Source organism: Cetorhinus maximus, chromosome 29 (genome assembly GCF_964194155.1).
Source record: "Cetorhinus maximus chromosome 29, sCetMax3.hap1.1, whole genome shotgun sequence".
NCBI lineage: Eukaryota > Metazoa > Chordata > Chondrichthyes > Lamniformes > Cetorhinidae > Cetorhinus > Cetorhinus maximus.
The window spans coordinates 12,702,171-12,763,118 of NC_135907.1; the positions used below are offsets into that span (position 1 = coordinate 12,702,171).

Below are 60,948 nucleotides of genomic sequence, written 5' to 3' on the forward strand. Positions count from 1 at the left end.
CATGGGTGGGATTTATCTATAAGTCCCCGGGGAGTTGTCTCACTGTAGGATAAAGTATAAATCGGGAAATAATGGTGGCATGTAAGAAGGGCGCTACAATTGTCATGGGTAATTTTAATCTGCATATTGACTGGACAAATCAGATTGGCAGGGGTAACATGGAAGATGAATTTGTAGAGTGCATCAGGGATTGTTTCTTAGGGTAATACGTTGCAGAACCTACCCGGGAACAGGCTATTTTAGATCTAGTAACGTGTAATGAGGTTGGATTAATAAGAGATATGGTAGTTAAGGATCCTCTAGGGGGTAGCGATCACAACATGGTAGAATTTCAAATTCATTTTGAGGGCGAACAACTCGGGTCTCAAACCAATGTCCTCAACTTAAATAAGGGCAATTACAGAGGTATGAAGAAAGACTTGTCTAAGCGGGCTGGGAAAATAGACTAAGGGGAAGGTCAGTGGATGAGCAGTGGCAGACATTTAAGCAGATATTTCATAACCCTTAGCAAAAATTCATCCGGTCAAAAAAAAAGGATTTGATGAGAAGGATGAACCACTCATGGTTAATAAAGGTGGTCAAGGAGAGTATCCAATCAAAAACTAAGGCATACAAAGCAGCAAAATGTAGAAGTAGGCCAGGAGATTGGGAATTTTTTAGGAACCAGCAGCGGATGACTAAAAAGCTAATGAAGAGGGAGAAAATTGATTATGAAAGTAAATTGGCAAGAAATATAAAAACAAACAGCAAGAGCTTCTATGAACTAAAGCGAGTGTGGGACCCTTGGAGGATGCGACTGGAGAATTGATAATGGGGAACAGGGAAATGACAGATAATTTAAACCAATATTTTGCATTGGTCTTCATGGTGGAGGACACTATAAACATTCCAAAGATGTCAGATAAGCAAGGAGCTAATGGGAGGAATGGTCTTGTTATACGAGGGATGAAGTATTTGAGAAACTAATGGGACTTAAGGCAGACAAGTCGCCAGGACCTGATGGTCTGCATCCAAGGGTTTTAAAGGAAGCGGCTGCAGAGATAGTGGAGGCATTGGTCGAAATATTCCAGAACTCACTGGATTCCGGGAGGGTCCCAGCAGATTGGAAAACCGCTAATGTGACGCCCCTGTACAAGAAGGGAGGGAGACAAAAAAGCCAGTCAGCCTAACATCTGTCACTGGGAAAACGCTAGAGTCCATTATTGAGGAAGAAATAGCAGGACATTTAGAAAAGCTTAACGCAATCAAACAGGGTCAACATGGTTTTGTGAAAGGAAAATTTGCTAGAGTTCTTCGAGGATATAACAAGCAGAGTTGATAAAGGGGAACCGGTAGATGTAGTGTATTTGGATTTCCAGAAGGAATTCGATAAGGTGCCACATAAAAGGTTACTGCACAAGAAATGAGATCATGGTATTGGGGGTAATGTATTAGCATGGATTGAGGATTGGTTAACACACAGAAGACAGAGATTCAGGATTAATGGGTCTTTTTTAGGCTGGAAAGACCTAACTAGTGGAGTGCCACAGGGATCAGTCCTAGGGCCTCAATTATTTACTATCTATATTAATGTCTTGGGGGGGTGGGAGGAGCAGAGTGTAATGTATCCAAATTTGCTGATGATACAAAAATAGGTGGGAGGGCATGTTGTGGTGAGGACATAAGGAATCTGCAAAGGGATATAGATAGGTTGAGTGAGTGGGCGAAAGCTTTGTAGATGGGCCGGGATTTTCCTGCCCCGTAGAGGGTGGGACCCGCTGTGGGTGAGGCGGTGCCCCAGCCAGAAGCCCATTGACTCGCGGCGGGACCGGAAGATTCCGGCGGCGGGCGGGTGCAGAAAATCCCACCCTTGGAGCTTAATGTAGGAAAGTGTGAGGTCATGCACTTTGGTAGGAAGAATCAAAAGGCAGACTATTATTTAAATTGAGAGAGACTCCAAAGAAGTGCAGCACAGAGGGATCTGGGTGTTCTTGTGCATGAAACACAAAAAGTTAGTATGCAGGTGCAGCAAGTAATTCAGAAAGCAAATGGAATTTTGGCCTGTATTGCTAGGGGGTTGGAGTTTAAAAATAGAGAAGTCTTGTTACAACTGTTCAGGGTGTTGGTGAGGCCACACCTGGAGTACTGTGTACAGTTTTGGTCCCTGTATTTAAGAAAGGATATACTGGCATTGGAGGCATTTCAAAAGAGTTTCACTAGGCTGATTCCTGGGGTGAAGGGGTTGACTTATCAAGAACGGCTAAACAGGTTAGGCCTTTATTCATTAGAGTTTAGAAGAATGAGGGGTGATCTTATTGAAATGCACAAGGTTCTGAGGGGCCTTGGCAGGGTAGATGTTGAGAAGATGTTTCCACTAGTGGGGGAAATCTCAGACTAGGGGACATAGCTACAGAATTATGGGAACACTCATTTAAAACTGAGAGGTGAAGAATGCGAGGGTAGTGAATGTCTGGAATTCTCTACCCCAGAGAGTTGTGGAGGCTAGATCACTGAAATTATTTAAACAGGAGGTAGATAGATTTTTGAAATATCGGAGAGTTGTTGGGTGATGAGGAGCTGGCACGAAAGAGGAGTTGAGGCCTGGGGCAGATCAGCCATGATCTTACTGAATGGCGGGGCAGGCTTGAGGGGCTGAATGGCCTACTCCTGCTCCTATTTCTTAAGTTGTTCTGTTTATGTTCCTAGGAGTAAGGTCCCACCTGAAAGAGTGTAAAGTTTCTAAATAAGAGAAGCTGCCATTATGGCTGATGATTATGAAGTCTCTCTCAAACATATAGGTGGCAGCAAACCTTAGTTTGCAGAACCACAGAAATCTGGAGAGATAAGAGGAGTGATACATACGAACATACAAAATAGGAGCAGAAGTAAGCCTCGAGCCTGCTCTGCCATTCAATAAGGTGATGGGTGATCTGTTTGTGTTTCGAGTTCTACACTCCCATCTGCCCCTGATAACATTTGGTTCCCTCGCCTGACAAGAATCTATCTACCTCTGACATAAAAATATTCAGTGATCCCGGCTCCCCTGCCTCCTGAGGCAGAGAGTTACTGAATCACACAACCCTCTGACAGAAAAAAACTCTCCTCATCCCTGTCCTAAAACAGTGCCGCCTCATCCACAAGAGGAAACATCCTTTCCATGTCCACCTTGTCAAGGACATTCAGGATCTTGTATACTTCAATCAAGTCACCCCTCACTCTTCTAAACTCCAGTGGAAACAAGCCCAGTCTGTCCAACCTTTCCTCACAAGACAACTCGCTCATTCCAGGTATCAATCTAGTAAACCTCCTCTGGACCGCCTCCAATGCATTTATGCCCTTTCCTAAATAAGGAGACCAAAACTGATAATGAAAAGAAGACTAGTTACAAAGAGGATTTTAGCAGAAATGAAAAAGACAGATGGTCCTCAGAGTGAATTTAAACTTTGCTTTAGTCAGTGGCTCTGTTATTGTGGGAGTCGTGCGGAAAGGCAAATTAAAACTTCAAAATGATGGAACTGTAGCTCTTGTGAGAGAGGAGCTGAAGAAAGTTTCCTGCTGTGTGGGGAAAAGAGTTTAAAATGATTTGAGAACTGGCTCCGAAAGAGTATCAGGATTTCCTGACTGATCATCGATGTGACCTTAACAAAATGGTGGGGCCTGTGGTGGGGTGAGAGGAATTGTAGCGTAGTGGTAATGCCACTTGACCAGTCATCCAGAGTCCCAGGCCAATGCCCTGGGGGCACAGGTTTAAATGCCACCATAGTAGCTGGTGGAATTTGAATTCAATTAATAAATTAGTCAAAAAAATCTGGAGTGAAACCTAGTCTCCGTAATGGTGACCATGAAACTATCATTGATTGTTTTAGAGACCCATCTGATTCACTAATGTCCTTTAGGGAAGGAAATCTGCCATCTTTACCTGGTCTGGTCTGGACTGTATTTGATTATAGACCCACAGCAACGTGGTTGACTCTTAATTGCTTTCAAAAGGCAGTTAAGAATGAGCAACAAATACTGGCATTGCCAGCAATGGCCCACATTCCGGGAAAGAATAAATAATAAAAAAAATTCTTAAAGCAGCGAAAGAGACCTGTAATCCAGCATTTAAACAGGAGGAGAATGATTCAGTTGTTTGATTGACTGAGACGTTCTTTACTGACCGGGACAATAAAAGACCCACAGCTATGAAAGATAATAGAGTTCCGGAGATAAAACCAGAGTGTGGTTGCTCGCAAACTATGTTTAAAAGTCAACAGCCTGTTGACAATTAAATGTCTGTCTCTAAAGAAAAACAAAACAACATAATGAAACCACATGAGAAGAAGAGTTGAGACAGAGGATTTTGTCTTGACTTACAGCTTACACCTGATGGAATTCGAACATCACAGGGATTGTCAGCAAGTGACAGTGTGGGTTCTTGACCAGGTTACCCAGGCTGAACCAACTGTGCCACCTTTTAATCAAGGATATTGGGCATGTGCAATGTGAGACTGCGACCCATAATGGAAGGCGAGGCTATGAGTATTAAAGCAAATTCTCATTCATTTGAGAGAGAGAAATTGGAAGATCCATACAAGACAGACTTTGGATCTTAATTGTCACATGCAATTGGCGGTAACAAGTTAATTTGTGTTAGAGTATGGATGTGGATTGTGTCATGGTGAAATGTGACAAAAAGGGAGAGAATATCACCTGTGCTGTGTGTCGTAGGTTGGCTATTAAAATTCGGAGGAAGCTATAAGTTGTTGAATTTTGGATAGTGTTGTAGAAAAATCACCTCAGTGATTATTTTTCATCTTTGGAAGGAGCTGTTACAAATATGACGTTTGAAAGATTGTTGTGTTTTTGGGACTGTCTCTTTAGGTTAGAGACAGTAAAATGGAGGACTGAAGGGGTCATGTGGCTGTTCTGAATTCTGCTTGACGACAAGCCTGGGTAACTTTGTTCTTAAAGATTAAAGGGGATCCAGTTTGTTTTACTCAGAAGGTGGTCGACAATGGCAAGAGCATCTGTGTTGACTGTGGGTAGACTGTTAATTTTCCCAACACAGGAATAAACTGAGCCCAAAACACTTCAGTGCATGAATGTGATCTTCCTGTAACTGTAATGTAAATAAATGTACCATGGCTTCTTAAAATAAGGAGGAATTCAGTAAGAAAAGGATGACTTTGATGCTAAAAATATTAAAACAGAGTCTAATGGGGAGGTGTTAGGAATGTCAGGTTTGAAAAATGGTTATATTTTAAACTGTCTACTTAATTCCAAGAAAGAATGGAGTTGGGGGTCTAAAGGATAATTAATTAGCATTTCTACCTAGATACAAGGCCCATGTGATTCATGTTACCATGTAGCTGGGCTTTGAGAGGCGGTGAGAGAGAGGGAGAGCGAGAGAGAAGGCACAGAGGTAGAAACAGTCCTGCACCTGAAGCAGAGAAAATGCTGTCTTCATTATTCATCTGGCAGATTGCAGGTGGGAACTTGTGCTCAGATTGAGGAGACAAAGTTCATGAGGATTTAAATGAAGCTAGAAGATTCGCCTAGCTTTTGTTAGAGGGAGTAATCTCCAGGGTAACCCTCACCGCAGTAGTCAGTTCGTGGATTAGCAGTTACCCGGCTAGGAAAGGAAAAAGGAGGCAGGCCAGTGGGAATGGAGAATAGCTTTGAACTAGGAGAATAAAGTATCTACTTAAGGGACAGAGTAAAGTAAAAACATTAGGATTTTCAGTCATTTTAAAAGTTAGATGGAGACATCTTTGCTGTAGTCTAGAGTATAAGCTGCCTACCGAATAGTGTTTAGATATTGTTACTTAAAATCTATTTGTTACAGTAAAAGTCTTAAAACTTGAAATCTTGTTTTGTGACCCTTCCAGTCAGTCACTAGAAATTTAAAAATATTTTTGCAAGTTATTTGTTTCACCAGGGATCTTAATAACACTCTACCTTCCTTCATCTGTAAACTTGAGGTCATCCAAAACTCTGCCAGTCAACTTGCACTAAGTCCTTGTTCACTGACCTACGTTGGCTCCTGGTTCAGCAACACCTCGATTTTAAAATTCTTACCCTTACCTTTTAGTTGCTTTATGGTTTCATCTCTCCCTATCTCTGTTACCTCCTCTAGCCCTTCAAACCTCAGATCTCTGCACTCCTCCAATTCTGGCCTCGTGCATCGACTGTGCTTCATCACTCCATCATTGGCAGTCGTGTGTTCAGCTGCCAAGGCCCCGCGTTCTGGAATCCACTACCTAAGCCTCTTCCTTCTCCTTCAAATCACTCCTAAAAAAAAAAATCCTTTTTTTAACCAAGCCTTTCTATAATTTTTTTTATTCATACTTGGGCCGTGGGTGTCACTGGCAAGGTCAGCATTTGTTGCCCATCCCTAATTGCCCTTGGAGAGCAGTTAAGAGTCAAATACATAGCAGCAGTTCTGGAGTCACATGTAGGCCAGACCAGGTAAGGATGGTAGATTTCCTTCCCTAAAGCGACATTAGTGAACCGGAGAGGGGGGGTTTTAATCATTGTCAAAGTCACCATTACTAGGACTAGCTTTCTTCTTAACCCCAGATTTATTAATTAATTGAATTTAAATTCCACCAGCTGCCATAGTGCTATTTGAGCCTGTGCCCCCCAAGAGCATTAGCCTAGACCTCTAGATTAGTAGTGACATTATCACTACGCCATCGCCTCCCCTAACCTCTCTTTGAGTGGCTCTTTGTCAACTGTTGTTTGTCAGTGCTCCTGTGAAGGGCCTCAGGATATCTTTACTACTTTAAAGGCGCTATATAAATGCAAGTTGTTGAACTGAAAATAATGAGCATGCAATTCTCCAGCAAATAAATTCCATACAAAGGAGCACCAATTCCAAGTATCCAGTTATCTTTCTGCAATTTTTGGGTGTTTTAGGTCAATAACGTTCCTTCAGTGAAGCCAGATGCAGGATCCATAATGTTCCCGGGGCTGTTGAAACAATTGAGTTTTTTTTTACAGCTCAACATCACCACCATCAGGATCGCAGCGGTACTTCAACCAGCCAATGATTCAAATTAAACCAGACATCAAGGATAAATATCTTCAGTCATAAACTTGCTTTGCTGGCAACGCAGGAATAACTGATGCCAAAATACTTCAGTGCATGAATGTGATCTTCCTGAAAGTGTAATGTAATTAAATATAAAGCGGCTTCATAAAATAAGGAGTAATTCAGTAAGAAAAGGGCAGCTTTGATGCTAATTGATTTAAAACAGATATAATCATGAACTTGCTGCTGGCTCTCATCCCTCTATAGTGTCACAAACGGAGACAGCACATTTCTATAGAACTCTCTTCTTGCAGTGGCTAACGGACAGAAAGAGAGAGTCATAGGGAAACAGCTGCTTTTTTAGACTCAAGGGAAGTATACAGTGGCATTCCCCGTATGTGTGTAATTTGGACCAGTTTGCTCTTTTATACATATAGTCGTTTTGTAGTATGGCTGAAAAAAGAGGCAAGTCGAAGCTTTTCATCTTGTACTCATCAGGACACTTTGCAAGAATACCAGTAGTAAAGAGAGCAAAAATTTGTACTGAATGAGAAGAGAGTGCTGATTGGTTGGCAAACGGCCTGGTTTAAATTTCAAACAATGTTTAGAAGTTAACTGTCAGTCACCATCACTGGTGCGTTATGCATGGCAAATTCTCTACCAATCAGAGTCCACTTGTGAACCAATCAGTAGTCTCTTCTCATATAGTATTAATTGTTGTTTTTTTCCTTATATTGGTAATCTTGCAAAGTGTCCTGATGATTGCAAGACAAAATGCTTCAACATGGCCCTTTTTTCAGCAATACATATATAGTTATGAGGAAGTGCTTTCAAAGGTACAATTTCTACTGTTTCTTTTTCTGGCTGGATTTTAAAAACTGGGAAAATTGCCCCGGCTGCCGCAAAACAGACAATTTCACATTTCACCAAGTGGGATGAAGACAGGCACTCAACCCCCTGGGGAACATGAAAGACCCCACCCCCTGTTGATGCGCACCACCTCAAGACTTTTCAAATGTTTCTGTTGCGAGACAACAAAATGCAATTGCCTGTTCTGAAACAATAACTGCAGCACACATGACCTAACAGAATTTCGCTGGAAAATACAACCAGTGAGGCACTTCAAAGGCCCCATCGCAAACAGGAGGGGGAGGAAAAAAGACAAATGTTGTACTGAACACAGGTTGATTGAAGCTGTGTGCTCTCTCTCTCTCTCTCTTTCTCTCTTGGAAGTACTGTGCCCGGTTTGCAAAGTGACCATCCTGAGAAGGAAAACCGAGATCTTTTCAAAAAACGTGGAAATCTTCTCCATACAACTACACCCAGGAAGACAGCTGAACAAAATGGCCGCAACACTGAATCACTACATTGAGACCAGTCAAGGGACAGCTAACCATATACCTCTTTGTTTTATATTTCATGAACTTTAAGTAAAATCCTATAAGCCTATCCTTTTACTCTAGCAGCTGTATTTGTGCCTTTGTGTGTGTGTGGGCCCAGACAAACATGTGTGACGTACTGAAGAGAGGGACTGTCAGAAAGAAACTCCAATCAATGTGCAGTTGACCACCCTCGGATGACTGTATGTATTTTGCTTGATCATATTTCAGGAAAAATAATTGTAAGCAGTTCAGAACAGAGTCTTACCTTTCATCCATTCTGTTCCGAGGGTTGGCCGCACTATATACAATCTTTCTCCACTGATCTCTATTCTCCGCTGCCCTCACTTCCTTTCCCATAGAAAGGCCAGCCCACGTTCTGATATTATCCATTCATGTCATCTTAGGTCTTCCTTGCTCATATTTTCCCAAGGTGTTTGCCTTGCACTTCCTTTTTTTTCTAAGCACGCCCATCCTGTTCACATCACGTGTCCAAAATATGTGATCTTCCTAGATACCACTGCCTCAAACAAGCTCCTCTTGACACCGGCTTTCTCGACCACCCACTCGTTTGTCCGCTCATAGCAGAGTAGAGGATTTTACTGCATGATTTTTGGATATCTGGATTAATTCAATGAAATTTGACATTTAACTTATTGCTTTGCGCGTATTCCGCTATTCCTGTAATTCCCGTGGCTGAATCAGAATAAAAGAGTAAAATCTCCTACAATATGATCATTAGGTAAGATGAAGTAGAGGAGGAGGGGGCTTGTGTGGAGTGGGGGGCAGCTGTGCCTGGCTCTGTGCCACACATTCTGTGTAACTCTACATAATGCTGAATAATTCAGTGTACATCTGACTCTAGTGTTTCAAGAACCTTATTGATTATGATCGATAGAACAGCCAATTGTAAATAAAATGCTTCTCTGACAAGAATTAAAGAGACCGAGGGAAGGAGAGTCATCGGGAAGGGTCTCATGCAGAGGGAGCACCATCACTGTCACAAAAGTTCCCCTGTCACTCCAAGGACTTTTATGATGATAAAACGATGTATAGAGGATGTGAAGTACCTCAGGAATAGTTATGCAGAGGGAGTCTGCGATAGTATTGCAACTATGCATGCCCGCTAACGATTGCATGAACCTGCCATATACTCGACCTCGAAACTGTATTGATGTCTGACCATCTGTAGCTGTGTTGAAATCAATGGCTAGATCCTGACACAGCTAACAATATAGTCAGAGCTTGGTGAGCAGTGTGGAGAGTGAACTTTCTACCAGAGGGATACATGTGCCAATGTTCACAGGCATTGATGTAGGCTAGCGCTTTCCGCTCTACAGTAGAGTACTTACATTCAGCTCCTGACAGCCAGTGTGACGTGTGAGTGATTGGTTGTTTGCTTCCTTCAGTGGACTGTGAGAGTACAGCTCCAATCACATCTGATGCGACATATGTTTCCACATGTGGGTTAAAATGCAGAAGGGCTGGCCGAGGTGTTATCTTTACCTTTAACGTGTCAAACTCTTGTTTGATGTGCGATTGTTCATTCCCGTTGCGCATCCTTATGAAGTAGCTTTCAAAAAGAGTCTGCAATCTCTGCGCATTTAGGAATGCGTTTGTGATCAAAGTTGGTAGCGCTGAGGAACGATGCCAACTCTTTGACATTAGAAGGGGGTTGGAGGCGTATAAATATCTTTGACGTTGTGTGTAGGGGCTTTACTCTAACTGCTGTCGCCTGTCAATCTTGTTAAAATGTCCATTTGTCCTTATTGAGCATCAAGTTGCGTTCAAGTCAAGTGAGCGCCATTGATAACCATTGATCGTGCTTCACCTGATCCCTTCCAAGGACAACAACGTCATCAAGTAGGTTGAGCGTTCCCTCAACATCTGACAAGATTGAAGAAACTATTTTCTGGAATGCTCCAGGTGCTGAACTTTAGTCCACAGGACATTCTGCGGTACTGAAACATACCTTTGTGAGTAACAAAATCTGTAAGACATCGGCTTTGTCCTGTCAGTGGTACCTGAAGATATCTCCGTTGCATATTGAGCTTTATGAAGGCTGTGGGGTCATGGAATGATGCCAATAGTTTTTAGATTGTAGGAAGTGAATACTTGTCTGGAATGATTGCTTTGTTGACTACCTTAAGGTCGGCACATAATTCACCATTTTTGTGTCACGCACTGACTGGGTTCGGTATCCATGCCGATAAGTCAATTCACTCAATTGGATCATCTACTTGAAGTCATTTCAGCTCCTGTGATACTTCAGCATTGACTACAAATGGCAACTACCTCAAATTTTGCGAAACTGGTAGAACTGACACATTGACACAAGGAATATGACAATGTCCCTTAATCTCCCTAAACCCCATAAATAATGAATGCTAGCATTGAACATAGTCAATGTCAACAGTCACGTTAATGTGGGCTCTGTTGAAGTCTGCAAGTTTGAAGCCAAGCTTAACATAAAGACTTTCAGCCTTTAGCTTTGTAGAACATGAACCTGTCTAGGATGCTGTTTTTGTAGCACACCGGAACTCTGATTGTTCCCGAAACTGGAATAATAAAGTCATGGTAAGCTTGAAGAATGTCTGAGGCAGGAGTGAGAGGATGTTACGAAAAATAACAATGGCAGAGTTTGTCGCACAGTATAGATGCTTTTGCTCCAATATCGATAAGCAAAAACTGAAATGACAATGAAATGCCTGCAATCTGAGCAATTCTTAAGATGACCTGGTGCTTTACTGCCAGTGATGATATGCCATACCTCACTTCCAGGGAGAGACTTGCTCCATGTGTTGAATCAATGAAGTCCCCTTCAACAAGCTGAACATGTTTTGCAAAGTGATTCCATTTTAAGCATGAGTTACACTTTTTCCCTTGAACTGGACATGGTGCAGTGAATTGGTGAGTACCTCCACAATTTGGGCACATTTTTGAAGGTGTCTGCCCATGACTCTGGCATCTCTGGCGGAGTGCATCTCTTTTGATCATCACACTTTTCTTTGGCCTGAAGCATTTTTTGAGAGCACTTACCACCATATCAAACATTGACTTGTCTTCTGTGAGCTGCTTGAACATTCACTGGCCTTCTGCTCTGAGGCATTCGATGAATATTGCCACCTTGCTACATCTGGACTGTTCATCCCCAGAGTGAGCAAGTAGGTCTTGAACCTTGAAATCCATCAATCCCATGGCATGGGTAGGTCCAATGGTGAAGAAAGGAGAGGTGCGGAACCTGTAAATTTAAACTATTCTCCATCCTCATTTCCAATTATTGTTTTATGTCTCGGAGACATGCAGAGATGACACCATTTACCTGTCTGAACAGGAGCTTTATTCAAGTGCTTTTTAAAATGCCTGATCTTGCATGCTTCCAGGTTGCTGCTTATTGCTTTCAGTTTAGCTTCTCTTTCTCTCTGCAATCATACCCAGGCTTGAATAACAGTACACAGGACAGAGAAGAGCCAACAGCATAAGATGTGTGAAAAGTTCTAGAAAGTGCTTATAAATGGGTGACGTCTGCAGTTAAAGTTGAGTTCCAGTATGATTACCGCATGTGTGATGTTACTGTGTAGCAAAGTTAAGAAAATAAAACGTTGGCTCTTGGTCTGTGTTTGGCTTCTCCAGCAGTACTAGTACACTGTAGAATTAGAAACTTTTAACATTTGGCAAAGTCTAGCCATAAAGCATTTGGCATTTAATCCTGGTCATCGTGCTGTCTGTGAACTGCCTTCTCCTGGTCCAATCCTCTGCTCCTCGGACTGCTGAGTACTGCTCAGCCTCCTCCAAAGCCTTATAAAAATTTAGCTTTTCATTCAACTCTTCTGTTCCACCATTAATCCTTCATAAGCATCCCTGTAAAATGCTCAGAGATATTTTTCTGGTGGGGAGTGCTATCTGAATGCAGTTGTTGTGATAGAACCGTGTAATGGATGAGCTATCCTTGATGTAGCTCCGTGAAGACTCAATGGTCCAGTTCAAGACCAGGGAGCATCCCAATAGGGAGCCATCATTCCTTATGACCTTACATGCATATTATCTGGTAAAGTGGAAGTGTGTTGGATAGAACAGACTCTTGTTCCTGTAATTATATTTACGCTAATGAAATGCTGTTTTTAATGTTCAGTTAGGGTACTCAGGAATCTACATGCAAACTGAATGTTGTTTTCATCTGGAGGGAAACAAATTCAGTCTTGTGGCTGGACTCCATGTGGGCTCCAGACAGCCTTCATCAGAGAGCCTCGGTCCCAGAGTACTTCAAGAGTTGAGGAGCTCAGTAAACTGGGGTTTGGGCCATCTGCTCCAGCTTGGACAGTTTCAATTTAAGAAGGATGGAAACTAACAACAGAATCTGCTTCAGAGCACCAATTCACACAGAAAAAGGCAGTTTGCTCTGTGAAGGAGCACTCATCTAATCAACACTAACAAATTTCCCCATGACCTTGCTCATTGAGTTTGGTATAACTATAAGAACAGTGATCTTATGCCAAGTAATATGATAAGGAACATTGATTGGTGCACATTGTGGGGTGTACTTGAGTCCGGCAATAATGGAATAGGGTTTGTAGGAGATTCCATTGGAGAATGAAGCAATAGAGTCAATCACAGAGTTGATGAGCTAACTCCCGAGCAAGACACAAATTAATACAGCAGACACGATGCTAATGCCAGGTTTCACAGGGAGGAAGATTGTTGGTCGGGAATCTCTTTTTTCTCAGCCTTCTTTATGGGGAACTTCTGGTATTGTCTGATATTCTGCCTTATCTCATTTGCATTTTTTTCAGTCCTGCTGTAGTGGGAGGTTGAATGCTGGCTATATCTAATTACCCTTTAACTTGTAACCCACTCCTCTGTCCTTTTTAGAAAAATTCATTTGCAGGATGTGGGCGTCGCTGGCTAGGCCAGCATTTAAAAGTCAACCACATTGCTGTGGAGCTGGAAACACCTGTAGGCCAGGCCAGGTAAGGACATTAGTGAACCAGATAGGTTTTTCATGGTCATCATTAGATTTTGTTTTAATTCTAGATTTTTATTGAATTCAAATTCCACCATCTGCCGTGGTAGGATTTGAACCCAGGTCTCCAGAGCATTACCCTGGGTCTCTGGATTATTAGCCCATTGACAATACTACTAGGCTACTGCCCTATTGTGGAAGAGAGATTGATAACTGCTAATTGTGGGAGATTGATAGCTTGCGAGATCTCATCCAGGGTTTCCTGGCCTGTTGGAACAGTGTGCTAGCACACTTAGCTCTTCCAATACACCAAATATCTAAATGAGCAAGTATTGGTTCTCTAAGCTGTATGGTTATGGGCCTTATAGTCTAGCAGTATTTTGAAAGGATCTGTGAGCACTGGAAGTGGGGTCCTCGATTCTGGGAACATTGTCGACGGCCAGCGCAAGAGCAATGAGAAGAAGGAGGGAGAATCGGGGCCTGCGCTGTTTCGCGCATCACCGTGAAAGAGCACAGAAATTTCCCCGAGGCACAAAGATGCCTCAGGGAGACTGAGTTCAGTCATAAAGATGGAAAAAAATAAAATTATTCAGACGTCCCCTCCTGTGGCATAGCTGGGACATGTTTATGAATTTTCATAAAAAGTTTTATTTAATTAATAAACCCTTCATGGAATCTCATCCCGCCCGTGGATGAGGTTCCATGAAAAATACGAAGGCCGCCTGGGCTCTTCGCCTGCCCCGCGCCAACCTTAATGTTGGATGGGAAGCCCTGACAGTTACTTTAATTACTTCATTAATGGCCTTAACAGGCCTTTAACAGTTCGGCGGGTGCGCAGCCAACTCCAGTGCTCGCCCGCCGAATGGAAGATCAGAATGACGTGCGGTGACTCCTCTATCGTGCCTCGCAAACTGAGGAGTGCAGCGGACATCCCTTCCTGATGTTCCCAAGTTTGGCCTTTGCAGCCCCAGCAACTGTGACATGACCGAGTCCAGAGGATCGTCATCTGACTCGGACTCAGCAAATTTCTGGCCTCCAGTGCCGGACATCTGGGGAGTCACTGCTGCCACCAGCTGTGGATCAGACCGTGCAATGTGCTCACCAGATTGTGATCCCGAGGCTACAATAAAGCTAGATCCCACCGAGGTGTGGGTCTCTGTGCTGGTGGAGGGTGTGGGTGAGCGCTGTGATGGGATTTCAGGGAGGGTGCCTCCAGATTACTCTTCAGAGGTTTCTTTGGGACTTGATTGGAGGCTCTGGGTTGTGGACTCCATCAGCTGTTTCCCAGATGTGCCTGCGGAAGCAAAGGGAGATAATTAGTGCATGGCAGTGGCCTGTGAAACAGGACGATCACTCACTTGGTAGAGCAGCGCCGACCTCACCGTCAGCACAGGAGTGATCCAGATCGTGGCTGGCCAGCTGGATGGCTCTGTTTTCAAAGTCCGTGAGGACCTTGATTTCAGGCATTCGGCCACTGGTCTGCAACCTCTCTCACTTGTTGTGAGCCAGTTTGTCCTGCATGGATAGAAATGGAGAAAGCTGGAGAAAGATGGATGCCTGCCGGGCCAGACGATAGATGTGCCTGGCCTGTGCGGGTGGTGAGTGGTCCCACGGACGGGCTGAGGACAATGAAGGTGTGTGGGAGAGAGTGAATGGTGACGTCCCTTGAACTGGCAGTGAGGGCCCTGTGGATGTGGGTTTGTGAGTGTGTGAGTTGAGAGTGATGGGAAGAGTGACTTACCCTGGTGGAACAGAGGAGATCATTCATCCTCTTTAGGTGGCTGTCCTCTTCTGGAGGGCGTTGGTACTGCCGCCGCCTCCCAAGCTGAGTTGATGATGTTGCTGCCCATCCTACGGCCAGAGCAGGGGTAGAGGACATCATGGTGGATCTCCAATGTGCCCAAAGAGCGTCATTGAACCTGGAGGCTGCAGTCCTTTTGCCTTTCAGGGCCAGGACTTCAGTGCAGCAGTCATGGGGCTGGAAGCACTGAGGGATGTGTGCGCGCGGGTGGACTTTAAACATGGCGCCCGGCGTGATGAAGTGGCGAGGTGATGGCGGGTGAATGAGCTGCCGCACTTAGTGCAAATCTGGGGCAATTCTGCCCAGGGAGGCCGTGAGGGAGAGGGAGCGAGGCTACGAGGGAGAGGGAGTCTGCGATTCGAGAGAAAGAGTTAAGTTGAACCAGGTAGGAAGGCAAATGCTAAAGGAGAAGAGAGGGTTTGTTCAGCTTCATTTGGTTCAACGTTTTTGGTGGCTTTTTCCCACAACACAGAGGCAAATCCAATTTTGTCTGCACGGATCACGAATAGAATCCAACAGGCAAATGAGACGAGGGTTACTGCCACTGAGCCAAAGGTCATGATCGCCTTTAGAGAGACTGACACGTGAGCCCTGAAATTCCACTAATATAACTGGGTGGTGGGGGGGGCAATAAAATAAAAGCAAAATGCCACGGATGCTGAAAATCTGCATAAAAAACAGAAAGTGCTGGAAAAACTCAGCAGGTCCAGCAGCAGCTGCGGAGAGACAAACAGAGTTAATGTTATGAGTCGAAAATGACTCATCCGAGGAACAGCCAGATTGGACTCGAAACGTTAACTCTGTTTCTCTCTCCACAGATGCTGACGGACCTGCTGAGTTTTTCCAGCACTTTCTGTTTTTCGTTTTAATACAAATGGCTAATGCGTTCGTCCGAAATTCTTCCTTCCGCTTCTTTCGATAGAAACGAGTTATCTTCAGCACAAGTCAGGTATCTCAAAAAGAGTGACCCTCATCCATAACGGGACGTAATCTATCCCAAACTGATCCGCTTGCCCTTTTCTCTACGAACTTGCTCGGTACATGTAGTATTTGCTCTTTTATCCATTGATACACTGCACAACTTTAAGCAGAATAATGGCATGGATTTCTAGGCTTTATTCCCAGTTATAATAACTTTATTTTCTAATTCAGCAAAAGAATAGCCATACCGCAGAACTGGAGGCTTCCATTATTGCTTTGAAAAAACACAAATATTTGGAAAAAGCAAGTAATTGTTGGTTAATGAGAAACTTGGTTGTAGCCAATAACTTTTCCATATAAACTGATCTCAAAATAATAGTTTTAAACAAAGGAATATTCAGCTACCTGGGAACCAGGAAAATTTGAAGCCTCTAAGGTAATGAATTCCTCACAAATGAATGCGTGGAGTCTCTAGCTTAAGGCTGCATATGTTCAGGAGTTACTGTGTGGGAAAAAAAAATGTAGTGGATGCTATCTAATGGAATCAGTGTTAATTGGGTATTTTCATGCTGAGCAGTTTCATTTAATCAGAAAGATTTGTATTTATGTGTTACCACATCTCAAAATGTTTCACACACTGTGAATTGCTTCAGGTGCAGTGACTGTGTAAGAGACAAATACTGTCTCTGCATATACTGAGATCCTAAAGAGTAATGAATGACTTGCATTTTTGTCATGCTTTTTTTATGACCCTAGGGCACCCCAAAGTGCTTTACAGTCAATGAAATACTTTGGAAGTGTAGTCACTGTTGTAATGAGAAAATGCAATGAGGGAAATGATCAGTTAATTTAGGGGAGTCTAGGACTGGGGAGCATAATCTAAAAATTAAAACCAGATCTTTCAGGACTGAAAAAAACTTATCACAAAAGATGGGTAGAAATTTGGAAACTTCCTGCACAAACAGAAATTGATGCCAGATTAATATCAATGCAAGATCAATTGTTAAAATTCGATCTGAGGCACCAAAATATGGGTTGTGACTGCCTGGTTAAAATCTTTCAGCTTTGTGCATATGTAATGAAAACACATTAGCTGTGACCTCACCAGACCGCAGACGGCTCATTTAGGGTGATGGTTTTTAGTGTATAGAATGTGCGTCAGTTATTTAGGGAGGGGGAAAATAACGTATGTTGCTAGCTTATGCCTGTTGTTTTCTTGTGCCAATTTAAATACAGTGGTTTCTAGGAAATTAACACTTTCCTTGTGTGATGTGGCTTTAGGTTTAATGGGGGGTGTTGATTAGTGAGGATATTGATGAATTCTTCTAATTCTGCTTCTGTTTGAATCCAAAGACCCCGTATGCCAATACAAATACAGAAGGTAATGTTGCTATGTGATGTTACCTAATAAAGGAGTTAGTGAGAATGAAGAAGGAGTCCCTAAAAACCAAAAGTAGCACTCGAAGAAAGCTTAAGAAGACCCATTGAGAAAATAATTATTTTGACCGCTGCCCTACAACCATGGCAGCATAAAGATCATGTGTATGATTGAAGGCCAGCATTAGACTATAGAAGGTAGGGTTGCCAACTGTGGTAAGTATATTCCTGGAGGTTTCATCACATGACTTTCCCCCGTGTTCCAGCATTAATCAGCCAACACATCCACCCTTGTGATGCACTGCCTTCCTATGCCAATTGGAAAGCAAAAAGACTCATTACCCAATTGGATGATGCTTGACTGTCAGCTAATCAGCCTTTCTCCCCGCCTGATTTTCAATATTTTTATACCTGGTAAAGAGAAATGTTCAAAGAAAATGACAAAAACAAAAATCTTTTTTAATGTCCTGTTGATTTTTCTCCAGGGTTGCACACAACAGTGTCCTGGAGATTGATCTTCAATTCCTCGAGACTCCCAGGCCAATTCTGGAGGGTTGATGACCCTAACAGAAAGGATCCCATTGTGGTGGTGGTAATGGTGGTGGGAGGGAGATGTTGGGCTGAGATCATGGTGTGGACCCCAAAGATGGAATTTTGTTTTTTACTTGTGAAACTCTTTACAAAGGGTTCATAACCATGATAATTCTTGAGAGGGGATCCTGATTCACACTAGAGCTGGAACCAAGATTAGGTTTCTTGGCGGTTTATGGCTGACAAGCTCTAGAGATGTGAGGGAGACCCCTGACATCATATTAATTAGATGCCCTTCTCCTGACCCTCTGGTAGGGTCAGTGGGCACATTGGTTAGGATCCTGGCACGTGCCAGGATTTCAGCCTGTTTGAATTTCGAGGGCAAAATCGTCAAGTTTCCAGGAACGACCAGGAATTAAAACACTCCTTGCTGTGCCTGAGCAATCACCATCACAGGCACATGGATAATAAAAGGCACTCTAATACCCCACAATTCACAATGCACATCTATATTAATCTAATGCTAACTCCACCATCCGACACCATCGAGTGGTTGGCCTCTGGGATCACAATTCATCATCTGTTGCCCTTCTATATCTTATTCCCATCTTGTATGGATGTGGTGCGAGTGTCAATTTGTATTCACCTTGTAGGTTTGGAGAAGACGTTTTGTCGGGCCAGTAAAACTCAAAATTCTGAAGGAGGGAAGTGAAAAACAGGAAGAGCTCCATTCTGGCCAGTTTTTCTCCCGGGCATGCTCGTAGACCTAGAAAATTCAATGTCACACATTAATGAGTTGTGATGAAAAATAAGTCTAGCTTGAATCAATCTGGAATGGTTTAAGTGTTAAGGCTAGATGGCCAATCAAGTTGTCAGCAGATAATAAAACACGATGCAGTATATACCTTAGGCATTAATCCATTCATAGCCACAACCTCAGCATCCTGTTTGATTCAGAGTTAAGCTTCATACCCCATATCCTCTACATCACTAAGCACACCTACCTCCACCTTTGTAGCAACAACCGTCTCCAGCCCTGTCTCAGCTCACCCACAACTGAAAACCTCATTCATGCCTTTGCTACCCCTTGACTATCTCAATGCTCTCATGATTGCTGTCATGTTGTGATAATGATATAAAGGCACCAATCACTTATAAAGGATTGGATAAACATGCTTTGGGTTCATTTATTAAGCCTAGGCACAAATACACAGATATATATGAATATAAAGCTTGAAGACATCAGAGCTGTGTGTGTGTGTGTGTGCTCTGCTGAAAGCAAAAGCGAAGCTAAAACTGGATGGCATGACACACTTCCTTTCTAGTGATGCCATGCTGCAATCCCTTAAAGGCATATTACCGCATCCCCCTTTCTCTTTAAAGATATTTCCCCCTTCCAAAGAAGGATAACTACTTACAATACAAGTTTATGTTTAGTTCATTACTTAAGTGTATAGAACAGATGAATCTATGAGTCTCTAAAGCGTAGATGTAATCTACTGGTACACCCAGATCTTGTAATGGTAACCTCATCCGGAGGTGTCTTTAATTGCTCCAGTGATCTGTGGGATTGTCATTTTAGGATATTGTTCCTGGTTGCATTTTGGTTCTTGTCCTTGATGCAGTAGAATTGTACAGTGGTTGAGGAGCTGGAATGCATCTGATCTGTCCTCGGTTACGACTCACAATTGCACCTTTGTGTAATGACTTGGTTCTGAACAAATGCTTGCTGCCTCAGCTGCCATGTACCTTCTGTGGGATCCTGGATGCAGACTTGTCCCAACTATAAGCTTGGCAATTCTTCACCTGCATTTTTATCGTGCAGATTGGTCATCTTCTCTTGCAGTTTTAAAAGATGCTCTCTAGTTTCAGAGAGTAGAATGGGTAAGAGTAGGTAAATTGGTACACACTGATCTGCCAAACATGAACCCTGCTGGTGGTGGAATAGTTGCACTTAAAGGTGTCGCTCTCAGGTATAACATTGCAATGTGTAGATCTTGCTTGGACATTTGAGAATTAGGTATTTCAATTATCTGTTTAGCTAGGCTATTAGATCTAGGGTAATGAGAAGAAGTAGTGTGATCAATATTCCACTTCTCATACATATCCTGAAATGTCTTACCAGTAAATTGCGACCGTTATCTGTAACGATCTTTCTAGGCACACCAAATAAACTGAAAATAGCATTTAGAGTGTGTGCGAGAGTTGTGCTTAACATATTGTGCAATTGCTGAATAATGGGGTTCTTGTTAAAGCAGTCGACGATGACAATGAAGTCAGTGCCATGGACATGAAAGAGGTTGGATGCGATTTTGAACCAAGGTTGGGTGGGAACTTCATGTGGAATCAGTGGTTCTTTGCGTTAACTTGGCATATGTTCTTGAGTTGCCTTGCACTTTTTGATGACGACTTCAATGCCATTGTTCATACCCAGCCAATAGACTGTCTCTCTTGCGAGTCTTCGCATTCGATCTATGCCCAAATGTGAGTGATGAAGTTGTCAAAGAATATCAAGCCTTATGATGACCAGCCCACCTTTAAACATGACTCCCCGGGAGATGCCTAGCTCATCCCAGTAAGGCCATAATGGTCTCACGTTTCGTGGACACGCTGAATTGAATCAGACCTTCCTCCAATGATAGTTTTCCACAGTTTCTGTAGTGTGGAATCTTTCGCCATTTCTTCTTGTAGCTGCTGGCATTCGTATTGTGCAAAATGTGTCAGATCAATTTGGAGAAGATCTTCCAGTTCAATGTCAATGAAGTTAACTTGCAGATCTGAGGATTTATCTTCTCTTTCCACTGGGTCAGGCAATCTGCTAAGTGTATCCGATGTGACCATCAAGTTACCTGGCTTGTACCTAACCTCACAGTCGTAACTTTGAATCTTTATCAAGGGATGTTCTAATCTTGGTTGTGCACTGGTCAATGGACAGACCAGCTTTCTCCTGCAGCTCCCTTGAAACTGACAATTTTCTCGAAACATTCTGGATATTTTGATGTTCAGTCATGAACTGAGGTGATAGGAAAAGTTTCTGAGGTTGATCTGTCATGTGAAGCTTGATTAATTCCATTGATTGTCACTACTGTGAGGTCAAGGCATGCCGGTAGACCTGCGATCGCTGGGCTTTTAGTCTCCACGAATGTAGAATACCTGTGAAACCCAAGAGGATTGATTGATTGTACTTGTGCTCCAGGACTATGGATCCTGTACACAGAATTAGTGAACTGTTGTACGCTGAGAGTTCCGCAGTAGTAGGTTTCGCCATGACCTTCCATGTCTGTGGATACATGCTTTTAGAATCTGCAGAGGTAGGATGTTGGCACTTGCCCCTGTGTCAATCTTGGCCAATAACGTATAGTTCCCAATTTTCTAAGGGCAGATAATTTGAATCTTGGAAAACACTTTGGATGGTGAGACGGTGTTTATATTTTGCACAAGATTGATGTGGTGTGAAACCTGCGTCCACCGCTTTTTGTCTCATCGTGTACATCATCGTCATTTTCTGGTTTATCAGTCACCTCGTATACATGCTTCTGAGGGGATACCGGATGGTCATTCTCATTGTTTGGAGGTATCCATTGTGTATGGTCTGTTTGGATCAGTGCATGGCTCTTTGTAGCTGCATCAACTTTTGTTCTAATGCACTGCCGCTGCCAATGATTCTTTCTGCCTGGCAGGATTGCTGGAAAGCTGGGCATTTCCAGGGTGCACGCAGAAGGCCACATCTTCCACAGGTCTTGCCAGGTTTGGTGTTTTAGTAAGTACATTAACAATGGGGGTTGTACTTAGGATGTACAAGCTTCATTGACCTGCGAGGGTTGCTTCGTACTTATTTCCATCCTTGAGTAGCTCTTCGGTGCTATACATTTTGGGCTTGTCCAGCAGATCTTTCTGGAATGCTTCCATGGGAGTGGATGCGATCACCAACTCAACAATTCTGTCTGCTAGTTCTGCATCTGAGAAATCACAGCACGTACCCTTTACACTGTGTCTGCCGATGAAGTGGTAATGGATTCTGTAGACTGTTGTTGAAATGACATGAACTCTAGTCAATGAATACGGAAGTTTAACCTGATTCTGAACCGGTCTTCCAATGTAGTCCGTATCTTTTGGGGACCCTTTAGCTCTTCTTCTGTTAATCCCCACATGTTCAGCCTGTGTAGACCTTCATTCCCAATTGCTAGGTAAATTTTTATGGCTTGCCTGTCTGGTTCAGACACACCGGATTCAAGAAACCATGGCTCTATACGTTGTTTAAAAATTTTGAATTTGGTTAGTCGGCCTTTTACATCCCAATTTGAACCGGGGAATCTTGTGGACGTTTTGAATCTTGCTGCCAGGCTGAGCACCTTGTTGTTTCGAAGGAACCACTGCTGCAAACCATGTCATGTTGTGATAATAATATAAAGGCACCAATCGCTCATAAGGGATTGGGTAAACATGTTGTGAGTTCATTTATTAAGTCTAGCCACATGTGCACAGATATACATGGATACAAAGCTTGAAGACATCAGAGCTGCAGAGCTGTGTGCGCGCGCTCTGCTGAAAGAAAAGTGAAGCTAGATATGAATCGCATGACACACTTCCTTTCTAGTGATGTCATGCTGCAATCCCTTAAAGGCATACTACAACGGTTGGCCTCCAGCAACAGCAAAAACTTGCATTTATATCATGTCTTTAAAAAGGTTAAAATGCCCTTACTTCACAGGATTGTTGTCAGACAGAATTTGATGGGAACTACACAAGATGGTACTTGGGCAACTGATCAAAAGTTTGTTCAAAGATGTAGGTTTTCAGGATCCTCTAAAAGGAGGAGAAAGATGTGGAGAGGAGGAGGTGGTCAGGGAGAGAATTACAGAGTTTACGGGTCTAGGCATCTGGATGCCCAGCTTCCAGCAATGGGGTGAAGGAAGTGGGAATGCGCGAGAGATCAGATTGGAAGAACATGGAGATCTCAGAGGGACGTAAGTTTGGTGGAGGTCACAGGGATGGGTAGGGGGTGAGCCAGTGGAGGGATTTGAAAACAAGGATGAGAATGTTAAAATTGTTGGACTGGGAGCCAAAGTCAATCGCTTATCAGAGAGGGTGATGGGTGAATGGGGCTTGGTGCAAGTCAGGAAATGGCAGTAGAGTTTTGGATAATTTCTGAGATTTCCACAAGAAAGGAGGAGGAAACTCAGGGACTCATGGTTAGCAGAGGTCCACACACTCTGCCTCTATCGTAAGAAAGAATACAATGTAAAAGGATTCTGTTCCTGTTTCTTGACAGGAGTAACATTAAATTAGTTGATTGCAAATAAGGATGCTGGCAACCTAAATAATCTACTCACCCACTGAAAATGGAATAAATGCATCTGGCTTAAAGAATTCCCCATTTTCATTCAGGAAGTTCTCTGGATTAAATTGTCCTGGGTCCTTCCATTGCGTCTCCTCAGACAAAATGGATTGCATGTTTATTAAGATAATGGTTCCCTAGAGAAAACAGAACAATATACCTGAAAAAGGGTTATGCTCATAATCTCTTCGAATGACAAGGAGGGATACTGTACCTGAGAAGAGGGAATATTTACAATATTGATTGTATAGGACCAGGGAGGGAGGTCAGGTGGTCAACAGTTTAGAAGGAATGGAGTCAAGAAATCCTAGGTGTTTGGTAGTATAGAATTTTAGTATCGCTGAAAAAAAGAAAGAGACATACTATCAAAGTTTTCCACCTTGTATTCATCAGGACAGATGCAAGAATGCCAAATTTCAAAGGGAAAAACAATGCATGAGAAAAGGGTGCTGATTGGTTGGCAAGTTGACTCTGATTGGTCGAGGCGGTGTCATGGAGGATGCACCAGGGACCTACTGTTTTCTGCGCTTTGGTTTAATTAAAAAAAAGGCACATTGCTTGGACACGTTCTGTGTATGAATATATGTAGCTTCCAGCAAATGTAAGTGAGCTACATTGCGAGCTCGGCTGATAATCTTAAATTGGTCGCTGGTGTAATTCTTGGTAACACTCTGGATTGTTCAGCAAGTGCTGTCTAATCGCGGAATCACTTTTAACATTTGAAATTATGTTCTATGTTTTGCAATAGCAGACTGGTTGAGTATGGTCAGTACTGTGCAATCCCAAATTGAGTGAAAAATTGAGCCAAAAATTGAGTTACCTTTTTGATTGTGTATCCCCTGAAGTTTGTATCCTGTGTTGTTGCGTGGCCTGCTGCAAGCGGTACTACATTTGCATATCTTTGAGTCTCGTGAATAACAGCGTTGACATATGGCATGTTGGGTGCATCTCCCATGGATGGGGCACGAGACCAGCCAATCACCTTGTCGATCTCCTTCTGACACCTTTCTGTAAAGCAAAGGCGAACAATCTAAATGAATGACAGCTGAAGTCTGGTCCACAACCTGCTTTTAAAATTGATCATTACGTGTTCTGGCAAGTTATTTAACAAAATTGAAATTCTCTTTATGGTTTTGTTAAGGCCAGATCCTCAGGAAAGTTGGGATTGCTAGAGCAGAGAAGGTTACGGGAGACACGAGGATCTGTGTCGAGGCCTTAACTGTTCAATGTATTTGTGAACGACCGAGGTGACGGGTGTTATGACACAGCTGATGGTAAGTGCTGAGCTGCTCAAATCCCAGGGGGCAACTTGAAACAACTGCCACAACTGTTTTGTAATTTGTGTTTTTATTTTGAGATGTATGTCTTGAATTCAGTAGTAATAAGCCCATCAAGTCTTAGAGGTTTTTTTTTACAAAATTAAATTAAACATTTATTAATAAAAGAAATGATTTTAAGCACATACATAAGTTTACAAATTACTACTATAATAACTTCTAAGTCCCCTACTTAATCTGACTCCCAGTTACACCTCCGTTTAGGCAACAGTGAAACAAGATGGATTTCGACAGACCCAGGCAAAGCACACAATAAAAACAGAATTACCTGGAAAAACTCAGCAGGTCTGGCAGCATTGGTGGAGAAGAAATCAGTTAACGTTTCGAGTCTTCATGACCCTTCGGCAGAACTGAGTATAGTTAGGAGAAAGGTGAAATATAAGCTGGTCTAAGGTGGGGGGGGCGGGGGGAGAGAGAAGTTGAGGGTGGGATGATTGTGGAGATAAGCAAGCAGTGATAGGAGCAGATAATCAAAAGATGTCACAGACAAAAGGATCAAAGAGGTGTTGAAGGTGGTGATATTGTCTAAGAAAAGTGCTAATTAAGAATGGAAGGCAGGATACTCAAGGTACAGCTCTAGTGGGGGTGGGGTGGAAAGACTAACAAAGTTTTAGTTTTAGATTTAAAAATAATGGAAATAGGTGGGAAAAGAAGAATCTATATAAATTATTGAAAAAAAAGGGAGGGGGAGAAACGGGGTAGGGATGGGGGGAGGGGGAGTTTAAGATCTAAAGTTGTTGAATTCAATATTCAGCCCGGAAGGCTGTAAAGTGCCTAGTCGGAAGATGAGGTGCAGTTCCTCCAGTTTGCGTTGGGCTTCACTGGAACAATGCAGCAAGCCAAGGACAGACATGTGGGCAAGAGAACAGGGTGGAGTGTTAAAATGGCAAGCGACAGGGAGGTTTGGGTCTTTCTTGTGGACAGACCGCAGGTGTTCTGCAAAGCGGTCGCCCAGTTTGCGTTTGGTCTCTCCAATGTAGAGGAGACCGCATTGGGAGCAACGAATGCAGTAGACTAAGTTAGGGGAAATGCAAGTGAAATGCTGCATCACTTGAAAGGAGTGTTTGGGCCCTTGGACGGTGAGGAGAGAGGAAGTGAAGGGGCAGGTGTTGCATCTTCTGCGTGGGCATGGGGAGGTGCCATAGGTGGGGGTTGAGGAGTAGGGGGTGATGGAGGAGTGGACCAGGGTGTCCCGGAGGGAACGATCCCTACGGAATGCAGTCAGGGGGGGTGAAGGGAAGATGTGTTTGGTGGTGGCATCATGCTGGAGTTGGCGGAAATGGCGGAGGATGATCCTTTGAATGCGGAGGCCTGTGGGGTGATAAGTGAGGACAAGGGGGACCCTATCATGTTTCTGGGAAGGAGGAGAAGGCATGAGGGCGGATGCGCGGGATATGGGCCGGACACGGTTGAGGGCCCTGTCAACGACCGTGGGTGGAAAACCTCTGTTAAGGAAGAAGGAGGACATGTCAGAGGAGCTGTTTTTGAAGGTAGCGTCATCAGAACAGATGCGACGGAGGCGAAGGAACTGAGAGAATGGGATGGAGTCCTTACAGGAAGCGGGGTGTGAGGAGCTGTAGTCGAGGTAGCTGTGGGAGTCGGTAGGCTTGTAATGGATATTGGTGGACAGTCTATCATCAGAAATTGAGACAGAGAGGTCAAGGAAGGGAAGAGAAGTGTCAGAGATGGACCATGTGAAAATGATGGAGGGGTGGAGATTGGAAGCAAAATTAATAAATTTTTCCAGGTCCCGACGAGAGCATGAAGCAGCACCGAAGTAATCATCGATGTACCGGAGAAAGAGTTGTGGGAGGGGGCCGGAATAGGACTGGAACAAGGAATGTTCCACATACCCCATAAAGAGACAGGCATAGCTGGGGCCCATGCGGGTACCCATAGCCACACCTTTTATTTGGAGGAAGTGAGAGGAGTTAAAGGAGAAATTGTTCAGTGTGAGAACAAGTTCAGCCAGACGGAGGAGAGTAGTGGTGGATGGGGATTGTTCGGGCCTCTGTTCAAGGAAGAAGCTAAGGGCCTCACAGCTCCTCACACCCCGCTTCCTGTAAGGACTCCATCCCATTCTCTCAGTTCCTTCGCCTCCGTCGCATCTGTTCTGATGACGCTACCTTCAAAAACAGCTCCTCTGACATGTCCCCCTTCTTCCTTAACAGAGGTTTTCCACCCACGGTCGTTGACAGGGCCCTCAACCGTGTCCGGCCCATATCCTGCGCATCCGCCCTCACGCCTTCTCCTCCTTCCCAGAAACATGATAGGGTCCCCCTTGTCCTCACTTATCACCCCACCAGCCTCCGCATTCAAAGGATCATCCTCCGCCATTTCCGCCAACTCCAGCATGATGCCACCACCAAACACATCTTCCCTTCACCCCCCCTGACGGCATTCCGTAGGGATCGTTCCCTCCGGGACACCCTGGTCCACTCCTCCATCACCCCCTACTCCTCAAACTCCACCTATGGCACCTCCCCATGCCCACGCAGAAGATGCAACACCTGCCCCTTCACTTCCTCTCTCCTCACCGTCCAAGGGCCCAACACTCCTGTCAAGTGAAGCAGCATTTCACTTGCATTTCCCCTAACTTAGTCTACTGCATTCGTTGCTCCCAATGCGGTCTCCTCTACATTGGAGAGACCAAACGCAAACTGGGCGACCGCTTTGCAGAACACCTGCGGTCTGTCCACAAGAAAGACCCAAACCTCCCTGTCGCTTGCCATTTTAACACTCCACCCTGTTCTCTTGCCCACATGTCTGTCCTTGGCTTGCTGCATTGTTCCAGTGAAGCCCAACGCAAACTGGAGGAACTGCACCTCATCTTCCGACTAGGCACTTTACAGCCTTCTGGGCTGAATATTGAATTCAACAACTTTAGATCTTAAACTCCCCCTCCCCCCATCCCTACCCCGTTTCTCCCCCCTCCCTTTTTTTTCAATAATTTATATAGATTCTTCTTTTCCCACCTATTTCCATTATTTTTAAATCTAAAACTAAAACTTTGTTAGTTTTTCCACCCCACCCCCACTAGAGCTGTACCTTGAGTATCCTGCCTTCCATTCTTAATTAGCACTTTTCTTAGACAATATCACCACCTTCAACACCTCTTTGATCCTTTTGTCTGTGACATCTTTTGATTATCTGCTCCTATCACTGCTTGCTTATCCCCACAATCACCCCACCCTCAACTTCTCTCTCCCCCCGCCCCCCCACCTTAGACCAGCTTATATTTCACCTTTCTCCTAACTATACTTCAGTTCTGCCGAAGGGTCATGAAGACTCGAAACGTTAACTGATTTCTTCTCCACTGATGTTGCCAGACCTGCTGAGTTTTTCCAGGTAATTCTGTTTTTGTTTTGAATTTCCAGCATCCGCAGTAGCTTTTAGCTTTTTGTTTTTATCAAAGCACACAATACCCTGGACAGTGATATTCAGAGTGAGTTTTCGTAGCTTCGGTTCCTGTAGACAGAAACTTGATGCATAGAGGCTGGAGGCTTTTCACACTTGTTAGATCTTAGAATGCCTTCTCCTTACACATAACTTCACCTCCTTTATAGAGGGTTCTCCCTTTTTAATGTAAATTCCATTGTTCCAATATGTCTTTGCAACTTTACTTTTTCCATAATATAAATCTTTCATGGCACTCATATTATCAGTAATCATTGGGAAAAATAAACACACTGTTTGGCTTAGCTTCATATGGCTAGGTGTAACATCTCTTTGAAATTCACTAACCTAATTTATCAGAAAATGCAAATTTTCTTTACACCTCACATTCTAATACTTCAACCATGTTTATCTATTTAGTATTTCAAATTTAGCTTCTCTTTTGATAACTCAAAAGCTCCAGACTAGCCATCTGCAATTCAATTAAAACCTACACACAGAGAGAAACTAATCCAAATCCCACTGTTAACCTGCCTTTACAATAAATCACAATAATATAAAAATGATTACATTTTCATGACATGGGATAGAAAGCCACATATCGAAATTTGCTGGTGACACAAAGATAGGCAATACGACAAACAGTGCAAAAGGAAGCGCCAAATTATAAAGAGATCTTGATAAATTCGGTGAATGGCCAAAACTATGGCAAATGTTGGCAAATGTGAGATTACTAGATTTTTGTTCACCCAGGGTATTAAGGGAGATGGGGCGAGTTAGGTCACAGGTCAGCCATGACCTCAATGAAGCATCCAGCATGGACTCAGGCCGAATGGCCTCCTTCTGTGCTGTAATCACTCTTTGAGTTTATGAATGGAAAAACAGAGGCGAGGGGCTAAATGGTCTCCTCCTATTATTATATTCCTCAAGAATCAACTTTATAGATTCCCTGGTAATAGTTTGTTCAGAGGCAGGTACTCCCTTTATCCTGACCCAACAAAGTGACAACAGTAATTTTTCAAAACAGCAACCTCGGCATTCTCAGTCCCAAAGCCAGGCATTTTTGGACCCACCCCCTGCTCCCAACACCCGAGCGAGATTACCAGTTTACTGCTCGTATGGATTGTGAATTCAAGTTTACCAGCAATTAGACTGATGGCACCCAAACTGATAAGGACCCTTAACAGCCAGCAGGAGAAAGATGACTTTCCTCATTCAGCATATCTTAGCGGTGACCAGGTAACATCATTGAGAACTTGCATGCATTCTGCCCACCTAACAAGCCTTCACAGCAGCAATCATTGGATAAAAATCTAACACATAAGGAGATATTAGGGCAGATGACCAAAAGCTTGGTCATAGAGGTAGGTTTTAAGGCGAGTCTTGAAGGATAAGAGAGAGGCTGAGTCGTTTAGGGAGGGAATTCCAGAGCCTGTAGTATAAGGGCGTTTGGCGTAGCAAGGATTAATGTGGGACTGGAGAGCAGTACCACCAACAGTAGGATAGACAGTCACTCGTGGACTCAGTACAGTAGTTGTCTAGCAGAAGCCAGCACGGAGTTAGTACCTGGTCAGGGCTAGACCTTGGAGATGTATATTGTTATGTGTTATCAATAAACACTTAGGCCAGAATTATATGTCCCACATGGTGGGTGTGCACCCGACCCGAATGGGCATGAAGTCGCGCGAGGTAACGTTGGGTGAGCGTCCCGACGCCATCGCGCAATATTTCGCTCGGCGGGTGCGCGCAAAAGTCGGGGGCGGGTGCCGGCCAACAATTACGCGGGAAATTAAGCTCATTAACGGCCCAATTGTCAGCGACTTTTCGTGGCCCGTGCAACCTTACGGTTGGCGGACGGGCCAATCGGCCAGGCGGGCTTCACATTTTTGATGAAGCCTCATCCGAGGGCAGAACGAAATCTCCGTTAGGATGTAAAATGAAAAGAAATACCTGGGGACTGTTTTTTTTAAACGAGGTATGCTTTTCAGGTGATCTATTGGGCCGCATGAGCATTTTCGGCAGCATTTTCGTGCTCTCTTTTATTTTTTGGCAGCCGTCCGCCTTCGGGGAGCTCAGTGGAGGAGCTCACCGGCACCGGCGGTGACGTCGGCGCCTGCCCTCTTCCCGCCGGCAATGCTGAGCCTTTCTCCGGGCGTGTTTCACGCCGGCTGCCCGTTAATTGGCCAGTCAGCATGAAATCGTGATTGGTGAGGGGTGGGGGGGTGGTGATGGCATTTCGCATCCGCTTCTGGGCCCGCCCGACCCACGTTAAGATTCAAGCCTTAATGTTCAACCACGCGAGCCTCCAGACCTCTCAGTGAGACACCAGACAAAGCCTTCCAACGAAACCGGGGATCTAAATAGCTGAAGGCACAGCGCACCAACGGTGGATCGATCAAAATCGGGATTGCACAAGAGACCAGAGCTGAGAGGTGCAGAGATCTTGAAGACTCGTAGGGTTGGAGAAGATAACACAAATTGGGAGTTGGAGGCCGTGGAGGGATTTGAAAACAAGGGTGAGAATTTGAAAATTTAGGTTACTGTTCCAAGTTAAAATCAAGCCTAATGCTTCTGGGCTTGTTTAAATGTTCATTTTTTTTTTAATAAGAAGCATATTGCCTATAAGGTTCTTGTCCATTTAGAAAACATCAAACTACTTGAGAATATACAGTGCCGTAAATTTCCATTTTCCAAAATGGAGAAGCTGGATATTAAGATTTCCAATCTGATGGTGACCTGCGTTGAATTAAGGTAGTTCTAATGCTGTAATTCATACTCCTAGAATTGTGATTGAGACTGTCAGAATGTTTATTTCGCTTTAAGATTTCTACAGCCAGAGATGGTGGCATAGAAGCCCAGGCTAATACTCTGGGGACATGGGTTCAAATCTCACCACATCAGCCAGAGGAATTTTAAATTCAATTAACAAAATCGGCAATTGAAAGCCAGTCTCAGGAATGGTGGCCAAGATCTATCACCAATTGTCATAAAAACCCATCTGGTTCACTGATGTCCCTTTAGGGAAGGAAATCTGCCATCCTTACCCTGGTCTGGCCTACATGTGACTCCAGACCCACAGCAATGTGATTGTCTCCTGACTGCCCTCTGCAACGGTCTGGCAAGCCACTCAGTTCAAGGGCGATTAGGGATGGGCAATGAATGTTGGGCCTTGCCAGCGACGCCCACATCCCACAGAAGAATTTTTAAAAGTGCATAGGAAGCAGATTTTGGATCTTAATTTTTCATGAGTTGTAATCATGCAAACACAGAAGGAGGTCACTAGGCCCATTATGCTCAGGCTGGCTCTTTGAAAGATGTAGGGAATTTAACAGAGCAGCATAAAACCACTGAGAATTCAGAAATACCTTCAATTATTACACTTTTACCATGGGAAATTTAGTAGCACGGCCACCCACTTGGAAGCCAGGGGCCTGGTTTTACCTTGCACATTTGGATAAGCCATCATGTATAGGATGGCCCATTGCATAGTAGTTGCTGTAGTTTCAGTGCCAGCGATGAACAGGTCGTTAATGTTTTGCAGCAGGTTTCCTTCTGTCAAGCAAGAGTCAGGAGAGTTCTGTTCCTGCAAAATAAAGGTAATTCTTCTGTCAAATATTTAACCTCACCAGTCCTCGTACCCAGGTGTACTGACTGCACACCAAAGGCAGACAACGATGCAGTTGGTTAGAACGTAAGACTATGTCCAGTATAATTCAGCCCATTGAAGAGTGCTCAACCAGCATGGGGAGTTAAAATCCCCCTTGGGATAGCCCAGAGGGAGGTCACTCAGCCTATCTGTACGCACTCCCTGAAAAATCTATCTGATTAGTCCCTCTTGCCCCTGCTCTTCCAACATCACCCCGCAAATATTTCCTTTTTAACTTTCCCTTTTGAAAGTTATTACTCAATCTTGCTCTGCCACCCTTTTAGGCAGTGCATTCTAGCTCATAACAACTTGCTGTGTAAATCTCTCTTCCTCCGGTTGCCTTGGGTACCTTTGCCAATGATTTAAAATCCATCTTTAGTGCAGACCATTCTGCCACTAATATCTTTGACTCCACTGTCTTATCTACTGGTAAATTATCTGGTTTATGTACAAAATTATGGGTAAGTTCTGGGGTCTGTTTTTGGGGGAGGCGATGGGATGGTATGACTAATGCAGCTGGTAAAGTGGAGTTACTTAAAAATCCCAGAGGGAAACTTTAAACAACTGTCATAACCTAAAATTGTAAGTGTGATGTTTGAGACATGACTCTAAATTCAGGAATCAGAACACCAGTTCATTAAACTAAATGAAACATTTTATTAGTTTACACAAGTTAAAATATATATACACATGGCTACAAATTACTACTATCATAACTTTTAACAAATTCCCAAACTAATCTCCATTAAGGCAACAGCAACCTATAGACTTAACCAGACACCAGGCAAAGCATTTTCATGTTAATCCTCATTGTATCACCAGCCTCTTTGAACTACACCCTTTAACAATAAAACCCTTTTCATAGTACCAATTTTACTAGTAATATAAACATATTGCTTGGTCTCTGCTAGCTAGGTGGTAGTTTTCACCCCACTTCTTGAATGCTCTATTCAAAAAATGCAAATGCACTCTATCTCTCTTACATATCAAAACTAGCACATACCAAGGTACCCAGCCTAGCCGGCTTTAATCCAATTAAGACACAACCACAGAGTAAACCTCTATTTTAAAAGAAAAATATTTTCCAATAATATTATATACATTCATAGATTCATGACAGGCGTAGTGGTATTGTCGCTGAATTAGCATTCCAGAGACCCAGGGTAATGCTCTGGGGACCCAGGTTTGAATCTCACCACGGCAGATGGTGGAATTTCAATTCATTTAAAAAAAAATCTGGAATTAAAAGTCTGATGATGACCATGAAAACCATTGTCGATTTTTACAAAAACCCATCTGGTTCACTGATGTCCTTTAGGGGAAGGAAATCTGCCATCCTTACCCTGGTCTGGCCTACATGTGACTCCAGACCCACAGCAATGTGGTTGACTCTGAAATGGTGCCTGAACAAGGGCAACTAGGGATGGGCAATAAATGCTGGCCTAGCCAGCGACTCCCACATCTAATGAATGAATTAAGAAAAAGATGTAAGTCACGCTCAGTAATGGGAACACCCTGTATGCAGCAAGCTCACTGCCGTCACCCCCACCAACCCCCTCCCCCATCACTCTATCCCTGGCTCCACTACAACTCTTGTCAGAGCAACTTGTTTGCCTATTTATCCCCTTAAATGTTGCGGAGGGAGCGGGGTTGGGTGATGTTGAGGATGAACATCTTGTTTCTCCCGTTCTGTATTGCCCTCTAGGTTCATTGTCCCAGGCCTTGAGGTATGTTTCTCTAATAGAATTGGTTTTATAATGGTTGCTGTCCCATTGTAGCTGGTGTGAACTTGAAATGGTTTGAGGTTATCTCTGGCCCAGAGCTGGGTGTCACACCACTTAGCCTATATATGATATGAATCCTAGTGAGGCCTAGATAGGGATACCCTGTTTCCCCTAGCAGAGAGGTCAATTACCAGGGGGCACAGATTTAAGATGATTGGTAGGAGGATTAGAGGGGACTTGAGGAAAAACCCAGAGGGTGGTGGGCATCTGGAATTCACTGCCTGGTTTGGTGGTGGAGGCAGAAACCCCTCAACTCATTTAAAAGGCACCTGGATCTGCACCTAAAGCGCTGTAACCCACTAAGCTACGGACCGGGGTGCTGGGAGGTGGGATTAAAATGGGTTGCTCTTTGGTCGGCACAGACACGATGGGCTGAATGGCCTCTTTCTGTGCTGTAAATTTTCTACAATTCAATCCTTGCCCTGATACTTTTCGCATAGGCTACGTCACAAGAGTCTCTTCAAATTTCTTTATCGCTGCGTCCAACAATCATGCTGAAGCCAATGTGCCCACTATGAGTGGAGGGGAGGGGGGCTGTAAGTCTTTTTAAGGGAAATCCACTGAAGTGAAGCTCGTCAGAAACTCATGGGTGGGATCCCAATTGTGTTCACAGTGCCGGAAGGTAGAGACTAACGTGAAGAGCAAAATGTCGACGTACTACAGCTACCAGAAAAGTTGGCAGAAGATCATAAAGGGGGAGGAGCATCCTGAAGGTCAGAGGCAACCCCTCCTACTAAAGCCCTCAAAACAGGTAATGTTAAGGAGGAGAATGAATGCCACTGCAAAGCCATCTCCCACCACATGGATGCGTCTCAGGGATCTTGCTTTCATTCTGGGGTTTATCACCACCTTCCCCAGGCAGACTGTTGGAAATCGGTTGGAATGTCTATAAGGAATGGAACCAGATGGACCACTCAGCATTGACTTAGGCACCCGACACGACAACAAAAAAACTCAGCCATGTCGACCCTGCAAAGTCCTCCTTATTAACATCTGGGGGCTAGTGCCAAAATTGGGAGAGTTGTCCCACAGACTAGTCAAGCAACAGCCTGACATAGACATCCTCACAGAATCACACCTTACAGATAATATGTCTCAGACATTGCCATCACCATCCCTGGGTATGTCCTGTTCCACCGGCAGAGGTGGTGGCACAGTGGTATACAATTGGGAGGGAATTTCCCTGGCAGTCCTCAACATTGACTCAGGGCCCCATGAAGTCTCAGGGCATCAGGTCAAACGTGGGCAAGGAAACCTCCTGCTGATTACCACGTACTGCCCTCCCTCAGCTGGTGAATCAGTGCTCCTCCATGTTGAACACCACTTAAGAGTAGCAAGGGTGCAGAATGTACTCTGGGTGGGGGACTTCACTGTCCATCACCAAGAATGGCTCAGTAGTACCACTACTGACCGAGCTGGCCAAGTCAAAAATAACATAGCTGCTAGACTGGATCAGCGGCAGGTGGCGAGGGAACCAACAAGAAGGGAAAAACATTCTTGACCTCATCCTTACCAAACTGCCTACCAACGATGCATCTGCCCATGACAGTATTGGGAGGAGTGACCACCGCACAGTCCTTGTGGAGACAAAGTCCAGTCTTCACATTGAGGATGCCCTCCATTGTGGTGTGTGGCACTACCACCGTGCTAAATGGGATAGACTTTGAACATATCTAGCAACTCTAGACTGGACATCCATGAGGCGCAGTGGGCCATCGGCAGCAGCAGCATTATACTTAAGCACAATCTGCAGCAGTTTGAGAAGGCGGCTCACCACCACCTTCTCAAGGGCAATTAGGGATGGGCAATAAATGCTGACCCAGCCAGCAGCGCCTACATCCCACGAACAAATTTTAAAAAAAATGTAAAAATGGTGCCCTTCCCCCAGCACCGTTAACTTTAGCCATCTCAGCAGCAGATGGCGAGGGAGCCAAACATGGTTCGAGGGTGAAGCATTTCCCTCATTGCCCACTGCTATCCTGCTACAGCGCAGGCAGTTCATACTTTGTTTCTCACCTGCTTGTAAGTCAGCTAAGGCTGCCTTACTAAAAGGAGATAAGCATTTTCGGCCATTGGTCTGATCAGAGCTCAAGCCAGGTTTCAAAGGTGAAAGGTCAAATAACAGTGCTCCCAGCCTATTGCAACCTATAGACCGAGCAACAGAATGGAGTATTTTATTCAGCACTGTGCTCCTTAATGAATGAAGTTACTTAAGAAACCTAAAGCTATGGAGTGCAATCATTTTAGGATGACAAACTTAATGAGTCCTCTCATTCAAGTGACCTTGATAATCATAATAGAAAGAAATAAGAACAAATCTGAAGCAGAAATGCAGCCTGGATTTAGACCTGGAGTAGGAACAAGAGAGGGAATATTTAACCCAAGAACAAGCTTTGATAAATATCCAGGTAAAAAGAACATTTACATATGCTTCATAGATTATGAAAAAGCGCTCGGCTGTGTTTATCATCAAAAGTTAAAGTTGTGTTGCTGAAATGTGACATTGACAGTAAAGATGTGAGATTTATCCAGCTCCATATTAGGCTAAAAGATGGATGATCAGATATGTTTCAAGCGAAGAGAGGAGTACAGCTAGGCTGTGTACTGTTGCAAAACTATTCAATCCGTGCATAGAGCATACATTCAGGGAATTAGATGTACATCCAAGGGTAAAAATTGGAGGGAAGAACACAAAAAACTTATGGTACACTGATGACACAGTGCTACTCGCAGAAACAGAGGATCAAGTGAAGTCTAGAAGTTTAGAATGTGGATTGGGTATGAACACTGGAAAGACAAAAACAATGGTAGTTAGAAAATAGAGTGAAGATTGAAGTGGATGGTGTCAACGTACATAAGTTTATGTATTTAGGACAAAGGATAATAGAAGATGGAAAATGTGATGCAGAAATTAGAAGAAGGATAGAGATAGCCAGAAATAATTTTTCGAAAATGAAGGATGTGTTAACCACAAGAAAACTCAAGCTTGTAACAAGAGAGTAACATAAGAAATTACGTTCTATCCACTTTTCTATATGTCAAAGAAACTGGACAGTAGTAAAGATCCATGGAAGAAAATAGAGGCCTTTGAAACGTGGATTCTAAGATGTATGCTAAAAATTCCATATACAGACCATAAGACAAATGAAGAGGTGTTTGAAATTGTATTGGGGACAATGTGTAGCTTTAAGTTTAATTTCTACTTTGCATTTGTATGTTAAGAAAGGTGAAACCTTGGTCTATTTTCATTTAGAGTGTTTTTGTTGGGAGATGGGTGCCAGCCAGAATGGGGCCCTGTTTGTTTACGTGCATTTTTAATGAGGTTTTACAACCCTTGAGATCAAAAGATGGGTTAACAAGGGGTTAGTAATTTAGTGAAGGAAAAAAAAAATATGAACTAGGAAAAAAAACTGTGCTGTTGCTTAGCAACAGGTGGCCAGAGAGACAGGGACAGGAAAACACAGAAGGGCAGTTGGTTCGTGGGTGGATACTACAGTGTGCAGGCAGAAAGTCTAAAACAATCTAGGAAGAAATCTTGCAGATTGCTGGGGGCCTGAGTTTAGGGAACTCATGTGTTTGCTTTGAAGTTAAAGTAATAGTGTGGCTAGGGTGTGGTTTTTGTGTGCACTGGGGAGAGATAACAGCTGAGGAAGAACATCTAGTGAATGTTCAGAATTCCACCGGAAGAATTGATTCAGCCCAAGCCTTGGTGTTGCGATTGTGGTAAATCTTCACTGGGGGTATTGCGTCTGTAAGGGTATGGCTGAGGTAGAAGGAAGAGTGTGAGCTTGAATCATTTTCTGGTATTTGTAGTTAAAATCTATCCAAGCTCTAGCCAAGGAGGCCATTGACAGAATCATTTAACCAATTAAAGGTTAGCGGGCAGGCCAGGAGCCCCGGCGACAAATAGAGAAAACATGAAACCTCATCCACCGGCGGGATAAGGTTTGATGCAGGGTTTCAAAAATTGTAATAAAGTTGTTCTGTGAATTATTAACATGTCCCAACTTATGTGAGGGGACATGGGAGGAATTTTTTTTCTATTTTTAATATTTTTCAAACTCCAGGCGATCTCCCTGAGGCTGCACTTAGCCTCAGGGAGGTGTGCGCTCTTTCGTGTGCATGCGCGAAAGAGCGCACTCTCGCTTTTAGGGATTCCCCCCCCACAACCTGCACAGGGAGCGCATAGCGCTTCCAGCCGGACATCATGCTGGGCGGGCCTTAATTGGCCCGCCCACGTAAAATGGTGGCAGGGCCCGCTTACCTGGCGGCGATTGGCTCTGCGCCCGCCCGCCCGACAGGCAGAAAATTTTGCTTTGATAGATTTTATTATTGGCGAGGTAGAAGTCCAAAGACATTGTGAAACAATGGGAATTTGTATTCAAAGGGGAAAATATGTATAAAGGAGTGAAGGTTATGTGTAAGGGCAGGAATTCTAAGATCTAGTACAAGCGCGAAAAGCCTTCAGCATCTAAGCTTCAAGCTGATGTCTACAAGCAACTGAAGCTGAGAAAAACTCACTTTGAATTTGACTGTTCCGGGTGTTGTGTGTTACTTTGCCAGGGCCTTTTAAAATCCATGGGAAGAATTTTCCCGTTGGCAAGTGGGGGCGGAGCCCACCTGCCGACGCGTAAACTGACACGCGGTGATGTCGGGCGGGCATTCCGACGTCACCACGCGTCATTTAGATTTTCAGTTCGACTTGGCCGCACACCCGCCGAACTGTCAAAGGCCTATTAGGGCCATTTAAAACCTAATTAATTCAATTTAATGAGCTGCCCGTCCAGCCTTAAGGTTGGCGGTGGGGTGGGGGGGGGCGCAGGTGAAGAGCCCAGGTGGCCTTCGTGTTTTTCATGAAACCTCATCCACGGGCGGGATGAGGTTCCATGAAGTGTTTTAAAATCTAATAAAAATTTATACATTTATTCGCTGACATGTCCCAGCTCATGTGATAGTGTCACATGAGGGGACATGTTTTAAAAGTGTTAAAAGCCTTTATTTAAAACTTTAGCACTGAAACACATCTTCCTGAGGCACCTCCGTGCCTCGGGGAGATCTCTGCACTCTTTCGGATGCTTGAGCAGGGTATCTCTCAGGGAATCCCCTCCCGCAGCCTGCAGAGCGAGCACTCAGCGCTTCTGGGCGAGCGTCACACTGGGCGGGCCTTAATTGGCCCACCCATGTAAAATGGCGGCGCGCCCCCGATCGGGGGCACCAGTCAGAGGCGCACCCGCTCCCACACTTCCCCTCTGACGGTGGGAGGGGAGGGGGAAATCTTTTCCTCTGTGTCTCACTGTTGCCTTAATGGAGGTGTAACTGGGGTTTAGAACTAATTAAGGGATTTAGAAGTTATCATGGTAGTAATTTGTAGATCTATGTATGTGCTAAAAATCATTTATTCTATTAATGAAGATTTACTTTAGTTTTGTAAGGAATGTATAAGACTTGGTGGCCTTCTTTTACTGAATTCAAAGCCCGCATCTCGAAATAAGCACAAATTGCAAATAATTCTGCTTCAAGTTTCCCTCTGGGATTTGGACAGTTTGGCATTTACCATCTGCCTGCCGTAATAAGGGCAAAGTGGAGGGAAGAAGAAAGGGGGATTCACCTAGGTGTACTTGGATGACGGACATCATGGAGCGGTTGCATTTGAGATACTTCGGATGTGAGGGTGGTGCAAGACCGACGAGTGTGACATAGCATGACAGCAGCTCTCCCGGCTGGAGTAGCCACAAACAGCTGCAATTGTGCTCACCCTTTCCATTTCCAGTAAATAGGCATCAATAAAATCCCGGATCTCTTCACCATTCAGTGTGTCTTTGTGCTGGTTGATGAAATCCTGAAGTATGGCTTCGACTTGGGCCTGGTTTTTAAACATCCTCTGAAGAGGCCCTGGTAAATAGCGAATGAAGGGAACTATGAAACACACCTAACAGAAAACACAATGGTATTAGCACGTGATTTTGATTCCCCAATACACAGTCATTCACAAGGCATTGAAATATCATCTTAAGATACCGATTGAATGAAGGAAAGACCCTGCATTTATACAGAGCCACTTATGATTTCCCAAAGTAAATGACAACCAGTCGGAACATAGGAACAGGAATATGCCATTTAGCCCCTTGAGTCTGTTTTGCCATTCAATGAAATCATGGCTGATCTGTGACCTACCTCCATATACTTTTGGTATTGGAATGAAGTACTTATGAAGTGTAGTCACTGTTATGGTGGTGTGCCTTTTTGTATTATCTTAGATGCACTTGCTCTAGACTTTAAATACCTTGTAGATCTCTTTGCTGATCCCTTTCTTGAGGCTGAAATGCATATTAAGAAGTAGTCCCTTATAGCTCTCTCGCTGATACTAGAGCGAGCTATGCTCTCCTCTAGTCTATTCTAAAGAGTTAAAAGCAATACTTTACATGCAGCCCCAATAGCTTCAACATGACTTCAACAGATTTGAGCTCATGATGGTCCAATGTTGTGTTTATTGTTTGCTCAATGTTTTTTTTTCACGTAACAAACAAAGGCCCAATAAAAGACAACAAAACTGGATCCCTTTCGACTTCTTCCTTGGCTGGTCCTTTCCCACCCATTTAGGTTCCACACACTTTCCAATTTTACTTTCCAGTGCTGTTATGGAGATGCGCCGGTGTCCAAATATTTAATTTTAATTTTGTTGGCTGGGCTCACACATATGGGACATTTTCCAAAGTCAGTTTCAACTCTCGAAACCAAACCACTGAATTTAAAATGGCTGCCAGAGGTCACATGGCCTCTCTGCAACTGTGAGTTGGTCAAGCTTCTGGAAGCTTCCAAAGGGGATCACAAATGGACAGACCTAGACAAATCCCCCCATTGTGGAATTTCACACCAAGAATTATGCCAAGAGCAAGAAGCCTGGTTTTCTTGACTCTGAGCCTGGTCCAGTAACCAACGTGAGCTACCAAAACTGGTTATGCACAGCAAAGTGCTAAAAGCAACTATTATCCTCTATTGCCTTTCAATCGGTTTGGTTATCTGAATCTACATTGTTACCATGAGCACACTGTTAATAGCCTCCTATGCTGTATCAATGGACCCTCATCATTTGACCAAAACTGTTCTCCATCTTTTGAAAATCCTTCTTATTACAAGGACGCTGTTTGTTTTCTAGCAGAAGACACCGGCAGCGGGGCAGAAAGCTGCTTTCCCCTTTCTCTCTCTCTCTCTCCCTCTCTCTTCCAACTAAGTTTGGACCCTGTTTGCTTATATCAAACTGTGAGCAGCAGACAGAGAAATTCTAAAGCAGACTTCAATCTTCACAGCAGCATTCCAGGAAGGAAGAAATAACAGATACATCTCTAAACTTTGCCTCAGCTGAGAACCAAAGCTTTTTGGATCGATCCTGCCAGACCAGTGAGTCAGTGAACTTAAAACCAGTGAACTCTTTATATCTTTGGCCATGATTTACTGGCGTCGACATGACGGGATCCGCCGTAGGAGATTCGGTGGCCCAGCCAATAGTCCATTCCCTCTCGGCAGGACTGGACTATCCTGGCGATGGGTGGGGCCAGGAAATCCCAACCTTTGTCTTTAGCGATTGAACTTTAATTTGGCCAAAAGTTAACCTCCTCCACTTCGTAACTCATATTTTTGCATTCTGTGTGTGTGTGCGTGTGTTGCAACATGTATTTACCTTTTTAATATACTTTTAAAATATCTTTGCCTGGGTGATTTTTTAGCACAACAAAAGCTAACCCCTCATTTGTTTAAACACTGGAAACCTGTCTGACTGAGTTCTTTGCAAACAGCACATGAATAGCTCAGTACATACACTGAGTTGGCACATTCATTGTTTACATTTCAAAACCTGTTATAATCAACTCAGGACTGGTTACTCATCCTCACCTGGTTGTGACATTACACAGTTCTTTCTAATTTCTGTATCCATCTTTATTCAGCATTGATCAGCACAAGTACAAGTCCCCTGGGCAAGCTCTCTCTGTAAAATATTGGCTGTCATCTCTAGCCCCACGGTTTCCTGGAGATGGTTAAATTTACATTCAGATTGGTTCCAGCACAGCCTTGGGGAGTTCCACTCAACACCATATCACAATGACAAAAATTACTGTCCTCTGCTTTAATCAATCACTGGTCTTGATTTTTCCTTGATGGCCACTAACCTTGCTTTCTAAAGTGGTCTCTCATGTGGTACATTACCAAAGTCTAAGTATATGATTGCTTGCTTGGTGTCAGCTATGGTTCAGTTGATGGCACTCTCCCTTGGTCTCTACGCCAGAACATTGTGTGTTCAAGTTCCACTGCAGGAACTTGAGCATATGATCTCGGTTGACATTTCAGTGCAACAGTGAGAGACTGCTGCATTGTCAGAGGCACCTCCTTACAGATGAGCTGTTGAACTGAGGGCCCATTTATCAGGTTAATGTAAAACATTCTGTGGCACGATTTGAAGAAGATTAGGGGACTTGTTCCTGGTGCCCTGAGCAATATCTATTACTAAAACAGATTACTTGGTCATTATACCGTTGCTGTTTGCTGTGTGAAAATTTACTGCTGTGATTCCTACTTTACAACAGATAGTCTTCCAGATACAATGTCCTAAGAGGGCATTGGTGACCATGGACTGCCATTCAATCAGTCCATGATTATGCTTGGCAAAGTACTGCAGTGGTTTGCCAATGCCTTCTGCAGTATGGCTGACCAGGAAACTCCCCCACTCTTATCGCCTGTCATCAGTTGTATTGGAAGGATTTATGGGCTGTTAATCAACCTGTCTGGCCACTTTATGAACACACCTTCCATGGCCATCAAGTGCTGAAGTAGGATTTGACCCCATAGCTTCTAGCCCAGAGGTAGGGATGCTACCCATTGCAGCACAAGACCTCCACAACAGTGACTACATTCTAAAAATACTTAATTGTCTGTAATAAAATAAAAGCAAAATACTGTGGATGCTGGAAATCTGAAACAAAGACAAATATTGCTGGAAAAACTCAGCAGGTCTGACAGCATCTGTGGAGAGAAAGACAGAGTTAGCATTTCGAGTCTGTATGTCTCATCTTCAGAACCCCAATTGTCTGCAAAAGCTTTGGGACATCCCTGAAAAGGGTAAAGATGGCTTACCAATGCAAATCTTTCTTTCACACCAAGGAAAAGCTGTATTTGGCCAGTTAAGATTCATCCTTGCTGGGACCATGCCATTCGTTAGGTTATTTCTCTACCCATAGTCTTTATTTCTTGTTACTTTGGTCAGGTTAATGAGTCTGTCCTTGCCAGTGAAGGCTCCATTACCCTTCTTGATATGGAACATCATGTCCCTGAACTCCTGTGTGTTTGCAAATAACACTGCACATTGGCAAACATGTTTAGCTCAGAAATTGGACTGTTGGGAGCTTTAGCAAATTATTATTTTTTTTAAGTTCACCCATAGCTGACTTTCAAAAAAAGATCTGTATATTTCAAATGTTCAAGCACATGGGAATGTTTGCGGTCATTGATTTCCTGGACACTGGCAGCAGGAAAAAAAATGCCCTCAGGTCTTTAAAAAACCTTTTGCTTCACACTCTTGCCTCCTCCCCTTTCCAGATTGCAGGCAACTAAAAAGGGGCAGGGTTTTTTGGTACCGCACTGGCTGGATGCAGGTTGCGGGGACCAATAAAATTCCCCGGATGGCCTTCCTGCTGCCCCCCCATTCCCGACTTGTCCTCAACCTTTTCCAGGGATGGACGTTGCCTAGGGAACCCTGGCCCCAAAAAGGTGGGGGCGGGGGGGAGAGGTTGGGTACCTCCCTCACTAGCCCACTTTCCAGATTGTGGGCCCTCCCCCTAAGGTCTGCCAACTCTTGCTGTTGCCACCTTGTCTGACCTTGCCATCACACAAGCCTCACCAACTTTTCCCCGCCCTGCCCAGAACCTCCCACCCCCCCAATCCTCACCACGAGACCCCCCCCCACCCCACGCTTACCTCCACCCCCAGATCCTGGACTTAAATCTAGTCACTCCCAGCAGCGGTCACCATTTCTAGTGGCCTGCAGTGTGCTACAGAGCGGCTGCGCAGTCAAACCTGCCAGCAACTCTCTGAGGCGGGAATTATTCCCAAGTAAGGATAAGAATTCCAACGGAGCGTTAAATGGCTGTGCGACAGCCAACATTGGTGGGAATTCACTGCCTGCTGACTCTTTGGGTGGCAGGGCAGGAAAACCCCTTCACCCGTAACATTCTGCCAAAGGCACTTGAGCACTGTGCCAGGCTAGCTCAATTGAAAAATTTCAAAAGTTAAGTTGATGGAGTTTTGTCATTGGCAAAGGATACTAAGGGTAGCAGAAGGGTAGAGTTAAGATCCAAATCAGCCATAATCCAAAGTTAATAAGTCATATGGGATCCTGAGCTTTATAAATATAGAAATGGAGTGCAAAAGGAAGGAAGTGATGATAAACCTTTTGCAAAACATTAGTTTGGCCTCAACTGAAGTTTTATTTCCAATCCTGCGCGCCAGACTTTAGTGTTAATACAAGCTGGTTGGTGAAGACACAGAGCCTTTCTTTATTGAGAGAGTTTATTGACTTTTGTTCAGTCTCAGAGCTCTCCTCCCACTCAACCCAGTGTCCCAGTTATCCCCTATTTACTCTTTTGAGCTTAAACTATAAACGGGTGGGCAAATTAACAAATTAATAAATCAAATTAAAGTGTTAAAGGGGATACTGTAACAAAGGGATAAGGATTTAAAGGAAACTTAGCAACCTCAACTACTATGTTTTTTTGGGGTCAATGATGCACTCCAGCCCCCATTGGTGCCCACCGGTATCCCCTATCTATATGTGCTCAAAGTATTTAATTAAACAATGCCCTTCACCTGTGTATCTTAACAATATAATTAACATACCATTAACATTTAGGATGGGTATGAAGGCTTTGGAGAGGCTATAGAAATGATTTGAGAGAATGGTTACAGGAACGATGGACTTCAGTTACGTGGATAGATTGGAGAAGCTGGGGCTATTTTCCTTAAAGAGAAGATTTGAGAGGAGGTTTGATGGATCGTTCAAAATCATGAGGGTCCAGATGGAGTGGACAGGGAGAAATTGTTCCCATTGGCAGAAGGGTCAGGGACCAGAGGACACTGATTTAAGGCGATTGGCAAAAAAAAACCAAAGGCGACTGAAGCAACACTTTTTATTTTTACACAGTGAGTGCTTGTGATCCGGGATGCACTGACTGAAAGTATGGTGGAGGCAGATTCAGTCGTGGCTGTCAAAAGGGAATTGGATAATTATCTGAACAGAAAGGGCTGCGGGGAAAAGGCAGGTGAGTGGGACTAGCTGAGTTGCTCTTGCAGCGGGCCAGAATGGACACGATGGGCCGAATGGCCCCTTTCTGTGTTGCAGCCTTCCTCTGATTTTATGATTCTCTCTGATTGGCTGAACAGGCCCAGGGGGCAGAGGGGCTGAATGGCCTAATCGTCTTTCTGTGTTCCAGAACCTATGAAACAAATTTTTGATATCAGTTTCTCTATTTTAATAAGGATGTTCTCTTGTCCCCAAGGGAAGGAAGATTTTCAAAAAAAATTTACCAGCGGCCATATCGTTGCCTGAATTTTCATGTTCTCATCAATGAGTTCTACCAGTCGTGTGAATATCTTGTCTTCATAATGGAAACGCTTCCCGAGGACAACTGAGCAAATCACATTGGACACGGCGCTGGTGACTCTAGAATTGGGATTAAAGGGTTGACCTGTACAAAAGGAAGAGGAATCTTGTGAATGTGAAGGAGCAAAACAGTAGCCTGTGGGCTGGTCTTTCAATGGCGGCGAGTCTGGACCCGGTGCAATTCCGAAGGTGTCCCTGGATACCGTCGCCCCCGGCACTGTCTATACTTTTCAAAGTTCTGGTGGTGGGAGAGGCAATGGGGATCCACTTGCCTCCAATTATTGGCCCTTTGAGCTCCTTTTGGAGCTTGGGCACCGGCCGGGGACCGTGACGACAGAATTTCCAAAGGGCAAATTGGCGAACCCAAAGTCTGATGCACGGTACTGCCCGGCTATTGTGTTCTTTGAGGAGACATCTGAAAGCTTCTTTTTGGCGACTGAGAACTGTCATCTCATGGAGCATCTTGCACTGGGTCCAGCGCAATGCCATTATTTTGTCTCCATGGCCACTGCCCTCCGCGCTAACACTTCCGGCCCTCGGAGGAGCCGCCCGCTCCATTTGGCAAACCAGCAGCAGATTCCAACACGGCTGTGGCCTGTCTTTGCTGCTGGCGTCAGGCAGGCGACTCCCGCCTCCTGCCCAACAAGGGCATTTTGATTTGAAAATAGTGTTGCGTGAACGGCACGGTTGGGGCGTGAGGTCAGGACCCAGGGTTCATCCCGGTGTTGGGTTCCTGACCCCACTTTGAAAATCAGGCCCCATTATTCTGAAGAGGTGTCCCAAGTGAAGTAGGACCGTGACATTTGTCGCCTCCCTCACACAATCACTCAAGAGCACTTTCCAACTCACGATGACCAGGTGATGTTTGCAGTGGCACACACTTTGAAAAAGAACTCAATGGTTCTGGAGCAGGGAGTTGGTCATTAACTACCATCACCAAAAGAGATGAGCTTGTCACTGCTGTTTCTGGGAGCTTACTGTGCACAAATTGATTGCCGTTTTTCCCACGTTACAACAGTGGCACTCCAAAAATACTTAATTGGTTGTAAAGCCACTTCAGATTGCGAAAGGCACTATGTATAAATGCTTTTCCTCTCTTTCCTCTGCCAAAGCTTGTTTAGCTCTTTGATGTTAATTGAATTAGGGATAATTGCTGCCGCCTCCCCTAACTCTTCATCCCAGTAAAAAACACGGTGAGGAGAGGAAGAGCTATTAGGAGCATAAGTTATCCCGTTTTCCACACAGGAAGTGGGAGGTTCCCAACAAAACTGATCCCATCGATTTTTCTCCTCCTTTTGAGAGGCTACCCTTGGTATTTAGCGCCTAGAGGAAATATCCAAATTTCACCACAGGGAGGCTATCCCAGATTCTCTGCCTCCTGATTTATGTTGGAACATGCTGCAGTATTCCCGAATGTGGTCCTTAAGCAAAGCTTTAGCGGTGAGTATAGCCTTTAATAATAAGTGAGTGAGTAACATCACATTGTGTTACCTGAACAATTCATTGGGATTGAGCCCATGTATAGGATGCTGTTGGAGGAAACGTTGCTCTCTTTGGACATGGTCATTGATCTTCACCTCCTTGCCTATTGCTGAGAAAATGGCAGTCAAAAAGGCATTCAGTCCTGTCCTGAAGAGCTTGCCTCTGAAGACTGTGACTGCAGCAAAGCATCCACTTAAGAACGTAAGAAATAAGAGCAGGAGAGGACCATACAGCCTAGCTGTCGAGCCTGCTTCGTCATTCAATCATCTTGGGCTTCAACTCCACTTTCCTGCCCACTCTCCATATCCCTCGAGTCCCTGAGACACCAATAATCTGTCAGTCCCAGCGTTAAAAATATTCGACGATGGAGCATCCACAACCTCCAGGGTCCAGAATTCCAGAGATTCACAACCCTTTGAGTGAAGGGATTATTCCTTGTCTCAGTCCTTAAATGGTCGGCCCCTTATCCTGAAACTGTGCTCTCTTGTTCTGGATTCCCTAGCCAGGGGGAACAACCTCTCAGTATCTACCCTGTCAAAGTCTTGAATGTTTCAATGAGATCGTCTCTCATTCTTCTAAACTCCAGAGAATCCAGATCCAATTGACTCAGCAAAGGACAATCCCCTCATCCCAGGGACAAATTTAATGCAAGTTTATCCTTGTTTAAATATTGAGACCAAGATTTCACACAGTTTTCCGGGGCAAATCTAATGTCCTCCTCTGTGGTGAGTTTGTTGATGGGTGGGGATTTAATTGGACTCTGATACCTTCCCATCTCCATCCCGATTAAGCCCACGGTGGCAAGGCTTTTGGATGACTTTCTCACCCCATCGGCCACAAATTGAGGCCCGTTACTGGGCAACCAATGCCTACTTAAGGGCCACCTCCTGCCACTGCTAGCATTCTTCACCCAGTGGCAGGCAGGGCAGTTGCCTTGTGGGGAACACAGCCAGCAAACTTGTACGGGCTCGCTTGCTGGCTTCTGGGGGGCTCCCAAGTGCTCGATCAAGGGACCCAACATCAGGAGTGAAGGGTTGGTGGGGTGGGGGGGCCCAGTGAGAGCCATCCCCACAGCCCTTCTTGTGGAACCCCCCTTCCCTCCGCTCGATCCCCACCCCCCCACCTCCCCATCTTGCCATCACTCACCTGTGGCCTCGGATGGGTGTCGTACTGGTACCGTCCACTGCTTGCCCGGCGGTGTTGCCTGTTAAGTAGACCTGCTGGCCTCTGATTGGTCAATAGCTCTCGACCGGCGGGACTTATGCCCTGGCGTGGTCCCGGGGGAAGGCTTGCCACTCCCCAGTTAAGTGCCCGAGTGGCACATTGTGTGGCACGCCTTCCCGTAAAGAGGCGACGCAGGGGTGACGCTGTTTTTTTAGCCAGCGGGTGAGACTCACCCCACCCCCTCCGCCGCCCATTGCCACCATTAAATCCAACCCAGGTGCGGTCTCACCAAATCCCTGTGAAATTGTAGCAAGACTTCTTTATTCATGTACTCCAATCTCTTGCAATGAAGGCCAACATGCCACTTGCTTTTCTGTTTGCTTGCTGTACCCGCATGCTAACTTTCATGTTCCTTGTATGAGTACGCGCACGGCTCTCCGAACATCAACATTTACAAGTTTCGCGCCTCTGAAAAATAATCTGCTCTTCTAGTCGTGTGACCAAAGTGAACAACCACACACTTCCCCACATTATACTCCAACTGCCATCTTCTTGACCACTCACTTAATGGGCAGAATTTTCTGCCTGGCGGGCGGGCGAGGAGATGATCCCTGCCGGAGAAGCGGGCCCTGCCGCCATTTTACGTGGGCGGGCCAATTAAGGTCCGCCCAGCATGACGTCCGGTGGGAAGCGCTGTGCGCTCCCTGTGCGGGCGGGGGGGGGTTCACTAAAAGCGAGTGTGCGCTCTTTTGCGCATGAGCATGACAGAGCGCACATCTCCCTGAGGCTAAGTGCAGCCTCAGGGAGATCGCCTGGACTTTGATAAATATTAAAAATAGAGAAAAAGAAAAATCCCTTACATGTCCCCCTCATGTGACAATGTCACATGAGTTGGGACACGTTCTTAATTTACAGAATAACTTTATTACAATTTTTAAAACCTACATGAGACCTCATCCCGCCGGTGGATGAGGTTTCATGTTTTCTCTATTCCCCGCCAGGGCTCCTGGCCTGCCCGCCGACCTTAAGGTTGGACGGGCAGGTCCTTCAATTAGTTAATGATCCTGTCAATGCCTCAATTGGCCATTGCCAGGTCGGCGGGCACACAGTTGATTTTGCTGCGCCCCCGCCTTCCTGAAAATGTAAATGGGGCGGGGTGGCATCGGGGGTTCCGCCTGACGTTATCCTGCGTCATTTTACGTGTCGGCGAGCAGGCCCCGCCCCCCCCCGCTCGCCAACGGCAAAATTCTGCCCAATGCGTCTACATCTCTTCGCAGCCTCTTTGTTTCCTCTTCACAGCTTACCTTCCCACACAGCTTTTTAAAAAATTCATTCACGGGATGTGGGCATCACTGGCTGGGCCAGCATTTGTTGCCCATCCCTAATTGCCCTTGAGAAGGTGGTGGTGAGCTGCCTTCTTGAGCCGTTGCAGTCCCTGTGGCGTAGGTACACCCACTGTGCTACTAGGAAGGGAGGTCCAGGATTTTAACCCAGTGACAGTGAAGGAACGGCGATATATTTCCAAGTCAGGATGGTGAGTGACTTGGAGGGGAGCTTCCAGGTGCTGGTGTTTCCATCTGCTGGCCTTGTCCTTCTAGATGGTAGTGGTCGTGGGTTTGGAAGGTGCTGTCTAAGCAGCCTTGGTGAGTTCCTGCAGTGCATCTTGTAGATGGTACACACTGCTGCTACTGTGTGTTGGTGGTGGAGGGAATGAATGTTTGTGGATGTGATGCCAATCAAGCGGGGCTGCTTTGCCCTGAATGCTGTCAAGCTTCTTGAGTGTTGTGGGAGCTGCACTCACCCAGGCAAGTGGAGAGTAATCCATCACACTCCTGACTTGCGCCTGGTAGATGGTGGACAGGCTTTTAGGGAGTCAGGAGGTGAGTTACACATTGCAGGATTCCCAGCCTCTGATCTACTCTTGTAGCCACGGTATTTATATGGCTGGGTCCAGTTCAGTTTCTGATCCCAGTGGTGCTGCTGAGGCTGAAGAGCTGCCGGCCCTCCAATTTTCCATAGGCACTCCGGGTGGACCCGTGTCTTTGAATGGGAACGGGAGACCCGATGGCAACTAATCTGTTACTCAACAAAGGGAAAATGCGGCCAAGGGAACCCACCATTGGCTGAGGTGGCGTTGCCCCTGGCGTTGGGGCCTGTCGTCAAGGCTCCCACCACTCTGACGAAATTCCAACCTTTGTTGCCCAATTGGATTAATCTTGACTGTGAGTGAAACATTAATAATTACTAAATGACAAGAGTTTGAAGGAAATGGAAGAAGAAACACAATTTTAAAAAAAAAACTACAAATATAACTTCTTTGCGTCGTGAGTTGCTTGCGGCAGTGTCTTCGTTATTAATCTTTAAACCCTGGAGACTCGAGGGCAAACTTTGAAGTTAAGAAACCCTATTGCAAATCTCTGTCTTAAAAAAAAACCACAGAACTTACCAATTGATGCTTTAAAGATTTCAGTCAAACACTGGGCTTCTTCCAGAATTTTCTCCTCAAATGCAATTTTGCCTAAACCGAAGTTCCTGAGAACAGTCAATGTAAATCTCCGTTGCTGCTTCCAGGACCTTCCATAGGGTGCCATGATAATACCTATCAGAAAAGGGGAAACATAATACTAACCGCAAGTTATAACAATAATAACAAGTGCATAAATAACGATAACAGATTCTTATTTTGTGGCACAATGAGAAAATTCAAAGCACTTTTTTGACCCAATAACGAAGTTGATCAATGAACAAGGAACAGGAGAAGGCCCCCTCGAGCCTGCCTCCCCACAGGCAATCATGGCAGAATCACAGATGACAGAATTGTTACGACACAGGCCATTCGGCCCCTCATGCCTGCACCAGCTCTCCAAACGAGCATTATGACTTAGTGCCATTCCCCAGCCTTTTTCCCTGTATCCTTGCACATTGTTTCCATTTAAATGATCACCCAATGCCCTCTTGAATGCCTTGATTGAACCTGCCTCCACCACACTTCCAGGCAGCACGTTTCAGACCCGAGCCACTCGCCGTGTGAAAAATTTTTTCTCACATCACATTTGCTTCATTTGCAAATCACTTTAAGTCAGTGCCTCTCATTCTCAATCCTTTTACGAATGGGACCAGTTTCTCCCTATCTACTCTATCCAGCCCCCTCATGATTTTGAACATCTCTATCAAATCTCCTGTTAGCCTGCTTCTCTCTAAGGAGAACAGATCTAACCTCTCCAATCTATCTTCGTAACTCAAGTTTCTCATCCCTGAAACCATTCTTGTAAACCTCTTCTGCACTCTCTCCAATGCGCTCATATCCTTCCTATAGTGTGGCGCCCAGAACTATATCCAATGCTCTAGTTAAAGTCTAACTAGTGTCATGTATAAGCTCATCATAACCGCCCTGCTCTTGTACTCTATGCCCCTGTTAATAAAACCCAGAGTACCATATGCTTTATTAACTGCTCTCTCCACCTGTTCTGCCACCTTCAATGATCTATGCACATATACACCCAGGTCCCACTGCTCCTGACATGCTAAGAATTGTACTGCTTACTTAATGATGCCTCTCCATGTTGTTCCTACCACCTCACCTCATGCATCACCTCACACTTCTCCGCATTGAACTTCATCTGCCGGAGAGGTGTGAGGTGATGCATTTTGGTAGGAACAATATGGAGAGGCAATATACAGTAAGGGGTACCATGGCTGATCTGTGATCTAACTTCATATACCCTCCTTTGCCCGATCTAACTCCATCTACACGTCTTTGCCTGATCTAACTCCATATACACATCTTTGCCTGATCTAACTCCATATACACATCTTTGCCTGATCTAACTCCATATACACATCTTTGCCTGATCCAACTCCATATACACATCTTTGCCTGATTTAACTCCATATACACATCTTTGCCTGATTTAACTCCATATACCTGCCTTTGCCTGATCCAACTCCATATACACATCTTTGCCTGATTTAACTCCATATACCTGCTTTTGCCCCATGTCCCTTAATATCCTTGGGTTAAAAACCGTCTATCAATCTCAGATTTAAAGCTGATTCAGCATCGACTGCCATTTGCGGAAGAGAGTTCCAAACTTCTAAAATCCTTCATGTGTAAAAATGTTTTTAATTTCACCCTTGATTCCCCAACCAGCAGAGGTTGTTTCTCCCAATCTATCTTATGTGTTCCATCAGCATCTTGAAAAGTTCGATCAAATCAACCTGTAACCCATTTAAATTCCAGGAAATACGACCCTAATTTGTTTAAACCAAAGCAAAACACTACGGATACTGGAAATCTGAAATAAAAATAGAAAATGCTGGAAAAACTCAGCAGGTCTGGCAGCATCTCTGTGGAGAGAGAAACAGAGTTAACGTTTCGAGTCTGTATGACTCTTCTCCAGAGTTGAAGAGAGGTAGAAATGTGATGGATTTTATACTGTTCAAGAGGGTGTGGAGCAAAATAGAAGGTCAGGGTTAGGCGTAAGCTCAGGGGAGATTTGACATAGGTGTCATGGACACAAGACAAAGGGAGTGGTAATGGTAGTGTTAAAGACTAAGGCAGGTGTTAATAGTGGCATAAAGGTCGTCTAGCAGGACATGTTAATAGCAGAACAAGAGTCAGTGCTCTCCGAAAGCAAAATATAAGAACAAGTGGCAGACGGCCCTGTCGGGGGAGGGGGTTTGGAAAAGAAAATATCAAAATGGAAGACAGCATTCATTGTCTGAAATTGTTGAACTCAATGTTAAGCCCAGAAGGCTGTAAAGTGCCTAATTGGAAGGTGAGGTCCTGTTCCTCCAGCTTGCATTGGGCTTCACTGGAACATTGCAACGGGCCGAGGGCAGAGGTGTGGGCATGAGAAGAGATGGTGAATTGAAATGACAAGCAACAGGAGGTTGGGGGTCATGCTTGCAGACTAAGCGGTGGTGTTCCACAAAGCGGTCACTGAGCCTGCGTTTAGTCTTCCCAGTGAAGAGGAGACCACATTGTGAGCAGCGAATGCAGAGGACAAAATTGAAGGAGGTGCAAGTGAATCGCTGCTTCACCTGGAAGGAGTGTTTGGGGCCTTGGATGGTGAGGAGGGAGAAGGTAAAGGGACATTTCCTGGGATTGCATGAGAAGGTGCCGTGGGTAGGGGGTGAGGTGTTGGGGTGATAGAGGAGTGGACCATGGTGTCCCAGAGGGAACAGTCCCTATGGAATACTGACCGGGGAGGTGAGGGCAAAATGTGTTTGATCATGACATCATGCTGGAGTTGGCAGAAATGGTGGTGGATGATCCTTTGAATGCGGAGATTGGTGGAATGAAAAGCAAAGACAAGGGGAACTCTGTCATGGTTCTGGAAGGGGTGAGGGTGGAAGTGTGGGACATGGGTTGGATACAGTTGAGGGGCTTGTCCAATTTCCACCCCTCCATCATTTTCACATGGTCCATCTCTGACACTTCCCTTCCCTTCCTTGACCTCTCTGTCTCAATTTCTGGTGATAGACTGTCCACCAATATCCATTACAAGCCTACCGACTCCCACAGCTACCTCGACTACAGCTCCTCACAGCCTGCTTCCTGTAAGGACTCCATCCCATTCTCTCAGTTCCTTTGCCTCCGTCGCATCTGTTCTGATGATGCCACTTTCAAAAACAGTTCCTCTGACATGTCCTCCTTCTTCCTTAACCGAAGTTTTCCACCCACAGTGGTTGACAGGGCCCTCAACCGTGTCCGGCCCATCTCCCGCGCATCCGCCCTCACATCTTCTCCTCCCTCCCAGAAACATGATAGGGTCCCCCATGTCCTCACTTATCACCCCACCAGCCTCCGCATTCAAAGGATCATCCTCCGCCATTTCCGCCAACTCCAGCATGATGCCACCACCAAACACATCTTCCCTTCACTCCCCCTGGTGGCATTCCGTAGGGATCGTTCCCTCCGTGACACCCTGGTCCACTCCTCCATCACCCCCTACTCCTCAACCCCCTCCCAGGCACCTTCCCATGCAACCGCAGAAGATGCAACACCTGCCCCTTCACTTCCCCTCTCCTCACCGTCCAAGGGCCCAAACACTCCTTTCAAGTGAAGCAGCATTTCACTTGCACTTCCCTCAACTTAATCTACTGCATTCGTTGCTCCCAATGCGGTTTCCTCTACATTGGAGAGACCAAACGCAGACTGGGTGACCGCTTTGCAGATCACCTTCGGTCTGTCCGCAAGCATGACCCAGACCTCCCTGTCGCTTGCAATTTCAACACTCCACCCTGCTCTCATGCCCACATGTCCGTCCTTGGCTTGCTGCATTGTTCCAGTGAAGCTCAACGCAAACGGAAGGAACAGCACCTCATCTTCCGACTAGGCACTTTACAGCCTTCCGGACTGAATATTGAGTTCAACAATTTTAGATCATGAACTCTCTCCTCCATCCCCACCCACTTTCCGGTTTTTCCCCCTCCTTTTTGTTTTTTCCAATAATTTATATAGATTTTTCTTTTCCCACCTATTTCCATTATTTTTAAATGTATTTCCATCCATTGTTTTATCTCTACCTTTTAGCCTTTTTCGATTCCTTCACCCCACCCCACCCCAACTAGGGCTATCTGTACCTTGTTTGTCCTGCTTTCTACCCTTAATTAGCACATTCCTTTAGATAATATCACCACCTTCAACACCTCTTTGTCCTTTTGTCTGTGACTTCTTTTGGTTATCTCCACCTATCACTGGCCCTTTACCCAGCTCTTCTTGTCCCAACACCACCCCCCCCCCCTTAAACCAGCTTATATTTCACCCCTTTCCGATTTTTACTTAGTTCTGTTGAAGGGTCATGAGGACTCGAAACATCAACTGTGCTCTTCTCCACCGATGCTGCCAGACCTGCTGAGTTTTTCCAGGTATTTCTGTTTTTGTTTTTGTTTTGGATTTCCAGCATCCGCAGTTCTTTGCTTTTCAGAACATGAAGTGGCACTAATACAGTCATCGATACACTGGAAGAAGAGTTATGGGAGTGGGCCTGAGTAGGACTGGAGCAAGGAATGCTCCGCATACCCCACAAAAAGCCTGGCATAACTGGGACCCATGTAGGTCCCATAGCCTTGCACCTTTTTACTTGTAGGAAGTGAGACAAGTCAAAGGAGAAATTGTTCGGTGAGAGAACAAGTTCAGCAGAGGAGAATGGTGGTGGATGAGGATTATTTGGGCCTCTGTTCAAGGAATAAGCGTCCTAATTTGTTTAATATCTCCTGGCAGCTTTATCCTCGGAGTTCAGGTTTCATTCTGGGAGAGCATTCGCTCTAGGGCAGGGAGGCTCCGATAGCCAATGAGAGCTTAAACCCAGCCTGGCCTCCTTGGCGCAGACAGGATCCTGAGGCAGGATTTTTACCTCGTCGGGTGGGGCCTGGCAGTGAATCGCGCGCTGAAACGCTCGGTGCTGCCTGGTCTGGGTGGGGGTTGGGGTGGGCGGGGAGGAGGAGGACAAGCACAGGAGTCGGCGCGTGCGCTCACTAAAAGCTCCCTGAAGGCGCAGAGCTGCCTCGGGGAAGCTGAAGATTTTTAAACTTTACGAATAAGCCTGCTAAAATTAAGGAGAACATGAGCAGGGACATGTTAAAAAAAAGAGTTTTAAAAGTTGTAACTATTTTTTTTTAAACAATGGTTGAAACCTCGTCCCGCCCCATGGGTGAGGTTTCGCAAAAAAAAATAAATGCAAAGGCCACTTGGCCTATTTGCCCGCCTGCCAAACCTGTAAAGCCTCTTAATTGTCCGGCGGGCACGTTGCCAACTCTCATGGACACCCGCCCAACAGAGGAAAAAAACCCCCTGCTCCTGGCGTCACTCGAGTCTGAAGGAAGCCGCGCGTGAGTAAAGCTTCCGCTTTCGTTTTGAGTGTTACTATTAATGAAATAAACCGATTAAAAGCCGTAATACCTTGACCTTTCGTCATTTCATCAATTAGAGGGACCCGTGGCCTTCCGGCAAATTCTTGACCCCGTTGGACAAGGGCCTCTTGAATGACCTGAAGCCCATTGATGATAATCATGTTCGGCCCAAAGTAGAAGCAAGTAAAAATATTCCCGTACTTCTTAGAAAGCTTTTTTTTTTGGGAAGGGAGGAAAGAAAAACAAAGAGATGATGTACACTTCTGTCCGACTGTCCATAATTTACCATAAGCGACACCCAATCCCACAAATGAATTTGAAAGAAACTGTCTAAGCCAGGATTTATCACCCATTCTCTATTACCCCTTGAGAAGGTGGGGATGAGCTGCCTTCTTGAACTGCTGCAGTCCATCTGGTGTAGGTACACCCACAGTGCTGTTAGGGAGTTCCAGGATTTTGACCCAGTGACAGTGAAGGAACAGCGATATATTTCCAAATCTGGATGGTGAGTGGCTTGGAGGGTGGTGTAGGGTGGCTGAGTTGTTCTATTAATGATAGAGTTGATCTGCAGACACTCCTTGGGTGGAAATGTTAAGTTTATTTACAATATACTCAGCAGCAACTATACGTGTGCTTTCAACTCCATCTCTACACTCACCGTGGAGGTAGTCCGCCCTACTCTCCTATTAGTTACTACAGATCACGTGAGCTTCCTTAACAAGTATTATTCCTAAAGGTACCTTTACACACTAAATAAAACCATAATTGCTACAGAAGGGAACTCACGGGTGGTGGTGTTCCCATGCATTTGCTGTACTTGTCCTTCTAGATGGTAGAACTTGTTGCAGGTTTGGATGGTTGAATGAGCCTCGGGGAGTTGCCGCTGTGCATCTTTTAGATGGTGCACCCTGCTACCTCTGTGTGTAGGGTGGGGTGGGGGGTGAATGTTTGTGGATGGGCTGCCAATCAAGTGGGCTGCTTTGACCTGGACGGTATGGAGCTTCCTGGGGTTTGTTGGGAGCTGCACTCATCCAAGCCATTGGGGAGTATTCCATCACCCTTGTGCCTTGTGGACAAGCTTTGGGGTTTGAAGTGGGAGATTCAGCTCAGAGCTCCTAGCCTCTGACCTGCTCTCCTTGCCCCGGTATTTAACAGGGCTGGTCCCGTCACGTTTCTGCTCAATACTTAAAAAAAAATAGAAGCCAAAGCAAAACAAGGCTTGGGTTAACAATAAATTAGCCTGGGGGTGGGGGGCGACGACAGCACAGAACAGGCGACACAGGATCAGATGCTCACTGCAGTCGGCGGAGCTAAATACCGTAGAACGGGCGGTAAAGCTCCACGATCTGTGCCGCCCTCCCAGTCGAATTTCCAACCCTCAGACGCCAGCCGTTTACCTGGGTGAGCGAAAACTGGGGCGCCTGGTTCCTGGCGACAATGCTCCGGAGAAACGACCAGCGGGGTGGCCCTGGGGGGAATCCCCTCGGTCTCCTGGCTTTCATCGCCAGCCACACCGCCAAAAACACCGCCGAGAACACCAGGAAAGTTTGCGGGGTGAAGTGCCGGAGCCACCGGAGGGGTGACACCTCCAAAATCAATTCCACGCTCTTCATCCTCGACCTGACAGAGGGTGCCCCCCCCACCCCCCTCCCAGCACCTTGCGCTGTTGCTCCTGGGGTTCTCTGGGGACGTGGTGACTGGGGTTTTATTTTTTGCAAAGTGGATTTCCCTTCCAAACTTCCTGCAACCATGGGTTCAGAGTCAAAGTTGTTTCTCAGCTTGCCCTAGTCCTCAGGAAGCAGCGTCTGCCAAATCTCCACAAGCAGAGCCAGGGCGAGGGAGGGAGGGAAGGAGGGAGGTCTTTTCTGCTCACAATGTTCTCAAGCTGCAGATGGGGGTTTGCATCATCGGCCAATGGACTCTGGCAAGGGTTCCCAGCCCCCGCATCCTCTCTTTCGGACCTCATTGATATTTCGGAATGTGTTTTTTGGTTACTCCTGGCCCAAGCTGGTTCCATGCAAAAGGCACACAGTGAACTTGGGAGACCCGATGCCAACTCTAGGATAAGCGCTTGTGACTTGGTCTATTCTGGTTACAGATAGCCCCCCCAGCCCCTGCTAATCTCTGACCCCTGACATCTGTGCCTTCAGCTCCCTAGTCAGTAAACTCTGAAATTCCTCTCTTACCTCTTTCCTCTATCTCTCCACCTCTCTCCTCTCCTCTTAAGACCCTCCTTAAAACTTATCTCTTTGATCAAGCTTTTGATCGCGCATCTTAACCCCTCCTTACGCCCTCAATGTCAAAATTTTGTTTCATTGCACTCCTGCAAGGTGACTTTAATTGTTTAATGAAGTTAAAGCTCCATATAAATGCAAGTTGTTGTTGTTGTTGTTGCATGCTAGTGTAACACCTGTGCTGGTGGTGGCATAGTGGTATTATTACTGTCTAGTATTCCAGCCACCCCAGGGTAATGCTCTGGTGACCTGAGTTCAAATCCCACCATGGCAGATGGTGAAATTTGAATTTGATAAAAATCTGGAATGAAAATATGACTGTGAGAAGTTGGTTGTTGTAAAAACCCACTTGGTTCACTTAAATTCTCTTAAAGAGCCATTAGGGATGGGCAATGAATGCTGGCATGGCCAGATGCCCACATCCCATGAATGAATTAAAAAAAACTGCACAGTAGATGCTAATGTTTAGCATCTTTGACTGCCTGTGTCTAATTATATATTGCAGTGATGGTATTTGGCAACCTAACTAGTTTGGTTACACAACGGCAACTTGTGTTACTATAGCAACTTTATCATAAGAAGATTGTCCGAATACTTTTGCTGGAATGTTAGCAAAGCAACTGGGCACTGAGAAGGAAACATTAGGAAGGGTGACCGGAAAAGTGGTCAATGAGATGGGCCTTAAACAGGGCCTTAAAGGCTATGAGGTAGCTCCAGGATTGAGTTGGGGGTCACCAATAGTGGGGGCAAACATTGGAGAAAGGCACGAGTGGGAAAAATGAAGTTGGGGCATGTGGGATTGTAGGTGGCTATAGGGATACGGATGAACAATTCCATGAAAGTATTTAAGCATACCAATGAGAATGTTAATGTTGAGTTGCTGCAAAGCCTTGAATCCATAAACCTGATGGATTATAGGGAGGATGTGACCACACTAGAGAGGGCACCAAGGGGATATGTGGGGATTTTGCCAGAAATGGAGAATTTTAGTCCTGAGGACAGATTGGATAAGCTGGGGTTGTTTGCTTTGGAACAGAGGAGGCTGAGGGAGATTTAATTGAGGTGTATAATTTTATGAGCAGTCTAGACAGAGGGGATAGGAAGGATCCATTTCCCTTAGCTGAGGCATCAATAACCAGGGGTACACATTTAAAGTAATTGGCCAAAGGATTAGTGGGGAGTACAGGAGTAATTTTATGTTGCTAGGGTGGGGTCTGGAACTCACTTCAGTAGTACAGCCGGTTGCCTTCATCCCATTATGAAAATACTTGGGATATGCTATACAGGACTATGGACCAAGAGCTGGAGGGTGGGATTGAACATAAGAACTAGGAGCAGGAGTAGGCAATTCAGCCTCTCGAGCCTGCCCCGCCATTCAATACGATCATGGCTGATCTCATTTCAGCCTCAACTCCAATTTCCTGCCCTCTCCCCATAACCTTTCAACCCATTACTAATTAAAAATCTGTCTATCTCCTCCTTAAATTTATTCAGCGTCCCGGCATCCACTGCACTCTGAGGTAGTGAATTCCACAGATTCATGGCCCTTTGAGAAAAGTAATTCCTCCTCATCTCTGATTTAAATCTACCACCTCTTAGCCTAACACTATGGCCTCTCATTCTAGAATGCCCCACAAGGGGGAACATCTGCTCCATGTCTACTTTGTTTATCCCCTTTACCATCTTATATACCTCAATTAGATCTCCTCTCATCCTTCTAAACTCTAGCGAGTATAGGCCTAAACTGCTCAATCTCTCCTCATAAGACAAGCCCCGCATCTCTGGAATCAATCTAGTGAACCTCCTCTGAACCACCTCCAACGCAACTACATCCTTCCTCAAGTAAGGGGACCAAAACTGTTCACAGTTCTCCAGGTGCGGTCTCACCAATGCCTTGTACAGTTGCAACAACACTTCCCTATTTTTATGCTCTATTCCTTTAGCAATAAATGCCAAAATTCCATTTGCCTTCCTTATTACCTGCTGTACCTGCATACTAGCTTTCAGCAATTCATGCACGAGGACACCCAGATCCCTCTGCACTGAAGCATTCCGAAGATTCTCTCCATTTAAATAATAAGTCGCCTTTTTATTCTTCCGACCAAACTGGATAGCCTTACACTTATCCACGTTAAACTCCATCTGCCAAATCTTGGCCCATTCACCTAACCTGTCCATATCCATTTGTGAATTTCTTATTTCTTCATTGCAACTTACTTTCTAACTTATTTTGGTGTCATCTGCAAATTTAGCTATAGTACCTTCTATCCCTGAATCCAAGTCATTAACATAGATTGTAAATAGTTGGGGCCCAAGGACCGAACCCTGTGGCACCCCACTAGTTACAGCTTGCCATCCAGAAAAAGACCCATTTATCCCGACTCTCTGCTTTCTGTTGGTTAGCCAATCCTCTATTCAAGCTAATATATTACCCCTAACTCCATGTGATCTTATCTTGTGTATAAATCTTTTGTGCGGCACCTTATCAAAGGCCTTCTGGAAGTCCAGATATACTGCATCTACAGGATCCCCATTATCGACATTGCTTGTCACATCTTCAAAGAACTCTAGCAAATTAGTCAAACACGATTTACTCTTCATAAAACCATGCTGACTGATGGGTTGCATTTTGACTTCCTTAATAATGGATTCCAACAATTTCCCAATGACAGACGTTAAACTAACTGGTCTATAGTTTCCTACTTTCTGCCTCCCCACCTTTTTCAATAAGGGTGTTACATTAGCATTTTTCCAATCCTCTGGAACCTTTCCAGAATCCAGGAAATTTTGGAACATTATAGCCAATACATCCACTATCTCTACTGCCAGTTCCGTTAAGACCCTGGGATGTAGGCCATCAGGTCCTGGAGACTTGTCACCCTTTAATCCCAATAGTTTGCTCAGTACTTTTTCTCTAGCGATGGTGATTATTCTAAGTTCCTCCTTCTCTATACTCTTTGCACTACCTGTTACTATTAGGGTGGTAATAGTGTCTTTCACCGTGAAAACTGAGGCAAAATATTGATTAAGCATCTCTGCCATTTCTGTGTTCCCCACTATTAACTCCCCAGTCTCATCCTCCAAGGGACCAATATTCACT

At 44.9% G+C, this 60,948-nt stretch overlaps 1 protein-coding gene across 1 annotated transcript; it reads right to left on the reverse strand.

Annotated features, from left to right (window-relative positions):
- Positions 1–16,248: 16,248 nt before the first annotated feature.
- On the reverse strand, positions 16,249–57,227 carry LOC144669329 (cytochrome P450 2J2-like). The gene is made up of 9 exons (XM_078531692.1): positions 57,012–57,227; positions 55,664–55,826; positions 50,204–50,356; positions 45,036–45,196; positions 39,220–39,393; positions 31,476–31,617; positions 24,122–24,309; positions 23,297–23,438; positions 16,249–18,729 (listed from the first exon to the last, which is right to left on the reverse strand). Exons 1-9 carry the CDS (start codon positions 57,225–57,227, stop codon positions 18,530–18,532), a joined length of 1,539 nt encoding a protein of 512 aa, XP_078387818.1. The 3' UTR covers positions 16,249–18,529.
- Between the last annotated feature and the right edge of the window lie 3,721 nt (positions 57,228–60,948).

What these genes read in the sequence shown, in the direction of transcription:
- LOC144669329 (XM_078531692.1), bottom strand. Translation starts at nt 57,227, where the DNA reads ATGAAGAGCGTGGAATTGATTTTGGAGGTGTCACCCCTCCGGTGGCTC. An exon ending in TGAAATGACGAAAGGTCAAG is followed by an intron (nt 50,357 to 55,663) that starts GTATTACGGCTT and finishes CTTTTCTGATAG; the next exon opens with GTATTATCATGGCACCCTAT. An exon ending in AATCTTTAAAGCATCAATTG is followed by an intron (nt 45,197 to 50,203) that starts GTAAGTTCTGTG and finishes CCTTTTGTACAG; the next exon opens with GTCAACCCTTTAATCCCAAT.